The sequence below is a fragment of the Crocodylus siamensis genome, chromosome 4, assembly GCF_052110815.1.
Source record: "Crocodylus siamensis isolate JL-2025a chromosome 4, ASM5211081v1, whole genome shotgun sequence".
Lineage (NCBI taxonomy): Eukaryota > Metazoa > Chordata > Crocodylia > Crocodylidae > Crocodylus > Crocodylus siamensis.
Genome location: NC_143398.1, coordinates 127,533,562 through 127,605,650, shown reverse-complemented (window position 1 = coordinate 127,605,650; position 72,089 = coordinate 127,533,562).

Below are 72,089 nucleotides of genomic sequence, written 5' to 3'. Positions count from 1 at the left end.
TTACTTCACAGGCTATGTAAGCACGTAAATGTCCATGCAGTTACCCAGCATGCACCCTGCATTTAATATTCAGTGGATAAAATAGAGGGAGAGCAATGGGGTTGTTTCTGTCCTATTACCAGCAACGCTCCCTGCTAAAACCTAGGGTCCCTACCCTTTTCGGTTCCATCCATTTTACTGAGCCACACACCTTCCAGCTCTTTTTCTTCCACCTAGCCCCACAGATCTCCCTCCAACTTCAAAAGGCTGGTGGTTAAAATACTGTGATGGGAAATCAGAGATGTGGGTTCAGACCCCATCATGGTGAGGGGATCCTACAATCTGGGTCTTCTGCATGCTGGGCAATATCCCAACCACATAGCTATTGGGCTAAAATATGGGAGGACCGCCTTCTCCTCCTCTAGTGTCTAACATCCCCTAGTTATGGGTTTTCCTAGGTAGAATGTCATGATTTAAACTCATCCAGGGCAGGAACATATAGAGCTGTGTACCTGCCTAGCCATAAAATAGTTAACTGAACATTCCTGTGTGGACATTTATGCATTCACACTGCATTTAAAGTGGGATTACAAACAGCATGTAAGTGCCAAAAGTGGCAGTTACATGGCTGGGAAACTGCCTTTGGGTGCAGAAAGTGAAATAGGATTCTGACCATAGTGAGTCAGTGGCAGAGCGAAGTCCTGTGTCCTTTCCTAACTACTAGATACTAGGGCTGTGTGAGGCTTTGGACCATACTTTGGATCCAGAGAAGCTTCAGACACTTTGGTGTCTGAAGCAGCATGTCCAGATTGAAGCACTGGCTTCTTTAGGCTTTCTGAAGCCGTTTGAAGCTTTGGAAAAGCTTCGGAGCCGCCTCAGAGATCTAGCCATAGAGTATAATAGGGAATCAATGAAATATCTATAATGTTGTTGTTTTTTTGTCTAATTTGGATGAGGCTTGCAGGAGTGGTAGCCTCTGCTGAGAGCATGAAGTCTGCCGTGTTTCAAGGAGATTGGTGCAGGGGTTTCTGGGAAACTGCACCCCACATTCTTGAAAGCAAAACTCATGTCACGTCTGTGTTTAGCCACAGTGGGATGAAAACTGCAGGGGTCGGTGGCCCCTGGTGAGGCCACAAAGACTGCTAAGTTTCAAGGTGATAGGTTCAGGGATTTGAGGGGAACTGCACCTTAAACTGCTGACAGGCAAAACTCGTGACATAGATGACCCTATGTGTGTTAAGGCACAGTGGGCTGAAAACTGCAGGAGCGGTGGCCCCTGGTGAGGCCACAAAGCCTGCCAGCTGTTGAGGAGATAGGTGCAGGGGGGTTCTGGAGACCTGCACCTGTGGTTGCTGACAGGCAAAACTTGTGACCGGTGCTTGTGCAACTGTGTCTGTCTTGGAGCAGTTGATTGTCTGTATTGATTATTTCCTCTCAGTCTTGGTTTTGTAGGTGTTAATGAGTTAATGAGCAAGGATTAACACCTACAAAACCACAAACTAAGGAGAGGAATTAATCAATACAGACAATCAACTGCTCCAAGACAGACACAGTTGCACAAGCACCCGTCACAAGTTTTGCCTGTCAGCAACCAGAGGTGCAGGTCCCCAGAACCCCCCTGCACCTATCTCCTCAACAGCTGGCAGGCTTTTTGGCCTCACCAGGGGCCACCACTCCTGCAGTTTTCAGCCCACTGTGCCTTAACACATAGATGTGACATGACTTCTCCTTTCAAGAATTTTCCCCCGAACCCCTGCACTGATCTTCTTGAAACTTGGCAGGCGTCATGCTCTCAGCAGAGGCTACCACTCCTGCATGTTTCATCCAAATCAGACAACAAACAACAACGTTATAGATATTTCATTGATTCCCCATTAGACCCTATGGCCGGATCTCTAAGGCAGCTCTGAAGCTGCAGAGCCGCTTTAGCCAGATCAAAGCAGGAACCCAGTCCAGATCTCCATATTGGATCACTGGCATCCGAAGTGGCTGGATCTGAAGCTGGATTGAATAGCTGCCTACTCACACAGGCCTGCTAGATACATACTGTCTCTGTATGGGAACAGACTATCATTTTGCTAAGCCATGCCTTACTCTCATGCACATGTTATATATTATTCTCAACTTTGTAGGTTACTCAAACGATTTCCAATTATATATTTTTATCCAGGCTAACTTTCTCGATATTTCTTCCAATGGGATCCTTTATAAGATCCTTTTGGATAGCTTAGGAGTTGCTGTTTTACCTGGTGACTTAACTGCTATCAGCACACAGATATGAAAGGGAAGTCAACAAAGAGAAGAAAAAAAGACAAACAGATCTTTTGAAGAGGTACTGTTGATTCCCTTTTAAAATATCAGATAGATGATTCCCTTTAAAAATATAATAAGAAAACATCAAGAAAGGATGAAAATTCACTCTACCTGTCTAAGAGAATGTACTGAGCTGAGTTCTCAATCCAAAGATACAAAACCCCTAAAATGTTGTACAGCCTCCAGTGTATCACATCAGGAGACCAAGTGCATGGATCATTTTTCAAAGATTTTTGGACCCCAGTGAGAACTGTTGAGCTCTCCTCACATGTTTCACAAGGGGCATGTCTCAGCACATCATTCAAGTATCTGGATATTTTTTCCTCCAGACAGCATTTGAAGTGTAGACTTATGAATCTCCATGGAATCACTGAGGCTTATAACTCATCTTTTGGAACTGAGTGTTCTCAGTGCTCCATACATTAAGACTAAGTAAGCTATATTCAGTGGCTGTCAGTAGCTGCAGTCATCAGCCAGTTCTGCAACACTGCATGCTTTTGGGCACTCACTTTACTAGGGTATTTCAGTCACCAGTTCATCTTTTCTTCAGCTACTGGATGATTTTGTATAAGAACCAGAAAAATCTGTATAGGGGTGTTTTACTTCTCAGCCCCCTTCATCCCCCCAAATAGACATTTAGTTTTAAAAACTCGAATTGTCTGAGATTGGCATAGATTTCAGGAATTTCATCAGATCTCTCTGACTCCACCTTGAGTCATCCATGACTCTTATGCTGATGCCTGCTTGGCAGTACAGCTTCTGTGTGGCCCCTCTACCTATTTCTAATCTCAGGGATACTTCGCAATTTGGGAGGGATGGGGGGGATCTACTAGCAAGGGAGGAGCTTAGTTGTAAAAGAACTATAGGTGAAAACTATTTCACTGAACATAAGAGGACAAAATGTGTCTAAGTCCGGGCCCTGCCTGGACCTATAGTGAGCTCTTCCTGAGATCTGAGGAAGGCAGATGTATTATAGACTGGTGGTTCTCAAATTTTGAACTCAAGGCCCCTCTAACTCCTGACTTGCAGCCCCTTGGCCCTGTTGGTTCCCCTCACTCCTGACTCACAGCTCCCTGGCCTTCCTGGTGCCCCTCAGTCCCAACCCAGTCTCCCATTCCTCCAGCCCTGCTGGTGCCCCTCACTCCTGACCCACGGGGATGTGGGGAAGAGGTGGGGGGCATAGCTCAGCCACCCATGCTGCCCTCCATCCCACTTTCCCTCCAGCAGTGGAAAGAAGTGAAGGCAGCATGGACTCACCTCCCCAGTCCATTACTCCTCTCACCACTGGTGGTGTGGCTGGCACAGGGATCTTGGCAGCAGTGCCAGCAGCAATGAATCTTACTGCCCTGCTCCATGCCCCTGTGCCTGGTCCCTCTGGCCGGTCCAACCAGGCTACAGCCCTATGCCTATGATGGTCACAGAAATCAGGAAGGCACATGCCCCCCCCAACCCCTTTGACATGTCACCTGTGCCTCCCCTGCTCCAGTTTATGTGGAGTAAGCTGCGGGAACTGCTCTCCACTGCTGCCTGACTTCCACATGCACATGGTAACCTCTGCCATATCATTCTCTTTCCACTTCCCCCAGTTCCAAGCACCTCCTTGCTCCTTTAAAGGAGCAGCTCCTTTAAGGAAAAAATCTGCATTTTTCAGGGAACCTGGTGGCAGCAGCAGCAGTGGGTGTAGCCCAGGGTGTGCCCCAGCTGACCTTGGAGGTCACAATTGTGTCAGAGATGCAGCCCCTGGTGACCCCCTGAAACCTCTTCATTGCCCCACAGTGAGCCATGGATCCCCAGTTGAGAACCACTGCTATAGACAATGTGCAAAGGCAACTGGACTGGGATTCAGAAGGCCTGGGTATGGATGACAAGAACTAAGTATTACCACTGAGGTGTCAGACTGCCGGATGAACTGAAAATTTAAACAAAGATGACCCCTCCTCAGCTAGATGTTTAGAATACAATCCTGTTCTTTCATGTCTTGAAACTCTATATAAACAAGAACAGGGTGCATATTACATATCTTTGTACCCTTGAAAATGTTTGATCTGTGTTTCCCATTGGATTTGCTTAGTCCCAAAATGACCAGAACCTATGACTGGCCATTCTATGTAAAGTTTGTATATTCTACCAGCCTATCACTCTTAGTACTGGCAAAATAACTTATTTTCACTTTCATTATGCTTTTCAGTGTTTCAAAAATGTTTCACATAATTTTCTTTGTGAACCACTAGTGATGCCTCAGTTAAGAGCAGACACTGTTTCATTAAAATATTTTAGTGCTAGAGTTAAAATGTTAAGATCATCATCAAGTTTAGGGAGTCCTATAAAACTCACTTAATAAATCTATAAAAAATTAGACAGTTGAATAGTCTGCATTTTGCTCATGCATACATATATGCTGTCAGACTCTACAAAAATAGTTGTTTTAACTTACTTTTTCATGGAATATAGTAAATGTATAAAAATGTGAAATCTATGCAAGTGGGACATCTTAAATGTAATTTTATTTCATTTCTCATTCATCTCTTCCTTTAAAAGTTATTAAACATTTAATTCTGGTTTATTTTAATGGTTTGTGATGAAGACCACAGTATTTCAAAGAAAACATTATACATTCCAGGTTGGGGGATTTTCTTTTAAGGGCTGAGAAAGAAAATTCAAATCCAGTCTTCCCACATAAGGGAAAAATGAAGATGACATATATGTAGCTTCCAAGAAATGAGATATGTTATATGAAGATACACTATGATATTATGTACAAAACAGCACTGATGGCATTTCTCAAGCTCACTAAATAACACCTTTCCAGTAGCTGATTAGGCACCATTAACCTAACCCAGAGGTAAGCAACATTTTTTGGCCAGTGTCAAAAAAACCCACAATGCCTACCTTGGAAGGTGCCAGACTGCCGGCATGCCAGAAAAACAAAAAGTGGAGGTGGGGGGCAGTGCATGGCAGGACACACTGCATATTGGTATATTTAATAATCATAAATGTTGTCTTTGTTGTTGTGTACTTTTTTGTTAAGCATGTTACCGTGAGAGAGAGAGGGGAAAAAAGAGAAATAAGAGAAAGAGGAAAGAGAGAAAGAAAAAACAGGAGAGAGAGAGAACCAGGCACATACACACACACACACATGCGCACAAACACATGTGCATAAACACAAAGAACCAGAACAGACACATGCATGCACACATGCATCCAAAACCAGACACATGTGTGCACACACGTTAGAAATATTGTAAATGGAGTATTGTTAGAACTGCACAGTTTGCATCTCGTACCTGATAAGGAGAAACACTACCAAGGACCTTTTATGCTAAGAATCACTCCCTTTTTCTCTCCCCCTGACTTTCACATGCAGATTACAGAAGCTGGAATTCAACTGACTGTGTCCTTGAAAGGGGGGGGAGGGATTTCAACTCTTGGTGACCTAAAGAGCTTTCTGAGCATGCTTAATTAGCTGATGCATATATGCCTATCTGCCCCGCATACTTAAGTAGTTAATTATAATATACATGCGACGAATGAAGTGACGTAGTCACATATATGTTTGTATGAACCGGAAATGAGCTGTAAGAGTTCCTGTTTCTGCACACGTGCCCAGGAGGAAAGAGATAAAAACCCAGTTAAGAATTTCCTCAGTGGGCGGAGTAGTCTGAAGTCCTCTGACTCTGCTCCGACCCTATTTGCAAATACACCTTTTGTGCTGCTAATAGTGTATGCCTGAGAATTATTATTTGCGAGCCTCCAAAAGAAATGAACTGCAATATTTTGCAAGAATTCTGGCACCCAATGTGGGGCACTTTTTGGACTACCCCGAAATCCAGCGACAAATCGCCTCTGGCACCATGGGGAGTGCGCACCGAGCCGACTTTTTTGGCTCGCCATAGGGTCTGAGACGTGAGTCGGGATATTCGGGAAGTTAAAGGCTCCCATGCAAATTTTTAGTTTCTGGAGTCGCCAGACACACACTTCGGCATTCTGATTGAGATCTCTGGGGTATCTGAGTGAGTATACGAATTCCCTTGCCCACTTTGGTGTCTGGATCCAAAAACAAAGGATGTGAATGATTGCTGAGAGACTTTTGGCTTGGCTCTCATTGTAAATCATCTGTTGTTAAGGATCTTTTGGTATTTGGTGTGCCTTGGGCGCACTTTTGTGGGCAATGGGTGCGGGTCGCTCCCATGTAGAAAACTCGAATACGCCCTTTAAGATTTATATTATGAAACTTTAATAAATTTGCAAAGCCGGCAGATTATGGAGTGAAGATGAAAAAGGGTGATTTAATTAAGTTTTGTCAACTTGAGTGGCCAACATTTGGGGTCCACTGGACCCCGAAAGGATCCTTTGTAGTAAAAGAAGTGATAGCTATCCATGAAATAGTTATGCAGAACGGGTATTGGAATCAATTTCCTTATATTGATTGTTGGATGTGGGTGGTTCAAAATCAACCACCTTGGATTAAAAAATGCTTAGTAAAGTCTCATGTGATTGTTGTTAAAGGAAAGACTCGAGGAGGACCGCCTGTACTCCCTGAGTCTAATGAGGGGGGGAATTCTGAATTGACTGAGTATCGGACCCGCTCTCCGGTTGCCCTGTCAGGTAGTGAGGATGAATCAGACAACTCCTCAGGATCCAGTCCCTCTGCACCACCGCTCCCTCCCTCAGGGAGACTACCACCGGTGTATCAAAACATACCTAATGATTTATCATACTGCAGAAGGAAGAGAGCTGAGTGCACGGTATCTGGGGATTATAGTGGAAGCAATGGGGAAGGCAGTGCCTCGGGTTACTAATCTGTCTAAGTTGTATGAGGTGAGACAGGGAAGAGAGGAGGATCCCTCAGCTTTCCTCGGGAGGCTGTATGAGGCGTTTCACAGGTTTTCGGACCTAGATCCAGAAGCCCCAGATAATCAACGCATGGTAAATCTTATGTTTATTGGTCAATCCGCCGCTGATATCCATAAGAAGTTACAGAAAACTGAGGGAGGTGCTGGGAAACCGATCTCAGAGCTGGTGGAAATTGCATATAAGGTATATGGGAATCGCGAGCATATGCAGGAGCGCAAGGAGGATAAAAAGGCTCAGCGACAGATGGCAGCGCTGGCAGCTGCTATAACTGGAGGTAACCCTGGAAAGGCTGGGATGCAGAAGGGGAAAGGAGAAAGAGTGGGAGCAGACATTTGTGCTTATTGCAAAGAGAAAGGACACTGGAAGAGGGAATGCCCAAAGTTGAAGGAGAAGAGAGAGGGGGAACCAAGAGGTCACCTCATGCGGGCAGAAGAAAAGGGTGAGGACACAGAATGAAGGGGACGGGGATCTAAGACTACTACCCTTCAGGTTGGAGCCCGAGAAGATCCCATGGTAACCATTAGGGTTGGTGGCAAAAACTTTGAAGCTTTGGTGGATACTGGGGCTACATTTTCAATGATTCCAGAAACCCCCCCCTGTGCAGGAACTAGTGAACAGCATGTACTTGTGGAAGGGATTGAGGGAACGCAATCCCGACTCCCTGTTTGTAAACCACTCCTCACCAAAGTGGGGGACCATTTGCTTGAGCACTCTTTTGTGTATTCTCCAAGTTGCCCGGTTGCACTACTTGAGCGGGACTTACTCACAAAATTGCAAGCTGAGATCTTTTTCAGAGATGATCAGATGGTGGTCCAGCTACCTGTCAAGCAGAGCTCGAACTATCAGATGGCTCTCCTGGAGGACCATCGCCCTGCAGTAAGTTCGGAAGATCACACGACTGGAGTAGACCCCTCGGTATGGGCTGATGGAACCCCTGCACGAGCTAAGTCAGTCTCCCCGGTAAGGATCATACTCAAGGATGGGGAGGGGCCCGTTTGGGTAAAACAGTACCCACTCAGCCGAGTGGCCAGAGCTGGACTCAAGCCGTTAATAGAGAAATACAAGAGGTGCGGATGGCTAGTGGAAGGGTCCTCACCCTATAACACCTCCATTCTTGGAGTGCCGAAGGCAGATGGGGTCTCATACAGACTGGTCCAAGACCTACGAGCAGTAAATAAGAAGGTCCTTTCAGACCATCCTGTAGTCCCGAACCCTCACACGATTTTGACACAAGTACCGGGGGAAGCTGAAATATTTTCAGTGCTAGATTTGAAAGATGCTTTCTTCTCCATTCCCCTTCACTGAGAGAGTAAAAAATTGTTTGCTTTTGAATGGGAGGATCCATATACTTTCCATAAAGCCCAACTCATGTGGACAGTTCTTCCACAAGGATTCATAGCAGCCCCCCATATTTTCGGACTTGCCCTTCAGAAGGACTTGGAGGAGTGGAAGGGATCACACCCCGCAGTGACTCTCCTCCCGTATGTGGATGACCTGCTAGTTGCAAGCCCAAACTTGCAGCTCTGTGAGGAAGCCACCAGGTCACTCCTAAACACTCTGGGGAAAAAAGGATATAAAGTCTCTAGAGAGAAAGCCCAAATATGTCAGCCTCAAGTCACATTTTTGGGATATAAGCTCTCAAAAGGAGTCAGAGCCCTGAGTGCAGATAGCATACAGGCAATCCAAGGTCTAACCTCACCTAAGTCACCCAAGGAGCTGCGGGCATTCCTAGGGCTAACTGGGTTCTGTCGACTATGGATACCAGATTATGGTGGGAAGGCTAGACCACTGTATGACTCACTGACTAAGGAGAGTCTCACTAAATGGAAATGGAATAAAGAAATGCAGCATGCCTTTGATCTGCTTAAGGCAGCGTTAATTCAGCCCCCTGCCCTGGCCATCCCAAATAGTAAAAAGCCATATCAACTGTATGTTCATGAGAATCGAGGGGTCGCATCAGGGGTGCTGACACAGCCATCAGGCCCGACCTGGAGATCCGTGGGATATTACTCAAAGGTTTTAGATCCAGTTGCACTCAGGTGGCCAGCCTGTCTTTGGGCTGTGGCAGCCTCAGCAGTGGTTGTTGAAGAAGCCCAGAAGATAGTCATGGGTGCGGATATGGAAATACACACCCCTCATGGAGTTCCCCAGATTCTAGGGACTGAGGGAGGAAAGTTTCTTAACCCCTCCAGACAATCACGGTATGAAATATTTTTGCTCTCTAATCCAGGACTTACTTTCAAACATACTACAGCCTTAAACCCTGCAACCTTGCTGCCGGAGCCAGGGAAACCGACGCATGACTGTCTTGAGGTCCTGAATCAAACCACACAGGTGCGGCCTGATCTTGCTGAGGACCCAATTGAAGACCCAGATGCTGAATACTTCGTAGACGGCTCCAGCTCTGTCATCGATGGAAAAAGACGAACAGGATGTGCAGTGGTAACCTTGGATAAGGTAGTATGGAGGGAGTCATTGCCGAGCTCATGGTCGGCACAAGCCGCGGAACTCACTGCGCTCACCCGAGCGTTACAGCTGGGGACAGGCCAGCGGGTTAATATATACACTGACTCTCGCTATGCTTTTTCTACAGTCCATGCGCACGGACTATTGTGGAAAGAAAGGGGTTTCATTACGGCTTCTGGGAATAAAATTGCTAACGGCCCCCAGATTATCAAGCTACTAGAGGCACTCCACCAGCCTAAAGAGGTAGCAGTCATTCATGTGCGGGCCCATGGGAAGGCTGCTGAGGAAAAGCATAAGCTTGGAAATGCAAAGGCTGATGCGGCAGCAAAGGAAGCCGCGTTTATTGGGGGAGAAGCGGAGGAAGTATCCAGGCAGGCCATGTCCCATGCCATATGGCCATGCGTCCAGGATTTAGTCCCACAGTATTCCCCTGAAGAAGATAAATTTGCACAGAAAGCTTGTGCAGAAAGGAACTCCCGGGGTGGTGGATAGTACCGGGAGGAAAGGTCATGATACCCAGGCCATTGCTTCAGGAGGTGCTGCAACAGCTCCATGCAAGAACCCATATGGGAGGCTTGGCTATGGGTGATCTAGTGATCCACCAAGCAGTAGCCCCAGGGCTATATGTAGAAGCTCAGCGCATTGCTACCAAGTGCATCACATGCCAGAAAGTAAACCCTCGAAGGAAACCCCCTGTGCCAATGGGAGGTAGACCCTGGGCAGCCTACCCTGGACAGGCATGGCAGATTGATTTTCCCGAGCTCCCACGGTCCGGACATCACGGGTTTTTACTTGTCATGGTAGACCAGCTCTCTGGTTGGGTCGAGGCCTGGCCCACCAGGACTGTCACTGAGGCTACAGTAGTGAAGTATTTGTTGCAGGAGATCATTCCCCAGTATTCCCTGCCTGAATCCATCGAGTCGGATCAAGGACAACACTTCGTGGGAAAGGTGGTTCGAGAAGTCGCACAAGCTCTCAAGATCACTTGGAAACTACACACACCATGGAGACCACAGAGTTCAGGACAAGTGGAATGCATGAATAGGACCTTAAAGACTCTGCTCACCAAGATCTGTATTGAAACACGCCTTAAGTGGCCTCAAGCATTGCCGCTAGCTCTTACTTGCATTCGAAACACTCCCCGACGGGGCCTCAAATTGACCCCATATGAAATTATGTTTGGCAAACCGCCTCGAGTCTTACCCCCTGGGATGCGAAAATGTAACTTTTGAATTAGGTAATAGTGAGCTTCATATGTATGTTATTGCTTTGCAGTCTGTCTTGTCTTCTCTTCACAGGTATGCAGCCTCCTTTCAGCATCTGCCTTTAGACGTACCGGTACATGACTTCTCCCCGGGAGACTGGGTCTTGGTGCAGCAGTGGAAAAAGGAACCTTTGACTGACAGGTGGAGTGGCCCTTTCCAGGTACTTCTAACAACCCACACCACTGTAAAGATTGCTGGCCATGACCATTGGCTACACCATACCCGTGTGAAACGACATCCACGAGCATCAGAGGACATCAACTCCCAAGATGAGCTCACTCTGGAAGCTGAGTCGTCTTCAGAACAAGAAGCCAGCAAGTGGAGCTGTGAACCTACTGGTGATCTCCAAGTGTGCCTGAGACGGCTTAATCAAAGTTCAGAAAATTAGACAAGAAAGTAAAAAGGGAAAAATTTAGGCTGTATTTGATCTCATGAAAGGGAAAATATGGTGGGAATCTTAATATGCCTTGTTGTTATCTGTATAGTGAAAGAAGCAGGATTGAGCAGCCTTAGCCGCTGGCCTATACCCCCGCTTTCCCCAATTGCTCCCCCAGGGACAAATTTGTATGTTGACATGATGGAAAGAATTGCAGGTACTTTCAATCTTACCAACTGCTGGGCCTGTGAGGGGCTCCGAGAGGCCGGAGAACAATGGCCTTGGAGGGCTTTTCCTTTGGCCCCAAAATGGTTGGTAAGTGACAAGGCGGATGTTAAGAGTACTGGTCAAGAATGGGATGAGAACCGCAGCTGGGATCTTTCCCAAGTGGCATTAGGAGAGTACTGTATTAGCAATAATGGTACAGGGAGGAGTTTGGGACATAGCCAGTGTACATGGACATTGAAATGGACCCGAATATGCAGCAAGTATGCTGATCAATGGAACTCTGCTGTTGTTAAGCTCTCAATCTCCACGCGGATGCAAAAGGTCAGAAGGACAAGAATATTACCTTTTGATCCTGACCTTACAAGATGTCAGGCATATGATAAGGCCCGAAGTGAACAATTCACCTACATCTATAATTGGCAATGGGCACACCCGAATGGCATGGTGGCAAGGTTTAATAGATATTGGAGTGCCTCAAATGACACAAATGAAATAACCGAGTGCGAGTATAGGGATAAAGACGGCGTACGGAAATGTCAGTTTAAACTGAGTAACTATTACACTGGCCCTTTAGGGCATAAGGGCAACAAATACTATCCCCTTCTTTTCCAGATCCGTGACCCCCTGGCCTTGGGAGGGGAAAACAGGGCCCTAAAAGGACATTATTGGATTTGTGGAAGGCGAGCCTATACGGTACTGCCACAAGGGTGGACAGGAACTTGCTATATTGGTGTGATTGTACCAGCTTTCTTTTTGCTACCATCTGAGGTTGGAAATAAGCTGGAAGTCTCTTTGTATGATGATTGGAAAAGGGCCAAGAGAAGTATTGATGTAAGTTTGACACGGGGTGGCTCCCAAAAGTGGAGGGAGGATGAATGGCCTCCTCAAAGGATTATTGAGTATTATGGACTGGCTACATGGGCTAATGATGGGAGTTGGGGATACCGGACACCAATATATATGCTAAATAGAATCATCAGATTGCAGGCAGTCTTGGAAATAATTACTAACCAGACTGCCACTGCTCTCGAGTTGCTGGCCCGACAGAGTTCTCAGATGAGAGAAGCCATATACCAAAATCGAATGGCTTTAGACTATTTACTCGCAGAGGATGGCGGAGTCTGTGGAAAGTTCAACCTTTCTAATTGTTGTCTCCAAATAGACGATAACGGAAAAGCAGTCTTAGAGATTGCCGAAGGGATCAGGAAAATAGCCCATGTACCAATACAAACGTGGGAAAACACATGGGGTAAAGACTGGTGGTTTAATTTATTTGGAGGACCCTGGTGGAGAAAAGTAGGGTTTATGCTTTTGTGTGCTCTGACTGGTTTGATTTTTATCCCTTGCCTTATTCCTTGTTTCACTAGATTGATAACCACCACAGTAGAAGGGATGCAAGTCGCAGCAGTCCCCCTTAAAGCACAGACTGCAGCAAAAGTCATGGTCCTCAGAAAAATTCCTCATAATTATCTTGATTTGCCTAAATGAAAGTGGGGAGCAGAAAGCATCTTGAGGGGGGATATTGTTAGAAATATTGTAAATGGAGTATTGTTAGAACTGCACAGTTTGCATCTCGTACCTGATAAGGAGAAACACTACCAAGGACCTTTTATGCTAAGAATCACTCCCTTTTTCTCTCCCCCTGACTTTCACATGCAGATTACAGAAGCTGGAATTCAACTGACTGTGTCCTTGAAAGGGGGGGGAGGGATTTCAACTCTTGGTGACCTAAAGAGCTTTCTGAGCATGCTTAATTAGCTGATGCATATATGCCTATCTGCCCGCATACTTAAGTAGTTAATTATAATATACATGCGACGAATGAAGTGACGTAGTCACATATATGTTTGTATGAACCGGAAATGAGCTGTAAGAGTTCCTGTTTCTGCACACGTGCCCAGGAGGAAAGAGATAAAAACCCAGTTAAGAATTTCCTCAGTGGGCGGAGTAATCTGAAGTCCTCTGACTCTGCTCCAACCCTATTTGCAAATACACCTTTTGTGCTGCTAATAGTGTATGCCTGGGAATTATTATTTGCGAGCCTCCACAAGAAACGAACCGCAATATTTTGCAAGACACAGATACACAGGGCAGGCAGACAAACACACAAAACCAGGTGCATGGGTGCACAGAGCCAGGCTGCTGGGCCATCGGACAAAATCCAACCCAACAATGCCCTGGGCCTGCCAGAGCCCCTATGCTTCCCTGGGGAGCCAGTCCCTAGGCTGCAGCACGGCCAGCTGAGGCCCCGGCCCAGAGCCTGCCCATCAGCCCAACCACCCACTCACCCCACACAGCTAAGCCCATAAAGGTGTGGCGCTCCTGGCCAGGTGCAGCACCAGTCTCATCCCAGTAGTGGGGCTAGGCCAGTGCTCAGCTTGGACCGGGTGGGAATCAGGCAGGCTCAGCTGCAAGTCCTGCTGCAAGCAGCCCGGGCTCCATAATTGGCAGCACCTACCCAGAGCTGGGGCTGGCTGCAGTCAGGAGGCTGCAAACAGCTGCATGCGTGCCTCAGAGCAGATGGTGGGAGCGGGCCTGAGGCAGCACATCCCTGGCCTCTTCCCTGTTGCCAGCACAGAACTGATGACTGGGCTCCAGAGTGATGCAAAAAGCGGTTCGTTTCTTTGGAGGCTCACAAAAAAATCTCAGGCACACACTTATTAGCAGCACAAAAGGTGTATTTGCAAATAGGGTCAGAGCAGAGTCAAAGGACTCAGATTACTCTGAACCCCTGAGGAACTTTTCAGCTGGTATTTTATCCTTTCCCTCCTGGGCATGTGTGCAGAAACAGGAACTCTTACAGCTCATTTCCGGTTCATACAAACATGTATGTGGCTACGTCACTTCATCCATCGCATGTATATTATAATTAACTACTTAAGTATGCAGGGTGGATAAGTAAATATGCATCAGCTAATTGCGCATGCTCAGAAAGTTCTTTAGGTCACCAAGAGTTTAAATCCCCCCCCGCTTTCAAGGACACAGTCAGTTGAATTCCAGCTTCTGTAATCTGCATGAGAAGGACCAGGGGGAGGCTGAGGGAGAGAGTGATTTAAGAAAAACTGTAGCAAAGCTGGCCAAGGAAAAAAACAGTCCTTGGCAGTGTTTTTTCTTATCAGGTACGAGATGCAAACTGTGCATTTCTAACAACACTCCATTTCTAACAATATTATAACAATACTCCATTTCTAACAAGAGCCTGGAGCAGCTGCTTGTAACCAGCCTGGGCTCTGGGCAGCTGGAGCAAGCAGGCTGCAAACAGCTACACTGGGCTTCACAGCTCCAGCCTCAGCTCTGTGCTAGTGGTGACTGCGCACGCACCTTGGAGCAGACAGTGGGAGGGGTGCACTGCCTCAGGGGACTGAATAGCAGCCTTCAACTCCTGCAGGGAGGTTGCAAAGAGGATGGAGCTGGACTGTTCTCACTGGTGGCTGGTGACAGGACAAGGAGCAACGGGCTCAAGCTGTAGTAAAGGCAGTACAGCTCTAACTGCGCAGGTTGCATTAGAAGCCCTGCCAGTGTCCCCCACATCCACTGCCAAGTGCAGCCCTTCTGCCTGAGGGGCCCGGGCTCTCAGCGGAGAGGAGTGACATAGAGAGGGAGTACCTTGCACACCAGGGCTGTGTGCCATTCCGGACTGGGGTTATTTGCATGGTGCTGTGCCAGAGTGACTGGGTGCTGCAACACGTGAGTGGAGGGGTGGCAAGCAGGCCACCTGCCCAAGCTGTGCAGGATGTCCTGCTGCTGCTGCCAAGCCACGCACTGCCGGCTCCCAAACAGAAGCTCAACAGTGATTCATTTCAGAGCCTGGCAACTCCAATGTAAATGGGCAAAGGGCAATCAGGATATGTGGGGCTGGTGCAACCCTCCCCCACAACTTTTTCAGGTACTGCTGGGATGCGCATACCCTGGGGGACAACCCCCATGTAGCACTGGGGTGCACGCGCCCCGGGGGACAACACCAACATACAGCGTGGTTGCATTGCATGGTGTCGTGAATGTGGACGGGGTGCATATGCCGAGCCCATGGCTGCCCAGCCATGAAAACCTGTTTGTGGCATGCTTGAACAGCGCCATGAATGTAGACATGGTGCACATCAGTGTTGGGGCGCCCCACTGCCTGCAGCAACACAGGTCCACCCAGCACCCCCGCCCTGGCCCTACCTGCTGGGATGAATGGGTACAGGCCGCCCTGCCATCTGCACTCCCATGTACGTGGCCACTCCAGGGGGTGTCTGCATGCCGGGGTCCCTGGGGCAGGGGCCGTAGGCACTCACCGTGGGACACTGGGCATCCTCCTGCCTTGGACTTGCATGGGTCCCTTTTATATATCACCCCAGAAAAAAACCTGCCCCCACCTTGCCTCCCCATTGGGATGCCCTGCCCTGCCCTGCCCCGCAACACACTTCATGCTGAAGACAGAGCTAGAGCAGGCAGCGGGTTGGGCCCGGGGCAGTGCCAGCGGAGTAACCTCTGACCAGTGACTGCACATACACCTTGGAGCAGGCAGCAGGGATAGGGCCCTGGCCCTGAGGCAGTGCAGCCCTCCCACTTTCCGCTCCGAGGTTCATGCACAGCCCCTGCCAGGACGGAGCTTATGCCAGAGCTGTGGAGCCCCACACAGCTGACTGCAGTCTGCCCTCTGCTTGCTGCAGCTGCCCAGAGTCCAGGTTGGGTACAAGCAGCTGCGCCGAGCTCCGGAGCCCCACCATCAGCTCTGTGCCGGAAGTGGGGCAGAGACCGGGGTTACGATGCCTCAGGCCCCTCCCACTGCCTGCTCCTAGGCGTGGGTGCATGCGCTGGTACAGAGCTGATGCCAGAGACTGGCACAGCTGTTTGCAGCCTGTCTGCTGTACCCAGTCCCGGCTCTGGGTAGCCGCTGCCAACCACAGAGCCCGGGCTGCTTGCAGCAGGGCTTGCAGCTTCCCATCCACCTGCTGGGAGCAGACCAGGATCCATCTCTGGCAGCAGTTACGCAGAGCTGGAGCTGGTGGTGGTGTGCTGATCAAAATAGCAGCACATGCCATGCTTGGCACGTGTGCTGGAGGTTGCCAACCCCTGACTTAACCTATATCTCCTTTAAGTCTATGGAAACACTTGCTAAGCACATGGATGTTAGTTTGGCCACATGATATTAATTTCAATATTAATTAATAAGATTCCCAGATGATGGCATCTAATGACCCAACTTGAACTGGGAATCAGCTTCCATATGTGGATATCTGGGGTTAAGTATCTTGCATCAGTCTCATACAATCAGTTTTTACAAATCGCAACTTAAACAGAAAGTTCTACCTAAAAACTGATTGCACAGTATGGCAGTGGGATCCACATGTACCATTATTTCAACCAACTATAATTGTAATTAGACTGCATAAACAACATTTCAGGTGTCAATATTCCATTTGTGGTTAAAACAATTCAGTTTACTACTGCTGAATCAAATGTTTGATGTATCAAAAACAAGTGACTTGTCTTTGTGTGCAATCTTTCAATTTTAGAATGAAACAGATTGAAGATCAAGCTAACAAACATACCAAGAATAGAACTGTTGATGAAATAACTGAAAGGCTGAAGGACAGCGTGATACAACAGGAAGCGAGTATTAAAGACAGCATTCTTGCATTCAACAAGCAATCAAGTGACAAAATTAGTAAAGTTGATTTCAGAAAGGTAGGAGAGGCTACTTGTTTTTCTCCCTTTAGTTGTTTTTGCTGAAAAGAGGTTTATTGTTTTGTAGTTGTGCCTACTCACATACCTAAAGTTGATTTTCAAGAGCTGTTTCAGTCATTGATGAGTTGAAGGAAGCTCACATGAACTCCTTAGTAGCATGAGGGGAGTCTTAGATTTCATCTTCCATTTATAAAGAAAAAAGAAGTCATTTTCTAACCTTTGAAAATTGAAATTGATGTAAACTGATTTCCAACAGCAAAAGGAACATGTTACTAGACTCCATGGGTGCATCTAGATGAGGGTGAGTGTGTAATTTGTGGCACTGCAGACCCATCTACAGCACTGCAAATCACATGCGTTGCACACGCAGGCATTCTCCACACTCCTAATTTGCAGCACAGTGAGTTTTTTTTGACACTGGGAGACACAAGCACAAGACCCTTTCCTAGCATGCCCCTCTCTAGAAGGGCTATATGAAGTGCCTGTGTTAGGGGGATTCTCCCCCATGCGCAGGATCCAAAAACCATAGCTGGAGGACTGAATTCCTTCTACAATGTACTTTTATCACTGGGTTTTGTTAAACCAATTTTTACCACATATGGGGATTGCAGCCCTAGAATTATTAGGCCTTTTGGAAGCTATTCATACTGTGGATGGGTACAGAGATTATTTGTGATGTCCCCCAGAGCCTGTTGTAGCTCTAATTGTTTATCTGTCTCTTCATGGTTCCTCTTGAAGAGATTTGTTAACTCCATGGCTTTGGTATTAGTGCTGTGATGCAGGTGATACCTGGCAAATGTTTCTTTCTCTCTCTCTCTCTGTCTCCAGACTTCAAGGGGAAATACATTGCTATGGTTTGCTATTGGTTGCAGGAAACTGGCAGAGATTAAGTGTTAGCAAAACTGCAGTTATTCTGAATAAATCAGGTGGGAGAGACAATGGCAAGGACATTTTCTTGGGTGGGGAGATACTGCAGAGGGCAAGTGTGGCCACAGCCCATGCCTTGTGTTTTTTCTTGTGCTGATGTTTGAAGATCAGGAGAAAGCCATAGCTTAAACAGGACTGTATCATGTTAGTAGATTCCCTAAAAATGACAGCACAGGTTGTTTGCCTCCTTTTTGATATAGGTTCTTCAGTGGTGAAAATTTCACCTCACTGTAACTATAGAATATACTGTGTTGACTTGTCTGCTCTCCCCCTCCCAGGTGTATTTCTGTGATTCTGTACATACGAAAGCAAAGTGTTTTGAAATACAGAGTGCTAAATACATGTAAAATAGTATTTCTTTTTCTTAATAATAATACTATGTATTAAGAATACAGTTAAATTGTAAGCTTTCCTCCCACATGCTGTTCTTACAGCTGTGGTAGTACCTTTGGGATATTGACTTTGGATAACTGCAGTGTGCTCTACAGTAGCTTATTTGTTGCCTGCAGCTAATGCAGCAGTACAATTGTTGTCATTGGTAGACAAAGTGAATGCTATCTACTTGCTGCTTTTTTCCCCCCTGCATCGGCTGTCTGTGACCAAGCTGAATTTAAGGTTTTGATCTAACACCAAAAGCCTTTGAAAGACTGTCTTAGGGATCTCACTGTTTCTCTGACACTCTACAGAAAATATATGCCTTTTTGAATATTGCTGGTATACAACGAATAAGTATAATCTTATATCTGCAGCCAGCTGTGCTGCAGTCTGATCAGATCTCACAAGCCAAGAAGGTTCAGGCCAGAGAAATTTGGATGGAACACTGGAAAGATTTACCTTCTGAAACATGTCATTGTGATTATTCAGTAGAAGTCATACTTTCCTCTAAGTATCCAGTTATGTTCTCCAACAGCCATTTCCCACACCTCCACCAGGAATGTAATAGGACTACTCATGAAGAAAAGTGATGCCCTGTATGCATGAGAGTAGGAAGACAGGACCCCAAAATAATACTGATCTGAGAGGAGCTATCTTTAAGATGAACTGTGGCTGCCCAGAGTTGCCTGTATCCCAGAGGACCAGTCAGTTATTTTGCTCCCACCATCACATGGTAGAGTAGGAAAACATTGTGGTAGAGGCACTTTATGCATGCCCTTTTGTTCCTCAACAGGATTGCAGACCTTTGTCTTGGCTAAATTAACTGCTGACATCAGTAATGCCACTGATAAGCTTTGTAGTGGTAGCAAGAACTGAGGTCCCTGGGTCTACTCTACCTCTTTTTGTAGGCCATACGTCCCATCTCCTGGCATGTATGAGGCAGAGTAGATATTGTTGATACAAAGGCAGTAGAGGGGATGAAGAGCAAGATAATTCTTCATGCTTTTCTGGAGCTCTGCTGGATCTCACTAGCCATCAGGTACATCTACATGAGATGCTTTAGTGCACATTAGCTTAGATTACTGCACAATATAGATGTGTATCCACATGTGCATGTCTTTACTGCATAGTAAAAATAGTTAATTGCAACTAAATTTGATACCTGCAAATGTAGGTATTAAATTTAGTCGTGATTAGTTAATGCACAATAACACCCATGTAGACATGACACAACACTAACTTTAGGGCCAGGTGTGCCCTGCCATGCTAAGCCCAGTGCTAGGGCTCCTGGCTGGGACCCTCTCCTGGGCCAGGGCTGGGCTGTTCTCTGGCAGCTCCTAGCTGCAGGCAATAAAAGCTTGCAGCCATTCTATGCACTGGGACACACACACCAGGACCTTGGAGGAGCCTGTGCTCTGCACAAGACCACTGCAGGCCTTGTGGGCCCCCCTGGGCAGAACACAGGTTGCTTCTGCCTGGCCTGTCCCCTCTCCAGAGCTGCTGCTTCGTCGCAGGTGAGTCATGCAAAGGGCTGCAGCTTGCTGTACCCTTTGTCAAGCTCTGATATTCCCCCAGTGCTGCTGCCTGGCTGTCTCTGACAGCAGGGCCAGCTCCTGTTCCCTGCTGCTGCTTATCCCAAGAGTGTCTCCGTCTTTGCAGGTGCTGTACTGAAGTGCCTGTGTTATGTGGCTCCCAGTCTCTGGCCATGCCCCTGTGCTGAGTGCTGTTATGAGCTCTCCAGGGTTGGCATCATAGGGACAGCCACAAAGGAGCCCAGAGAGCTGGCACAGGATGAGCATGTCATCCTCCTCATCATCATCAAGCCCTGGCCCTGCCCGCATGTGCATGCCTGTGCTGACCTCCTGGGCCCTCAGCTGGACCTGGGACGAGGTTGTCAAGTTAGAATGAGAACAATCCAAGTCATTGCGGGAGTGCTGCATTAAGGTCAAGGACTTGTGGGCACAGTGGATGACCATGACTGACTGCAGTCATCAGTACGGTCATGCCTGCAAGACCAAGGCCTTTATTTGGGAGCTGACTCATATTCTGGCACCCTGGGACCCAGGCTGGACCCCTGTGAGTATCACCAGCACAGGCAGCCTGCCTGAGCCGCTGCCCTGCCCCTCTGGTGACATGTCATTGGTGGTGGGGACCTCGGGCCTTCAGCACCCTGCCCTGCCCTCCTCCCTGGCTGCTGCATCTACTGGCAGCTCGGGGAGCCCTGGCTAGTGGCTACCTTATCCTCAGCACAGTCCCAGGCCCCTCCATGAGGAGTAGCTGGCAAGGTCACTGCCAGCCAACAGCAGTGCCAGCTCCTCTGGTGGGGGTGGGGCGGCATCCCCTAACTGGTTAGCAGCCTGCCATGCACAAGCCATGTACACCAGGTGCAGCCAGTTGCCCTTGCACTAGCCTTGGTCAGTCCTGCACTTGGGGGAGGGCCCTTCCCCCTTCCCTCTCCCACTCCCCCTTCCTGTACTCTCCCTAGACCCTCTCTAATATAGTAAATAGTAAATAAATGTAAGGAGGGTTTTTATTGTTCATGAGTGGGGGAGGGAGTGGGATGTGGGCTCTGTTTGTTGTGGGGGGAGGTGGGGAAGGGAATGGGGGAAGGGGATGAGGGTGGGTGTTGATAGGGAAATAAAGTTTTTTGTTTCAACCATGTGCATGTCCTGAGAGTGGTGCTGGGGGTGGGCAGGGGGTAGGGGGTGTGTGGGAAGTGGGGCAGGCAGGCTGGAGCAGGGAGTACGGGAGAAAGGGGTCAGCCAAGGTCTCCTGCAGCTGGTGCCCTGGCTCCCGCTTATCTTAGAATATATATATATTTTATTTTATCACTTCCTTGCTCTAGCTGAAAGCCTCATTGGCTAGGGCTAAAGGAATTAACTATTATTATCTGTATCTTTGCTTTGCTTTGCTTTGCTTTGCTTTGCTTTGCATGTCCAGATTTTTGCATTCCTTCTACAGTTAATCACTTGATCCAGTGGCAAATACCTGTCTTATAGAACAGGAAATATACTTGCTTATCCCGAAGCTTTCAATGCACTGAAAGGAATGATAAATTTGCTAATTAGAGTATTCTCACTTCTTTACACTCTGTACACTATTCAGCCATTTGATGCTTTTTTTTTCTTTTAATCTCCACAACTAACAAAAGTAATAGCCATAGAAACACTTGAGAAAACACATGTCAGAGTTCTGTGGTACAGATGATAAAAGAGCACACCCACATCAGGTGTTAAGAAGCCACCTCTAGGGCTTCCTTCTAAAATCCTGGAGTAGCTGAGGACAATGGAATGTATGCAGAAAGTGCTGAGTAGCAGTACAAGCTAATGCTGTCACTACTAAGTAAAACCCAATGAGAGACAGGAAGAAAGGCAGAGTAGCAGAGAACTATTATGGCAAACTGGTTGGGAGAGGGAGAACCGTGTACCCCAGACACCTGTCCTCTGACACAGTGTTTCTCAACTTTGGATCACAAGAATATATGAAAAGGTCATGAACAAACTTTAAACATGGATCAACAAACTTTTAAAATGGATTTTCTTTTAAAGGAGAAAAACTTGGGAAACCAAGGGTCTTCCCTTGCAGGCTAGCAGAGTTCCAGCCTACAAGGGGCTGCTTGGGACTTCCCATGCCCTTCCGCTCCCATCCTAAACACTGGGGGACTGTGGTCAGGAGTGAAGGGTGCTAGGTCAGGACTGGCCAATCTTTACAAATGGGTCCTGGTACAAAAAAGTTTGACAACCACTGCTCTAGCACTAAGAAAGTGTTGATAACTTCCTCCTCCTTGCCTCCAGTCAGAAAAGAAGGATGGGGAAGCATGTTGGGCATACAAATGTACCAGAAAGCTCCTAGCCAAAACTGTTATGTGAGGTGAATCCTCAAATCCTGGTTCAGAGGTATGTGTCTCGTGGGAATCCTAAACCACTGAATGTCAGCAAGGGCACTGGGAGAAGAGCAAGGAGTGGAAAAATCTGGTCATGATCTACTGAACCTTCCACTGAGCATCTGTCCTCTGCAACTGTGTGAGAGTTGGGATACTGGGCTGGATGGACGTATGGTCTGACTCAGTAAAGGGCAGTTCTTATGTTTATGTTATGTTCACCCTCTCTACTCCCTGCAGCAATAAGTGCCTGTGATAAAATGTTAATATTATTAGAATCCATTTTGTGGCTGGGTGGTGCAGGAGGGGCAGGAATAAATCTTGTTCAGGAGCTAATTGTGTCTTCATGTCAAGAAAAATGTTAGCAGCACATTCTATAAGACTGTTAGACAAATTACAGATTCGCTCTGTTAATTGATTTGTCATCTGACACTTTTCAGATGACATGAGTGTCATCTGACACTTTTCAGATGAAATGAGTGTCATCTGACACTTTTCATTTTCCGGTTGCAGTTAAATCTCAGTCAGGCATTTCATGCGTCTACATAGCACCACTACTGAAAAAATAATTTCTCTGTTCCTCCTTGCATACTGTTTTGAAACTATTGGAAGTAGAACAACAGCTAAATTAGTTCCTATAAATACAATGAGAAAAGGTAAATTTTCAAATATATGTAGGTTTTAACCTTGTAATCAAAACCCATGCAATCCCTTGAAAATGTACCTTTAGAAATCCAGGCATTTATTAAAAGGAATGGCTTACTAAGCAAACAGCATTTCCTTATTTAACTTGTTTTAACTCTGACAGGTGTTAGAGGTTCATGGGATGCCAATGGATGACAACCAGTTTGATCTACTAACTGAAAAATTAGGATTCCCAGGTGAAGGGTTGAGTTACTTGGATTTTGTAGCTTCGTTTGAAGGTAGGTAAACATGGGAACATAGCATAAAATGAAACTTTCATGAAACAGCTAGAAGTTTTCTCTCACGATAGAATATATGTCTCTTAAGGGAGACTCTCAAGAGACATTGTATGATTTTCTTATTGAGAAAATCATACAGGCCTCTATCATTTCAACACTGAATTACTTCAGTATGTTCTATATGTTAACCCAGATGCCACTGGTGCTGCCTCATCTCCCCCCATCCCGTGTCAATCCTTTCACAACAACCGGGTTCTTTGCACTACTCTTCCCTCATCTATTTATTGCTTCCTTCCCCAGGCTCTGTTAGGGTTTTGTACTGTGCATGCAGTGGGGGAAGGGAGCCAGACTGCTCAGGCTGTGTGAGATAAAGGCAGAAACTGGGCTGCTCCCACTTCCAGTGGGTGCTGTTTGTAAGTGGAGGGAGAGGATTGCTGCACATGTGGCAGGAGGGAGCTTGGGGGAAGGAGGGGCTACCCACATGGGAGAATGTACATGGTGTGTGCAGCTGAGGAGGAGGATGGAGGGGTGGGGGGGAGTGCTGCCCAAGTGGTGTAAGAGCCTAGGGAGGTGGCTTCCTGTGCAGCAAGTGGCCCTCAGTCTGAGGACTGCACCCAGTGCAGCCCCTAGGACTGTGGCCTGTGTGACATGTCCCCCCCCACCAACTGCTAGGCAGCCCTGCTGTGGGTCATCTTGATATTTTAAGATTGTGCCGAATTCAGAGGTTCCTTAAGTGAAGGTCTTTCAGTGGAAATGCATTGCCAGAGTTCCATGACATGCACTGGCTACCCTTTGTTTTGTAGATTGAATCTAAAGAGTTGGTTTTAAACTCCAAAGTTCTTGATGGTTTGAGACCTTGGCATTTGAGAAGGACTGCTCCCTTCCTCCTTCCATAGTGCCTCAACTGAGATGAACAGAGGTGCTTAGGAAGGATATCCCTTGGTTTAAAAGAGAGGGGTGGGGGACAGCAGGAAATCGTTTTCAGCAGCTCTGACTCACAGCAATCTACTACGGCCTCCCCCTCAACTTCCCTTCTGCAGTTCCCCCACCTCACCTTTTTCCCTCCCTTCCCCCTTACTGTCAAGCACAGCTTGGCTCTGACCAGGGCTGGGGTCTCTTATGGGCATGGAGCAAATGGAAACTCCTTCCATCTGGCCAATCAGCAGCACAACACTGCTCCATTGCCTGCCCAGCCAATCAGTGGTGCCAGCACCATGGCCAAGCAAGGGCTGAACTTCCATGTGCTGTGCTCCAGGATGAAGGAGCCCAAGCAGTGTCTGACAGTAAGGGGGGGTAGGAGAGGGGGGAGAAGGGAAGATGATGAGACTGGGGAGTGGGGTTTGTGGGGAAAGGGCAGAGACAAGGAATTTGGTTGGGGGAAGAGGTAGAGACTGGGGAACGGGGTAAGAGGCAATGACAGGGGGAGTTTGGGAGGAAAGATCCAGAGACTGGGGGAGAGCAACAGAGGCTGTGGGGAGCTGCGGGTGGGAGATGCAGGTGGCGGGGGACAGGGGAGCAGGAAGGCTGCAGGGGGAAGAAATTTCAATACTGAGATTCTAGATCTGGGATATTATACCAGGTTTATACATTTTCCATGTATAGAATCTGATTAATTGTGGGGTGATCATCTTATATTCAGGGTAATCCTATATTCAGGTAGATACAGTAGTGTATTTGTTTCATTGTGAATGTGAAGGTGCTTTGGGGATGGCTAGGTAACTCCTTTTTTCTTTGTGCTTCTAAATAAATGAATAAATTAAATGACAAGCTTGCATTAATCATTGATTTAAAAATTATTTAGTGAGGTTATTATGGGTCTCAGCTAAAATAATTTCTTGGCTTAGGAAACAAATTTTAATAACATTTCATTAAAATCTACTCAGGCAATTTGAGGGTAATTGAAGCTATATTTGTCTGGTTTGTATAGTTTTTGTAGTGTTGGAGTGATGTTATATCTGTGATGGTCCCACAAACATGAGAGAGATGAAGATTTTTGTGAGTAATCTCTTTTATTGGACCAAGTTCAGGGTTGGGATAGATGTAAGATAAGCTTTCAAAGGCAGTGCATTTCTTTAATGTTTTCTTCCTCAGACATGAAGAATGCACTGCATTTGAAAGCTTAAGTCTATCCCAACCCTATACTTGGTCCAATAAAAGAGATCACCCACAAAAATCCCCACTTCATGTATAGTTTTTGTTATTTGCAATTGGAAAGGTTTCTTTTTGAAAAAAAATGTAAAAAGGAAAAAGTTTCCTTCTCCTTGACATTATTGGTATTAATTAATTATATCTTTTATCATAGTTGTGAGAGCCCAATGAAGTAGTATCACAGTTCCTGTGCCTGCATTTGTGCAAACCTATAAATTTTGTGGACAGACAAATGATAACCTCTGCACCAGATAATTCACAATCCAGATATTAATACAATATGTTTCACCAGGGTTATTAGCTTCTCAGTTTTTAGCTGATTTTTCTATGTAGTTATTTTCAATTGACGCTTCTCAGGGAGGCAGACCAGGCAAATTATGGCAGAAGTAGATACTGCCAGCCTTCTTCAGGTAGTATCTTCAGTCAATAGTCCTGATATCAAGGATATTTGAATAGGGTAACAGAATGTGGTCTTCGAAAATTAGCCAAACAGGCACCACTCATTTCCCTGTGCAATAATTATTGAATTCATGGGTCACTGGTGTTAAATGTTCTAGGTTTTCATTCCTCATTTTGCTATGGGGTATTTTCTGTATGTCTTTTCTGCTTTAAGTATAGGTTGTCTGGGAAAATCTTAATTCTGTTGAAATCAGCAAGACCAGTTTGACCTTCTATATTATGCCTTTTGCAATCATTTTAATCAAAGGTGCACAATAATGTTTGCTGCAGTACTTGTTCATGTTATTAATGTTATATTTGCTGACTTTAGATCTAGTGCAGCTGTTCCTAAACTCTAGGTCATGGCATTTACCTGTGGAGTCACACACCCCACAGACATTCAGTGGCAACAGTTACATCTCCACTTTCAGTAAGAGCCCAAGCCAGCTTGAAGTGGTGTCATCTGTGTCAAAAGACTGGGAACTGCTGATCTAGGGAAAGGAGATGAATTGACTATGTAGAGTTATTCCTAGTGTTTGTAGTTTTGCCCTTCCCCAAGCCATTATCTGATCAAAGTATGATCTCTTTCATATAATCAGCTAACATATCTTTGAAAGCCTGATAATATCAGGGTAATGAAAACAAAAGTAGTGCAGTGTTGCTAACTCTTGTGAATTAATGAGGAGCCTTTCTTGCTATTTTCTTGCTTCTTGAGGTGCCAGGCAGGCTTGAGATTCCAAACAATATGTTTGCAAAAGAGTAAGGGCTTTGGCATAGGTTAAAATCAGTGTGCAAGCTCCTAAAATGGGAGCAGTCATTAAGTAATGAATATTAAACTGCCCTAAATACTCTCTAAGGGCACTGTAACAGGGGGCCTGCTCGGTGCCCCTCTATTGGTGGCCCTGCCCACCTGTTATGGGCCAATCTCCCACCTTCTCTCCTGCCATGCTTTGTTGTTAATCAATTGTTGTTAATTAAGCAGGAGGCTGACCATTTTAGCCCCAATGCCAGAGGGTGCTATCTGAGGCTCCGTTCCTCCCCTACACTGCAACCCAAGCCTCGCAGATGGTATTTGTAAATTTCTCTTTATGTTGGGGTCTCATCTTGGAGGGCCTCGATGGCACTTTTCCTCCTTTTGGTACTGGCTCCTCTTGTTCCTGTAAGTTTTCTCCTTTACCAATTCTACTTCTGAAGCTGCATAGGCCTCTGCTGTTCTCTGGGCCTCTTTGGCCAATTTCTGGAGTTGCTGCCTCACCTACAGCTGCGTGCTCTCTTCTAGGTCTCAGACAAATGGTTCAAGGAGGATCTGGTCTGCGAGCACCTCTCAGCCCACTGTGGCTGGGGGTACCCACCTATCTAGTAGGTCCCTTAGCATCCGCATTAAGACATTGGGATTCTTAGCCTTCTTTCCTTTCTTGGCCCTGAAAAGCCTACGGTAGTGCTTGGGAGTAAATTTAAGCCTTATCATAGTTATATGCTTTGTCTCTGGGGGGGGCTCTGTAGGCTGCCTGGGCCTTCCAGATCACTAGGGACCCTAACTGCATGGACCACAGGGACCTGTCTAATCCCATCTGTATGGCATTCCTTTCAAAGTCCTCTATAAATGTTTCAGTGTCATCATCTTTGGTCATTTTATGCTTTTTAAAAGCTGAGCAGTTATGCCTGAGTCACTTGTTCTGCTGGAGGGCTTGCTGCTGTTGGACCTCGAGCACTTTTGTCATGGCCTACTGTGTTTGCCCTAGCAGCTCCACCTGAGGCATCATGTTGACCTTCATCTTGGTGTCGGCCTCCAGGGTTCTGCTGCCTCTTGGATACCTGGCCATTGCACCAAGTTGTAACCAGTTGTGCCTGTCTGGCGCTCCCCGCCTAGACTTTTCTGGTTGCCCTGGGCCAACCGCAGGTTTGCGGGCCAATAGTTTGTCCCAGCATCAGTTACCTCACCCACTGAAGTATCTCACCTGCCATGTCTTTGATGTTAAACTTTTTCCTCAGGGCTGGTGTTATGTCCGGCTTAGTGGTGTTAGGCTATCATCTTACGGTAGCATGAGGATTTTGGGTCTCCTCCTCCCCTACACCCCACTTAGCACCAACCTGTTGTCACACTGATGTTCTTCAGATCTGGCATCAGTGTTGGCCACCATCTTTGATATGCCTTCTTGTTCTAATCATCACTCCTCCACACCCTCCTTCCAGGAGGTCTCCCATGTTTCCCTGTCTGAGGTCTGGGGAAACTCTTTTGTCTTGGTGGGTGGAGACAGTTCCCCACAAGGGGTTTGCCACCACTGGTCATTGTTGTCTTTGGCTCCTTCCCTGCCTGTCCTGCAGCCTGCCCTAGGCTGCCAGGGACTTCCTTCTGGTCCCCCTACCAGACTGGAACCTGGGGCTTTTATCTGTGTCTCGCTGCCTTTGGCAGTGAATTGGCACTGGTATGTACTTACAAAGTGCTTCCATGCTGGTGACAGCTTTTCTTCTTCAGTCCACCCCTGGGCCCTAGCTGTTTGCAGTAGGGGGATGCTGTCGGAGACCTAGTGAGTACTGTGTGGCGGCTTCACTGCTGCTGCACATTTCTCTTGCTTCTGGGGGCTGGGAGATCATTGGCATGGCTCTCCCGCCCCTATTATTCTCTTCCAGTGGCCTCATGGAGGTGAGGGACTCTCGCCACTGCTGCCAGATCCTGGTGGCTCAGTGTTTCCCATGCCCCTGCCACATTTACCCACAAAAATCCTTGCCTCTCATATATTTCCTGGACCATCATAGCTACAGCATCACTCCAACACTACCACATGACTCGTAAGCATATTTTATTATATTTGAAGGAAGAACTCTCAATCTTTGAACACTTGGGATTAGAAATACTGCTCATATGAGACCTGATCTTGCTTTCCTTGATTAATTAAATTTCATACTCACTTGAATGGGGCAATAATGTCAGTAGGAATATTGCTTAAATGAAGAGTTCAGGATCAAGTTCCAGTAGACTGGAAGTATTAGAAAGTGAGAGAACTAGCTATTAAATTGTGAAGAAACAAAAAAAACGACAGTGGAAGGCTTTTTTTGTTTGTTTATTTGGGGGTGGTATCTGTAGTTTTGTGATTATCACTCTCTTCAGCTATGTGACTGACAGCATAAAATACAATTTGTTTTTAAAATTAAGAGAAACTATTGATGCTCTGATAACTTTTTAATATCATAGAATCATAGAGAAGTAGGGCTGGAAGGGACCTCCAGAGGTCATCTAGTTCAACCCCATGTCAACCCTGACACAACACAGACATAATAGAGGTAAAGCACGTAAACCCCTGCCACAGGTAAAGTAGGGGAACCAAAGTAACAATGTCTTGCTTCTATAAATGGTTGTCAATATATGCTCAAGATACCACCTGTTATGGAGGAAAGCAAAACCCTCACAGTTTGTAGCAGTCTGACCATAAGATAAAATTTCATCCTGACCCCAAATATGGCGATCAGTCTCACTCTGAGTGACAAAACACTCTAGCCAAGGGACCTCTTGCTTTGGTCCCACCAGAAACATTGGCACACCCCATTCAAAGTTCCCAGACTAGACTGTAGCCAACACCCAGTGCCTCTTGGAAGGCTTAAAAACACCTTGGCAAGTTAATAATAGGAAATATCAGTATGCACATTTTTATTAGGGCTGTGCAAGTCTTCAGATCACACTTCCGATCCGGTGCCACTTTGGACACTTAGGCATTCAAAGTGGCATATCCGGATTGAAGTGCAGGCTCAGTCAAGCTATCTAAAGTGGTTTGGATCATCCGAAGTGCTTTGGATATGCTTTGGATACTTTGGACAGCTTGACTTAAACTTAGAAGAGGGAGGGCGAACAGGGGAGAAGGGACAGGGGGAGCAGGGGGGAAGACAGATATCTGTAGGTGGCCAGTGAGAAGGATTCTCCCTGACTGCCTTTCCAATGCCAGCGTCTGTGGGGTGGGACTATGAACATCATAAAAGCCTCTGTTTGGAGGCGTGCTGTGCCTTTTCCAGCTTGTTCCCTGTCAGGAATTTTGTGAGAGGGGAACGCTCAGACTGAGGCATTGCAGCTTGCTGGCTCAGTACTCATTGAACTGGCCTACTCCTTTAACTTGTTACAAAGGAATGAATAGGTTTTAGCTTATCACAGCTTAGCCATTCTATTCAGTTACTATTAGTATTACTATTAAATTCATTTCTTTGAATTTATATTTGCTCTTTTATTTGTGGAAACTTTGAAAAAAGAAAGCTGTGTTCCATCACTGTGCAGGGAGGCACAGATTGCTTGCACACAAACAGACGCACAGATACACAGACACAGAAGGAGACAATATATTGAAAAATCAGATATTCATAGCAGAAGAAGACAGACAGCACACAATTTTTACATAACTCTTAACACTGAAGCAAACAATCAAAGAAGAGTCCAGTGCATGCATGCAACAGAGGGAATAAAATGCACAATACGAAAGGATTCACACACACACACAGACCTTTTGCAGCACAGGAAAGATGAAGCGTGCTGGAAAGGCAAGTGCCAGGTCTTCTGGCAGGGGAAGGAGAGGGGGTGAGGGGAGACCTAGAGCTGCAAGCCTCCCCCTCCCAAACACAGATGCATTCTATTCCCAAGCAGCCATGACATCAGTGCTGTCAGTGGAAGCCAGGAGGTGGGAGCAGTGTCTACACCTGACATCCCTGCACCTGCACCACCTCCATTCAGTCCAGAAGTGGGCCCCAGCAGTGGAATCACTGCCTCTTCCACCCCAATTTCAGCTCTCAGCATGAGCCTCCCACTGCCAGAGGAGGAGCTGGAGCTGCAGCTGGAACCAGGGATGTTGAGCATGCTGGCTCAAGCAATTCTGGGGACTGAGGGGGAATCAGAGTTTGTGCTCCACACCCCTCAAGTTTCCCCTAGACCCAGGTCTCCTCCGGAAAGCATCACCTCAGAGGAGGCTGAGGTTGTGAAGGCAAATGGCTCAGTTGAGGCAGCTCCTCCTGCTGTTCAGCCTCAGCCTGATGAATAGGGAGAAAAGGCAGGATCCTCACCCTCAACCCAAAAGCGGCAGAATAGTGTAGTATGGGAGCATTTTGAGGTGGGAGATGATCCCAGGTTTGCCATCTGCCAGCACTGCCGAAGGCACATGAGCCGTGGCAAGGATGTGAGACACTTCTCCAGCATGGCGATGCTGCTGCATCTGAGGAGACCCAACCCCCTTGCCCTTCTTCCTGCTCAGCCTGGCACCAGTGTGAGTGTGCTGAAAGGGAAGTCCCCTGCTCACTCCGAAGCCCCCTTCCTCCCAAAGCCGAGGCAAGCCACCCTGGACCAGTGGGGGAAAGGTGGACAGAAAGGGGGGCACATTCCCAAGGTGAGCGAGATCACCCAGAGCATTGCAGAGATGCTAGCTGTGGATAGCCAGCCTTTCTCCCTAGTTGAGTGACCAGGGTTCAGGCAGTTCGTAGCACTTCTGGCCCCATTTTACAAAGTGCCTGCACGCAGCACCTTTAGCAGGGCAATGGTGTCCTCCCTGTATCAGGCATACAGGGAGTACTTGAGGGAGGAGCTGCACAAGGCAGGGCCACAAGTAGCCTTGCACTTCACCTCCAACATCTGGAGCAGCCAGGGTGGCGATCACGACTACGTCTTCCTCACGGGGCACTGGTGCTATCAGTCCGGCCATCAGTGGGCTCTATGAGTCCCACATGGCAAGGGAGATCACGGGGGCCATGAATGCCATGAATCGCATGGTGCAGGGGTGGCTCGTTGGGCAGGCCGAGCTCACCTGCGGGTTCAGGGTCACCGACTTTGCCGACTTTGTTGGCATCTGCTGTGTGGCGAACAGGCTGCACCTAATAGTGAGGGATGCCTTGGAGGGGGACAGGGCTGTTGGTGATGGTGCCACCACCACTTCTGCTATAAGCCAGCTGATTTTGAAATGTAGGAAGGTGGCGGGCTTCTTCCACCACAGCATAAAGGCAGGCAAGATGCTGTGGGAGAAACAGGCAGAGCTGAGCATCCGGCAGCACAGAATCATACAGGATGTGGAGATTGGGTGGAACTTCACATACCTGATGCTCCAAAGGTTGGTGGAGCAACAGAAGGGGGAGATTGTTTGGAGAGATTGGGATCAGCGGCCCCCTGAACAGAGCTGAGTGGGGTATCATCTCCCAGATCTTGGTGGTCCTCAAGCCCTTCCTTGAGGCCACCAAGACCCTTAGCACTTGTGATGCCCTCATCAGCCAAGTGATCCCCCTAGTGAGGGAACTGGAGAACAAAATCGAGAAGTTCCAAGGGATCAGTGTTCCTGGCTGGGGCAGGCTGCTGTCACCAGACGTGCAGGCACTGGTGAGGGGCTGAAGGAAGGCATCAGGAGACAGCTGGATCCCTGTACAGAGGCAAGGGGATGTGGAAGAGGGGGATCCATTTTCCCACGCCAGCACTCCCAGTACTGGCGCCAGCACCAGCCAGTCTCCTCCATGCCAGCCAATGCTGACTTGGGCGATGGGCATGGCTTCAATGCTGGGGTTCAAATGCACCAGAGCCCAGCCTCAGGCAGGTAGCCCTGAGGCTTTGGTGGCTACCTCACCACTGGACTGCGACCCCTTGGCCTATTGGGCAAGCTGCAGCCAGATGTGGCTGGATCTGGCCACAGTTGCCCATCAACACCTGTCCTGTCCACTGACCAGTGTTCCAAGTGAGAGGGTATTCAGCATCACTGGGGATGTTGTGACACCCCACCGCACTTGTTTGGATCCCATGTTTGTTGAGCAGCTGGTGTTCCTAAAGGTGAACCTCCCACTGCTGAGGTTCCCCAAGCTCCACCTGCAGATGGACTGAGTGCCACCCTCCTCACTCTGTCTGCACCAATTTCCTTTTTTTGAGTTTTTTAAAAGCTGAGTAATGCCCCGCTCTCAGCTGGAGGGGGCACTAACTGCATTACCAGCCAGCAGGGGAAGAACATGTCCCTGCTGAGCTCATTCCCCTGCCAGGATGAACTTGGAGGTATGGGATCGGGGCTATAGGGAAGGAGGAGGCCCCAGGTCTTGGCCATGACCACTAAAACTGCATACTGCCAGGGTAGGGAGGCCTGGTGGGACTGCTGGTGGCGTAGCATCCCCGTAAATGCCAGGACCAACGATCCCCTGGTGAAAGGTGGATGGGAGGCACCATAACCTCCAGCTAACACACGCAAAAAGTCCTGGCTGGGGAATGCCCAGACCTGTCAAGTCTTTGACAGACCTGACGCTTGCTGGATGCAATGCAGCTGTGAGGCTCCCAGTGAACTTAGCTTAGCTGCCCAGGATGCCAGCTGTAGGGTTGAAAACCCCTTTGTCAAGGCTGAAGAAGTACCTGCCGGTGGTCCTGAATGGAAGGAATAGTAAAGGAACTAGAGGCTGGCCTGGCAGGCAATGCAGGCAAGAAAGCCAGTCAGTGAAAATGGAAATGGCGGTGTCGTGGGGGGAGGGACAGGCTGGGGTGGGAGGTAGGGGGGAAAGGGGGATGTAGCAATGCCGGTAAAAGTGCATAGGTGCCTGGGGTGTCAGATGTCTGGCAGGTAACAGTGTGCCATAATTCCACTGTGTATATTGAGTCCATGAGTTTCTATACCTACTACCTAGGAGGCTGATGAAGTGTGGTTCATAGGTTTGAAAATTGGTTTTCATTGTAATTTGTTCCCTCTCAGGATCAGGCCTGAGAGACTGGAGGCAGAGTGTTCTTTTCGTAAGAAATGTGTCCCCACAGGTAGTTGGGTTTTGTTTTCTTTGATAGATTCTGGTGTGCAGTTGGTGGGGGTACTGGAGATAGTGGGTAGGTTTTGTGTTTTGGACTGTAGGAAGTTGGCTTCAGTTCTAGTGATGAGGTTAGGTGCTTGTTTGAATGTACAAACCACTTTCCAGAGCTGGGCCTATGAACTGCACTTCATTAGCCTCCTAGGTATTAGGTAGTAGACTTTTTGCTGTCAATTCCTTTATAAAAAGAAAGGCTCTGTGACAGTTCCATTTGGGTACCTTTGTGACTGCTGCTGATGCTACTGGTATTGAGCCAGCTAAGTTATTTTACCTGTTGTCACGTAAAGTGGAGGACTGGCCATGAGGCTGTAGGGGAGGAGGAGACCTCACTGGGGCACACTGCTGTGTTGTGCAGAGGCCCCAGCTCCAGGAAGGGCATACCTTAACACACACAGTGTCACCCACCCACATCACGAATCTTGCCTGTCAGTAGCTTGAGGTGCAGGGCCCCGGACAACAGACTCCTCCAGTGAGACACACACAGCTGGCAGGCTTTATGGCCTGCTAGGGCCCAGCACCCAGGCTTGCACTAGATTTCAATTCTCTGTGTCCCAAGACAGATGCAGTCACCCGAGCACCCACCCACATCACGAGTTTTGCCTGTCAGCAGCTTGAGGTGCAGTTCCCCCCAAACTCCTGCACCCATGATCTTGGCTTTGTGGCCTGAGCAGGGGCCACCACCCCTGCAGTTTTCAGCATTTTGTGCCACACAGGGTCATTTGTGTCATGAGTTTTGCCTATCAGTAGCTTGAGGTACAGTTCCCCCCAAACCCCTGCACCTATCTTCCTGAAACTTGGCAGACATCATGCTCTCAGCAGAAGCTACCACCTCTGTAAGTTGCACCCAAATCAGAGATTCAACAACAAAGTTATAGATATTTCATTGATCCCCCATTATAGCCTATAGCCGGATCTCCGAAGCGGCTCCAAAGCTTCAAAGCCATGTCGGCTGGATCAAAGTGGGAAACCGATCCAGAGCTCCAGATCGTATCATGGCTGGATCCGAAGCACCCGGATCCAAAGCCGGATTGAATACCCACCGGCTCACACAGGCCTAATTTTTATGTGTAAATCTCTTTCATCTTACTATTCCTCATCAATGTGTATGATCCTGTTTACTCTAATGTGACACTAGGGTGAAATGATTGTGGAGCAAATGAAGTAGAAGGAAATAAAAATGCAAAATCAATGTAATATGCTTTTCGGTATACAATATGTATTTATAATGAATGTGTGAGCATGAATATTTTGGGGGAGAATACCTGAGAGGGTGCTGGAAATGAAAATTTCATGGGCAAGTGTTGAGGTGTACCCACTCCAAGCCACTGGAAATAAAACCTTTACATTTCACCACACTGTGATATATTCTATACATAGTACTTAAGATGTGGGGAAAGTCAATGTTTTTTAAACAATGGTGTTGGGGCACTTTTCATTTCTCTATCCTGAAAAGGAAGGCACCTTAATTACCATTAGTTTGTCTGCGCAAAGAACAGAAGTAACCATAAAAAGCATCTAACAATAATCAAAATAACTCTTCTGTTTCCAAAAATACTTTGGCTCTTCCAGGACTAGAATCAAATTTTGTGTGGGCTTCTAAGAAGATGGCAATTCCTCCTTCCTGATCTCCCTTGGCTGCAAGGGAGATGTTGAAAAGTGGTTGTTTGTTTAGGACAGAATTTTGCCTGACCTGAGCCTCAGGCAGGTTAGTTTTGGGAGTGAAACTCCATAGTCCATCTGTGAAAGAAGACATATTTTGTCAGCTGAGGCTTGTTTGAAGCTGGCAATTTGGCTACATTAGAATTACTGCAGGATGGTTGATTACTTTGCAGTGAATGGGCAATTGCAGCCAAAGGTATGTGACCAACGAATTTCCACATCACTGTTTGTAGCAACCACATAACATGTTTTTGTTCACTTAGCCAAAGGGGCAAAATGATGACCAGACTCATTTCATATGGTCTCCACTCCTCTTCTCCAGTTTAATGCCCTCCCTCAGAGCAACCAGAAAGCAAAATCAAAGGTAAAATGCCTTGCCTCAGCAGTGCTTTCTGCAGTAAGGTTTACTCACAGGGAATTGGAGCTTTCTTCCTTGCCTCTACAGAAAAAATACACCATGTAGCAGATCAGGAGCTGATGTAACTTCCCTGGAAATCAGATGGACATTTGCTAATTCTGTAAACAGCTGTTGCAGTATTTAATGTCTGGGGCCTGAAGAATATGAGAAGGTATTTTTTAAATGTCTTGTACATGGTAAATAAGCCAGCTTCATTGACAAAAATATTTAAACCGAAAGGGACTGGAGGGAAAGAGTCAGATCTTCAGACCACAGATTTCTTTACTGTGATTTAATTATTTCAGATCCCAGATTGAATGGACCCGGAACTACATTATATCACAACCCAAACCACCGAGTAAAGAGCACTAAGTGTTACTACATGACTGCTGAAGAATGTCTCAGTCAATTTAACAATAAACTGATGGAAGAACATGGGGTGAATAAATGCAACTGTAGATTACTTTTGACACTATAGCTCACTGTTAAGTCACTAAAAATATTTGTTTAGCATTTTTTTAAGTGTTGTCAAAATGGCCTTATTGGTGTTTCATGTTTATTCTAAGTAACTTCCAAAGTGAATATGTTTTCAAGTCAGTGGCTGATCGATCCTCTAAACTCTCATCCCTGTAAATTCTGCCCAGGTCTAAAGATCAAACCTCCTTTATTATCATCAGTCCTAAAGATTCTGCAATCAGAATCAAACCAATGGTGTTGGTGGTGTAGAAAAACAGACCAAATGACACTTTCACATCTATATTGACTAAGCAATGCAACATATAGAAAAAAGAATAGTTTCCTGGGAAAATCAAAGCAAATTTATTTTCAAGTAGTACAGTTATGGCTTAAAAGTACAATTTCTGAACGTGCTAATTTACATTTCAGTAGAAGTAGGCAGTAGCCCTGTATTACTGATGCATGCGAGTGGTCCCTTTTGTGAAGTTAATTGCAGGAGTAAGGATGTGCAGAAGCAGATTCATGGTTCCTAAAAGCTACAATGTGTCATGAAGTGACCTGAGTCAAGAAAATTGTCTTCTCCAGAGACAGCATACCTACAGCTCAGGATTCTTGGATCATAGGAAAGTATGGCTGGAAGGGACCTCATGAAGTCATCTAGTCTAGTCCCCACTGCTCAAGGCAGGATCATCCTTGGCTAAATCATCCCAGCCAAGTCTTAGTCTCAGTCTCAGTCCTACAAAAAATTAAAGTTTTGCAATAGTATTATTAAAATAATACAAAGGTGAATTCATGCAAACTGTCCCATCATTACTGGTGCTATAACCAATGGCAGCGTAGTACTGATTGAAATTGACCTTATTTTTTGGGTTTTGAATCAGTCAGGAGTTGGCTGACAGCACACAAGGCATCCTGACAGCAGAGCATGGAACTCAGAGCCTAAGTCAATTTTTTTACTTGTGTGTGTGAGCAAAAGCTAATGGTCCTGTAATCATGAATACTGCTCTAGCATGTGGCATCCTGTTATGGCACTACCACAAGACAGAGCTAACACCCTAACCTGCCAGAGGTAAAGCTGAGGAACCATGGAAGGCAACATTTTGCTTCTATGAAATGTCAATATATGCTCAAGAGATCCTACAGAGGAAGGCAAACCCCTCACAGTCTGTACCAGTCTAACCATAGGGTAAAATTCCTTTCTGACCCCAAAAATGGCCATCAGTCTGACCCTGAGTAGAGGGGCAAGACCTTGTAGCCAGGAACCTCCAGCTTTGTTCCCAGCAGGAGCATTGGCACATCCCAGTCAAAGTCCCCAGGCTTGGCTGTAGCCAACACCCAATGCCTGTGAGGGAGATTTAAAAACACCCTGATGCACGCAGCAGAAAGTAGGGGTGAAGGCAACCAGCAAAGCCCAGAAGCATAGGAAATATTCATAGTAGAACATAAGCATAACTACACTTATATCATCCCTGACCAGTGGCTGTCCAACTGCTTGAACACCTCCAGTGATGGAAAGTCCACAATTCTCCTGGGCAGTGTATTCCACTGCCTCACTATTCTGACAGAGAGTAAGTTTTTCCACATATCCAATCTAAACTTACTTTGCTGCACCTTCAAGCCATTGGTCTGTATCCTCCTCTCTGCAGCATGAGAAAAAAAGGTGTTTTCCCTTGTCTTTATGACAACCATTCAAGTATTTGAAGACTGCTCTCATGTCCTACTCTTAAGTGCCTTTTCTGCAAGATGAACATGCCTAACTCCTTCAACCTCTCTTCATATGACTTGCTTTCCAAGCCCTTTATCATCTTTGTTGCCCACCTCTGCACCATTTCTAACTTCTCCACGTACTTTTTAAAACTTGGAACCCAGAACTACACACAGTACTCCAGATGAGGCCCAAATAGTGGTCAGTAAAAAGGCACTATCATCACTTCCCATGTCTTGCGTTCAATGCTTCTTGTAACACGGAGACTGACACCAATCCCTGTTATGAAGAGAATATGAAATACTTACCTGTTAGAAGCTCCTGGAACACTGTGTGGAGAGACGACATCATCAGACAATGTCTCCTTTGACGGTAATTCCCGACACCTGGAAAGGGAAAATGGGGGTTAACCAGAGGCTGGTGGGAGCCAGAAAAGTCTAAAAAATGACTGGTGGTAAGGTTAGTTTCCCGGAAAAGGGGACAGAGGAGCAACTTGCAAAGGTCGCTGCAGTCTGTGCAGAGGCATGGAGTGTCTGGTATGAACTTATGACACTGGGCTCAGAGCAGACCCAGGGAGTGCAGTCACCAGAAGATTACTGGTGAGCCATAGAGTCAGGAAAAGATAACAGGGACAGAGAGACTGTGAGCCCTTCCCTAAAAAGCATCCTCCATGACAGAACTTAAAGAGAGAGAGAGAAAGAGGAATGTACATGGAGCATTTTCCCATTAGTTTTTGAAACACCCTTGCAGTTTGAAATGTGATACTGAAGTGTTTTACCTAAAAAGTTCAAGCACTCACATTCAATTAAAGGCTTCCATTTAGGACCTCTACTCTGCCTTCCGTGAAGCAGACAGTAACCATGATGGTGTCATCAACATGCTTGATTTTCAATGCCTCCTGGAGAGCCTCTTATTCAGTCTCTCAGAGCAGGAGTATTCACACCTGCTTAGTATGTCGGGCATGAACCCAAGGTCTACATTAAATTACCAGGAATTCCTTCAACTGGTTCAAACCCAAGAGACTAAAGAGACCCACCCTTGGCTGAATTCATCTTACAGGTAAGGAAGGGAGCAATGTTATACTGCCTATTTTAGTCTTACACATGTAGATTTGTAAAAATGTAATATGCTTTAATGTGTTCCTGCAAAACTGTAGTTGTTTAAGTTCCAAAAAATCCTTTGTGATTCAGTCCCAATTCAGCCATGTACAAAAGCACATCCTTTAAGTATGCAAGTTCTCCTTGAGAATATCACATCTTTAACTAGTTTAAGGTTAAGCTTATATGTAAGCACCTTGCTGAATCAGGGCCTTAGAAGCCAGTTGCCTTGAAGGACAAGGGCAACATGCTTAGCTGTGTCTTCTGAACAGCACAGAAGAGAAAATTTAGCCCTCAAATTCTGTGCTGGACCAGTGTGGTCCCAGTTATTTATTTGAGCTATTCTTACTTTATATGGCGTATAGTGGTGCCTTTATGGGACTTATTGGAAGCTTGTAATGATCTGAGTAAAGAACACTGATCATGCCCCAGACATTACCTCTGCCAGGTCCTCCACCACTTGCAGAACATCCTCATGTGCCATTCCTTTGTGCTGCCAAAGCATTAAGAAAGGGCTAGATCAGTAGGGGCATCTCAAATGAGAATGAAGGTGCTTGTGCTGCAGATTGATACGAGAATGGAGGAGCCACTGTCACTGCAGGAAGACGGCTTTTCATCTCCTGCTTTGAAAAGCAATACCAGGCGACTCAGTGACTTGGAATTTTAAGACTGCGATTTTCTTTTTAATAATAAATAGCATTTAGGCACTTAAGATTCCACCTAAGAACTCAATGAGAAAAGGATCTGCCCTTTGTTTAACTGCAAACAGAAATAAATTAACAATAGAAATAATGACAAGATAGAACAGAACAAAAAAAGCTCCTGATCAGTATCTCAATTCTGCTGTGTATTTAAAAGATGTGATATACACATAGGCTTATTTCCCAGTTTTTATTTGTCTACTACGGTGTTACTGTTGGCGCTGGTCTTAGTAAGATTTATCTTCCTAGGTTTATTTTTTATTGTTTGTACAACAGTGTAAATCAAGGACACTATTCTGAAACAAGGGAGAGGGATTCTAGTGATATATTTTGGGAAGCGGTGACAGTAGGGGTCATGACCAGTTAGTGTTTCATTCTCATTTCATCTCAGCAGTGGAATGGTTTGAGTCTTTAGTTCAAAGAATCTCCCATTTTAAATATGGGTATCATATATGATATTACTATTTCAGAATGTCACAAATGAAGAATGGAGCAGTTTGAAAAACCTTATTGAAGAAGAGTTGAAAACACTCTGGAAACATTTTAGCTAACTTACCTTTACCATTGAATTTGGCCAGTAATTTAACTGTATAGAGGGACCCTTCATAGACTAAGGAGTTGTAGAGATCAATAGGTTTTCAGGCATCTCAGGTGGGATTTATATGAGATTTATGCAACCATGGCCAAAAATGTACTCCTGAAAACCCTACTGATGTGGTTCTTAATCCTAAAGGAGCCTGAAGTTCAAAGGTGCCCTAGTCTTTCACATTAGTATTTCCCAGATGCCAATGGTTCTGCCTCTAAACATGCCCAGAAGCTCTTCAGTCTTAACAAGGCAGCACATCTCAGCCAGGATCCACAGACTAGGTGCTTCCCTAGCTTTGTCAGTTTAGAGATTCACTTTGGTATTCCTGCCCTTGTAAAATTCTGCACAAAATGTTGCTGCAGCCACCAATTTCTTTTAAAGCACAATGAAAGAAGGAACTGCCATAGGAAGGCTATATTGAAAGAAATGACTAAGACTTCCTTGGTCTTTGAATGGTAGGGTTGAGGCACCTGAAGGCAGCTGTTGAGGCCACAGAGGAGGGTACCTGAGCCCCAGAGAGTGGTGGGATCTCAGACATGTCCCTGTTCTGAGCATCTTTTTGTTGGCTAATTGAGGTCACTCCATGTTCAATGTGCTCACTTTAGTCAGCTTTCCACTCAGTCTGCTGCTTCTTTTCTCATTCATTATGGAGCACATAACTCATGGCTATGGATTCTGCTGCAGGGACCAGGCATCTAACACTTAGGTGTTGCAGTGCTCAGCATCATAATGCCCAAGTCCATTTTGGGCTTTTGGCTTTAATCTCTAAAGCAATGGACTTTATTTATTAATTTATTAGGCCAGTTTCCAATCCAAATTGCTAATGTAAATCAAGAGTTAATTTAATTGAAACCAGTCCACAACTTGTAATACGTTACTAAATTGTTTATGCTTTGGAGATAGTTAACACTTCCTTCTATCTGGATAAATGATCTGTGTTTGTTCATATGTCTGCAGGCAAAATGAACAACAGTGATATGAAAATAAATAGGGAATTACAAAATTTAAGAAGTCTTCTGTAATTTGCAGCTGGGGAAATAAGGCAGTATTTAAAGAATTAACTTTACATGGATGTGAAGTAAGTCTTTAAGGAGATCTTAGAAACAAAACCAACAACAACAACAAAAGGAAAGAAAACTTCTGGGAGATTAAAGAACCCATTACATGTAAAAACACAGTTAGCTATTATTATTTTTTTCCTTTCTGAGACCAAAACAGACGAGAATGGATGTAGAACTAGCTTGTGATCAGGCTCATTACTACCTTGTTATCAAAGCGCAAACCAGATGGCATGACCTAGCAAAGGTAAGAAGAATGTTTTCTTTAACTAAATTAGCTGCATTAATGGATTTTGAGACATTATTCACAGTTGATCTTCAGACTCTACATTTATTCAAAAATTTGCAAAATAGCTGACTTATAATAGAAACTTGCTTCTATACAGAGAAGTGGTTAGGGGAGCATTTGATGTTTAAATGGTTAATTATTTAGTAACTTCTACTGGAAATGTTTCTAAAATTTCTCTACATTATCAGAATGGTTGTTTGCTATTTGTATTGCACTGCAACAAAACCTCAAGGCTCCAATCAGGGATGCATTTTGTTAGGATTTGCATATACACATGCCAAGTACTGCCCTTGTGCATGGCACTTTGTTTGGCTGTCTAGGCCACACCAGTATGCAAATAATTAATATGAAAATAATTTGATAAATAATCCTAATATGAATGAAGTATTTTTAAATTGTATCTCCCTTAACTAGTAAAATACTGCAAATTATGAGGGCACTGGAGGACAAGATAGGAAGAAAACTGGTGAAGAAAAGGTTTGATGGGGATAGTGAACAGTTTATCCTGTAAGTGAGATCATACATTGGATAGCTTTCTTCAGATTAGGACGGGGTCAACATCTGCTGAATGGAGTATCTAAAAGTAGTTTTTCAGTTCGTAGCTTCCATTTACAAGTACCATAATTTGTGCATGTCCCCTCTTGACTGCACACTTTTTATCACTCAGATCCCCTATGCACAAATGCCATATACCTGTGTGTTCTTGCATATAACCCACACTTGTTTCCCCCAAAGCAAGCAGCTCAAAATCTGCATATACACTATATGCAAGGAAATACAATTGTGCCATTTAGGTTCCAGCGAAGGCAGGGAGAGGAGAGCAGGGCATCAATCCTGGGCATCCCCTGGGGAGCCTGCACCATAGGGCTGCTACAGGGAATCTGTCCCCAGGCAGAGTTGCCCATAACTCAAAGCAGCCCCAAGTCAGAGAGTAGCCTGTCTGTCCCCGGCTGGCTGCCACTTGTTCTCAGCAGTCCAGGTCAGAGAACAGGGAGCCCTGACTGAAGCAGGTAAGACTGTGCACCCCATCCCCTCCAGTGGTCACATGACACTTACGTTCCCCTCGCCTTCCTTGTTTCTGCTCTGCTCAGGGCACCAAAAGAGGTTGTTTCACCTCTCATTTGCCCCAAATCCCAACCCTGCACTTCTATTTAAAAGAACTGCTCCTGCTGCTGTCAGGCAGAGCATGTTGCTGGCTGTGGCTGAGTAGCAGCAGCTAGGAGGTTATTGAAGCAGTGACAGGATTCCTCATCCCCCTGCAGCCTATGTTTCACTGCTGGCTACAGTAGGCTAACCTCTGTTGTAGAGACATGCCACAATATTGCACTGAAGGATGTGAGGTACATGCAAAGTCCATGTGTAGTTTTTTCCATTTTATACCTTGTTCTGTATAAAGGTTTTTACATTTTATAATTTGCTATATTAAATTACTTACTGGTATTTTCAAGGAAAAAATATTTTTTTCTTCTTTTTTCCAGCTTTCCAGAACAGGGAGTGTGTTATATTTTGGAGTGTGTTATATGCGAGAACATATGGTACATGTTGCTTGCCAGCACTCACACACACACAAACTTTTTTTACCAGCACTCACACACGCATACACACCCCTGTGTAAGTCCACCAACAGACATATATAGTTACACATACACAGTGATGGCTGAAAAATAGACCCAAAACCTCAAACAAAAACATTAAAAATGTAGTTCAGCCATGTATGGCTTCTCATTTTTTCCTAATGCTTCTAATTACTTATGCTTAGACAGAGATTAAAGATTTTGTAAAACTTGCTGGCTCTTGTTATTGAAGTTTTCTTATTTTCTAGAACTTCCGTGAATTTGACAGAGAAGGAAGTAACATTGTGCAGCCAAAGGATTTAAGAAATGTCTTGTACAGATTTGCCATTCCAATCACCTCAACAGAATTTGAGAAGTTTTGGGCAAGGTAAGATGGCTGTCAGCATTCACTCTTCAGCAGTAGCATCACCGATATATTAATCCTAATTCTAGAGTCTCCGGTAGTTCAGTGAATTACAAGCACTTACTTTATAAAGAGAGGCTATTCTGTTATGTCAGTAGCAACTCCCCTTGATATTGTGCTCTGAATTACTGCATTTTTTCACAATAAGTTCATCATTACAACAAGTTCATCATTAAATCCTTAATAAGTTTTCTCTGAAGCCAGTAACAAACTTCTATTTATTTTAATTGTACTGCTTTCTTTAATTTAATGTAGTTTCCAATTCTGATAATATCTTAGGTCACCAGTGAAATTAATCTGATTGTCATGTAGGGCCTTATTTGTACACACATGTACAAAGAGTTGCAAAGAGACTCAGAACAAGAATAGTGTGTTATTTCTAATGATGGACATATGTGGGCAGAGGTCTTTGAAAGAAGCTAGCCCAGAGCTGTCTGCTGTACAAGTCTGACAGGAATCAGTGCTATGAGCCACTCCTTTTCATGAACACTAAATTTACTCACACCATTTTCAGCCTCACGAAAAATGATTAGGTGGAAAGAAATATGATACATACCAAAAACATACTGAAGGAAAGTAATGTAGTTCCATGCTGAGTAAAAATTGCATGTAATAGTGGGAAATGTTTTTACAGACAAGTAATTTGCTGTGAAAGGAAAAAAAATACTAGCTCTACATCAAAGCTGAGAGTAGTTTTGCTATTAATCGAGTCTGAAATGGGTAAAGAATGTCAGCTACATGTACCATTAAATAAAGTCAACCTTTATTTTTTAGTCTTTTAAAAAAATACTAGGTTCTGTGCAGTGTAAGGTTCATGTGTATAGTGTCTTGGTTTCAAGCTGCATTATCTATAACATTTATTTCCTAGCACTGTTTAATCTCTAACATTTTATTTTCCATTCTTATTCCTCATAGATTCCATGTCGCACTCAGGAGCAAGTCCCTTCCAGTCAGTAATCTGCAGTGCAACTTCATTCCCAGCAGCCATCTTTTATAGGGCACATGAAATCTCTTATTCAGTAGTGTAACAAGGGTGGGCAAATGGGGAACCCACTTAGAGGGGGTGCCAGAATAGCAGGCCCTCTGCTGAGTCTGCCCATGGCAGCAGCAGCAGTTACCAAGTGTGGGGGACACTGTGCTACTGCTGTATCAAGTAACAAAGGGGCAAGCAGACTATGTTGCTGCAGCAGCATCTGGGAACTTTTAGTTCCTGGGCAGGTAAGATTGACCTCTGGTCTCTTCAGTGCTCAGCACTCTCACTCCCATTCTCTAGTAGGGTTCTGCCCAGAGCACAAAACTTGCTTTTATTCATATTGGGTGTATGTAAGCAGAATAAAGGAACTGAGGTGACAGATAAGGGCAAATTAAACCTTTCCCTACAAGGTTACATTAGGGTGAGGAGGGCTTGCAGGGGACATCTTATTCGCAAGGTCTGTATCCAAGAAAGCACTGGCACAAAGCAGTTATCCCCAGATTTTCAGGAGTGGCTCTAATTTTGAGCTTTCTAACTTGATATCCTACCTTAAAATGTTTAAGGTCTGATTTTTGGATGTGCTGCCATTCTTATTGAAATCAAAACCCAAATTCCTGGTCTCATGCCTAGAGAAAAAGTTAGGAGAAAACTTCTGACAGATTGATCCAGGCATAATTGGGGTGGGGGCAGGCAGGAGTAGTGGGGGCATGGGGTGGACCAGAGTGTGCAACAACAGTCAGTCTCCATTTGCTGTGTGATACATGCACAGTGAGCTCTCTGAGCTCCCTGGCATGTCAGCAGCACTTTGCATGTGCTTCAAGGTCTCTGAGCTCTCCAGGTGATGGGCACAGACTCTGAGCACAGCTCCTGCTTTCATGTAGCTCTGGAGTCCACAGAATTAGTGCTCCTGCTCATCTCTTCTTTTTTCCTGTTGCTGAATTCAGAGAGAGTGAGGGGGGAAGGAAGGGAGGTCAAATGGTGGCAGTGCTCATCATCACCTGGGCACCAGAACCATGTGAAATCAGGGCTCCAACTAGAGCTGTCAGGAATCAGCTGTTGCACTCAGAATGCTCATCCCACATGTGGAGCTTGAGCAGAAGCTGTCAGGGTCCTCCTTGCCCCAATCCTGGGTCTGCCCATAATGGGCCCTCAAGGCAAAGCTTTCAAAAACACCTGTGTGGATATGTTGCTTGTTTTAGCCAGGATGGTTCCTGGATATGAAAGGAATATAAGTCTTGTGTTTGGTAAGCACCAAAGTCCCACTCTCACTCTTGGCATCTATAAGGAAGGAAAGTCAATGAAACTGAAGCTGCTAAGTCACTTCGCTACAGTTCAAACATTAACTGTAATGTCTTTCTGTGATGTATATCTGAATATTTCATTTGAAAAGAATATTTCTCTTAAAGGTATGACACATTCAAAAGGCTACCTTACTTGCCAAGAATTTTTACAGAAGATGGGGGCAGAGACCACACCTGCTGACACTAGGCTAAGTAGCCAGATAGCAGAAGACAACTGTGAAACCTTGAAGGCACATTTCAGTAATCAACAGAAGAAGCATTCAAAGATGGAAGAACAGCAGAAACAGCAAACTCAAGCCCTTCCCATCAGTGAGATTAAAAAGCAGATCAAGTGAGTTATCTAGAGACTAAGGCTATGCTGAGGACGTCTATGGAACGATGGCAGTGTCAGAAATACATATGTATTTTTGTTGCATTCCTGAAGATGAATCCTGCAAGATACTGGGACAAACTTCTGTGTCATGTGACTCCACTGATGTCACTGGGGATTTTAAAATATTCTGCATGACTGCGTATTATTTGTTCTGTAGACTGTATGATCCCAATCATTTATGATCCCAGTCAGAGTTGTTCAGCACATACTGCAGCTTTTCCACCACTTGGGTTCTCTGATACTTTGCCTGCTCATTTCCAGGCCTTTCCTAGCAGAAATTAGGGTAGCCCATGGGTTGCTTTAACTTACACTCAGCTGTTTCTGACTAGCGGGATTTAGCAGGCAGCTGGAATTCCTGTGTTATGAAGACATTAATCACACACCATTTCCTCCTACTATGGCCATTGTATGAAAGTTATTGTGGTTCTGGAAATTCTTCAGCAGTTAATTAAAATGAAATTATGCCTACATTTTCACTGCTGCAACATAAAACCTCTATACAAGGGATAGGTAAAAGAAAAACATCTTGCCTTTAAGCTAGCAGAGGGTCCACTTAGCTGCAAATGACATCTATACCCTCTGAGGTCACCCCTCCTGGGAGGTCTACTTGACAAACCAAAAGACAATACCAAGATAATGCTTCATGCATATCTCACTTGCCTCTCCCCTGTTCTCTGGCTTGACTTCTTCTTTGGTCTCTCTTCTTCACTGTGACTGTTCACTCCCACCTTCCTTTTATTCAAAGAGGAGCCTAATGATCTGTGCTTTCCCTCATGAGTCAACAATAATTAGCCATAGCCCCTGATAGGATTCTATCACCTTTAATAGAATGGGCAGCAGGAGAGCCTTGTGCCATGCTACTGTGTCACTAAAATTTCATATCTTCAGGTTCTGACCTGTTGTTATGCTCTGCCTGTCTGGTCTATTTGTTGTTCCCCTTACCCTCCACCTATTGTGCAGTGGGTTGTGGTTTTCTAGTATACATCCATATGAGAAAAGAGACAATCCTTTTCTTATGTTGGAAAATACCTAGCTTGTTGTGGAGTCTAGAAAAGCATTAATAATAATAATTCTTGTTCACATCATCAGTAAAAAGTGATGCACCAGCAATAACATAAATCAAGAATGGCCAAAATGTCTTCCAGCCAAAGGGGAAAGTGAAAGGCTCAGAAAGTAACAAAGAAACATGCAAGCTGAGTTATTTTTACCTGCTGTTTTTATTATTATATTAGTTTAATCTGTCCTACTCAAGTGTTTAAAAATTAAAGGCAAAACTGGCTTCTGTTCTGCACTGCAGAGTGCTGCCTGCCTGCCTTTCTGCCTTATAGCTCTCTTCTTCTAGATTTTGCATTCATTTCATGCATGAAAATCCCACTGGTGTCAGTGGAAGTTTTTCATGAGAAAAGACTACATCCTATGTCATGGGGTGGTTTAGCAGCTGGAGTACCGCAAATGCTGCTTATCACACTATTGATTTTTACTAGGCAAGGATTCAGCCAGCTATATCTGTCTTGTACTCAGTTTCTTGCAGGCTCAGACTGGAGGCATAGGTACAACTTGGTTGCTAGGGAGTTATCTACCATGGATTTTTTTTTCTCCTTCGTAAATCTACTCAATAGAAAGGAGTGGATATAGCCAACTACCCCAAGCTATATCTTCAAGTGGGGCTGGCTGTTATATTAGCTTGCAAGGTGGTGGGAGAGCCTGTTTGCATTGGGTAAACAGATACCCCAGGGTAAACTTGAGTAAGTGAGCAGATCTATAACATTAACTTCATCTTTAGCCTTGGGCTAAAGTTACACCAGTATTTTTCAAGAGGTAATTGAATCCTACAAAAAAGAGACTCGTGATGTAAGGCATCGTGGATCTGTTCCATTTCTACTGCAGGGTAAAGACAATTTACTCTGTAGTAAATGTGTCATGTTTTTACACCCTGATAAGTCTTTTGGTAGAACCTTTCCTTTGTTGCATGTTTGTACAATGCCAAGTGCGAAATAGCCCTGGCCTCCGTGTGCTACTGCAGTACAAATAATAGATATTACTACTACTCATGAAATGGCTTACTCTGCAAATTGGAAAGTCTGAGTCAAAAGTGTGAATAGTCAAATATGGAACAGCTGGAGAGCCACCTCATAACTGTATGAACTCACAGTAAGGCACAAATAATTGTGCTGCAATAGTCTGAAGTGTTTGCTGATGTTTGGATCATTCTGAATGGTTTAACATAGTATTGTAGCAGAAACATCCACTGCACTGTGATGGCTTTGTCACCTTCTGACGGGAATGCAGATATTACCATCCTGGATCAGACTCAAAGTCCATCAAGTCCAGAATCCTGTTTCTAGCAGAGCTCAGTAGCAAAGGAAACTAGAGGGTAGTGGAAGAACCCCATAGGACTCAGATATGGGATAATCTACCCCCTTGTCCCCACCTCAAGAGGTTTCATCTTGATCTCCAGTACTTAACCCTGAAGGGTGACATTTAATATGCCTCCCAGAAGGTTTGTTGTAATCAATTATAACTCTTTTTATTCCTGATAACCACATAAATAGCCATTGCTTTTGGATCTGTCAAACTCTTGGCCTCAGCAACCTGTGGAAATGGATTCCAGAGCTTAATAACTCATGGAGCAAAAAATCATTTTATTTTCTCTCTTTCACCCACTATGCCCACTTCCTGGCTACTGGGAGGGACCTTCTGCTCCCAGCTGTTGACTGTTTGCTTTGCACACCCCTTAGTTGTTCATATCCAGTTTTCACTTCTCAAAGAAAATGGTGCAAGAGAAGTTGAATTCAGACCTCTGGACTGCATATTTCAGGCAGAGCTTTGGAAAACTGCAAGTGGCTCTTGAGCCGGAGGTTGGAGTCATTACTCTAAGAATGAAATCCAGCTGTACTATGAACTGAAAGACAATGATCCAGAAGGAACACCAATGTTCCATTTCATGAGGATAGGAGGCAGCTGTGAAGTAAAGGCCCAGAACAGCAGAACAGGGCACCCTGCACATTTACTATGTAGCCTGAGGAGACAGAGAAATGGGGGAATCAGAGCCAGAGGCTACAGGATTGAATGCATCGAGGGCTATGAAATCCCAGTAATGGTATTCATAGATCATGGTCCCTCTTTCACCTGTGGATTTGGAAATGTATTCCTCCCATCTGTCCAAGTTTAGCACAGGGTAGCTCAGCCCATTTACTCTGTTGTGTGCAAGTACTATGAATTTTACCCTATATGCTTTATAGCTGTTTCAGTGCCCTGTGAGTATACACAGGAAAACTGTCAAGGACACTGAACTTCTTAAAATTCAAAAGATAAGGCTGGATATATAATTTTTTTGGTTTTAACTCACAGGAACAAATAACCCAAATTAGAAACAGACATCGAACAGTGGCTCTCTGGCTCTTCAAGAGAAATACAAAACATTTGCAGGAAAAGATTAATTTTTGGCAGCATATCTTGATCCATAGTTTAAATCCTCATTTACTCAGTACACATATTTACTGCTGCAAGTAGAATAATTACCACTTGGAAACCACTACTCAGTCCAAGAAATGCTGAATGCCTCAATTTTCTAAAAATATGAATCTCAAAAACTGTTTTGATTTTACATCTTCCTTTACTTTCAATTTGAAGGTTTAAGTGGAAGATAATAAATGATGATGAAGAGCTATCATATAGCAGCATAAGATTAAAGTTAACATACACCTGTAAAGGATTCCAAAATCTAGCTGCTGTCAGGGCTATATAGTAGCTTTAAAGCACTTCTATTTTAGGCAATATGGTGCTGTGTTGCCTGATTGGGGAGTACTTTTCATTAAGCTCTTTGTTGATGTCAGTAGTGTAACTAAGAGAAGGTAACTGGGGCACCATTCATGAGTCACCAGTCACATTCATGAGTTTAGAGGGGGTACAAACATAGCAGCCCCTGTTACTGCTCCCCCACCTACTGTGCTACTGCTCCACGTGTTGTTGCCCTCATGGGTACAGAACTCTTGGGATAAACAGGCTGTCTCCCTGTACCAGTCTTGCTTTGTGAGCCAGAAAGGAGGAGTACACTATGGCCTCACCTCTTCCATTTTGAGTACTCTGTGGCTGTGGAAATGCAGATAGAGAGTAATCCCTGTGTTCAGCTCAGCAGATAAACTATACTGTGGTTGGCCCTTTACATGGGCAGAAATGAAGGACAAGGCTCTTTGTGCCATCCATCAGTGCCCTCATGTGAGAGCAAATTGGTCTGGCAATATGTGTCTTATCCATGTTCCATACTCTACTACATCCTGTCACAGTTCTCAGTTCCTTTAAAAACCTTGCATTAATCTTTAATGACTCTTTGAGCCAGCTGAAGAGCTACAGTGATTGGTTGTAGAGCAGCATCTTCCAGTTTCTGGTCCAACATATGAACCAGATGATGATAAATTAGGAATAGAGGGGGAGAGAGGAGTAATACTTGGAGTCCTCAAGCTTAGTTCTAATGGGCTCACCAAAGCTCAATGAAATCAGTGGGAGGCTTTCCTGGACTTCAGCTGGGTTTGGGTCACTTCTTTAGAGTACCATAATTTTTTGCTCTGTTATAAGAATTCTGCTTAAAGCAGTAAAACTGTCAAAACTGTAGAAAGTGAGTTACCAATGTCTATCATCAGAGCAGCTGTATTCTGCATCTTTTACAGAGCTTTAGATATTGTCTCTGTAATTTTGAATGGCAAAGCAAGTAGACAATAGTGCTGTGCAAAACTTGGGTCACTGATTCAATTCAGCAGAGATCTGGCCTGATTTGGTGGCCAAATCTCTGAATTCGAATTGAATCAAGAGACCCATTAATCTCTCTGAATCAAATCGGAAGCCTCCGATTTGATTCAGAGAGATTCGGAGACAGTCAAAGATTCAGACGTAGACACAGCTTTATGTTTTTTCTACATACTTCAAGGAACAAGGTGGCTCGTGAATAGTGGGGCAGATGGAGCGTCCCACAAGAGCAATGGGAGGTTTCCAGTGCACTCAGTAGTGAACCCAGAAGTGGACCAGAAGCACTTCCGGTCCACTTCCAGGTCTGCCACCAAGCATGCAGGGGGCCCCACCTCGCTCCTGTAGGATGCTCCATCTGCCCCATCATCTCAGCATTCATAAGCTGCACCTGGTATCTTGAGATATGTTTAAAAATCATATAAAGCTGTGTCTATGGCCAAATCACTGATTCTCCAAATCAGAATCAAATCTTCAGATTCATCCAAATCAGTGAATCAAATCATTGTCCCCCAAATTGGGCTGAATCCAAACATGAATCGAATACAGCTCACTTCGCACACCCCTAGTAGACAACCACACATTAAGTAATAGGTTTTCATTTGTTCCCATATAGGTGGGAGGTTCATTTATGCAATGGCTTGTGCAAATTTGAAAACTGCCTGGGAAAATTCAGCCTCCCAATAATTAATACATCATTCTTTGCACAAACAAGATGGACTTAAACACAAGCAAACAGGAATTCTTGTTATGTCTCTTTCTGTATATTTGTTTGTATCCTGTTTTTAATATTTAGCCCAAGAGCTAAAATAAACATCTGCTTCCTTTCAGGGACAAATTTAGGGATTACTTCCAAAACTTCAACAAGGTGTTTTACAAGATGGATAAAAATAGAGATGATACATAACAATAGATAACCTGTGCAGGATACTGCAGGAATTAAACTATTCTCTCAATGAAGATTAGTTCCTCTGCCTTCTATTCATCCTCTTTGGCCCCAGTTCAGCAGCATGTCTTTCATTTAACATGTCCTGACAGAGTTAAGATTACCCATCTTTACGTATTTTGCTAGACCTAGTGTCACAGGCCAGCTAGGCACTGTGAGTGCATCAATTTAGTTGCAGGCTGACTGAGTGCTGCAACTGTATTAGCCACTGAGCTGTTTGGTTTGGGATCAAGGAGGTGGAGTTGGGAGTGAAGCAATGACAAGTTTCACTTATAACAGTAAAAATGAATTTTACTTATAACAGCAAAAAATATAGCTTACATGTATAACTGTTAGTAAAAAGGTTAAGCTAATAAACAGACAACATAACAATAAAAGTTAAAAATTGGCAGTGATAATAAAAACAGACAGACAAATCAACAAAGAGTTCCCACTTGGTTAGCAACTAATTGATAGTCCCTCAGTGTCAGGTACACGTCAAGTTGATTCAGTGAAGTCAGGCGTCCCCGACTTCAAGTTGATTCAGCGAAATCAGGCATCCCATGCTGTCAGAGGAAATACCCGGGAAGGTCCCTCAGTCAGGATTTGGTCCTCGCTCACACTGGGAGTAAGGGATCCAGGGGCATGGGAAAGCAATGACTGTTCTGTTCCATCCTACCTGCTGGTCACTTAACGTGCATGTTCTTTCATATCCTGTTCTATGCTAATTTGTTGGCTTTAGAGCCACTCACAATCTTACCCTATAGCTGTTACCCTATAGGGTTAAAAGGTGTTAGAAATCATTATAATAGGTTACTGCCCAAGCTTGGGTTTACCCAATAAGTAAATCACACCACACCACTTTGGGGCTTGAAATCAGCATTTTCCTGCCCAAGTCCATCCTACTTAATTTTTTTTTTTAAGATGTGTTAATTATACCTTGTGGTTAGGTTTGTTAATCTTACTGACCTTTAAGCAAAAATTTTTTAAATCAGCTAAGTCTTCAGTTTCATTTTTTTAGTTCTGCTTTTTAAAACTTATCCAGTCTCATGATTGATACAAACAGTTATATATACATTACCGGTTATGCTCCAGACAGGTCAGAAGTGTCTGCAGGAAGCAGTTTCATAAGCTCTATTTTAGCCAATATTTATCATGTGCCTTTATCAGATACTCTCAAAAGCAGATTTCTTTTTTGCTATAAGTTGCTCATTAACCCTTTTGGTTCTGGCCATCACAACCTTGGTTCTGAGACTAAGTGGGGTGAGAATAGCTTCTTTGTTAACATGGTGAGTTTTTCAATGCTTTTTTTAATATTGTATTTTTTCACTTAATAAAGCAAGACTGAATAAAGGGCTTGCAAAAATATAATAACAGGATTATGTCACATTAAAATTGCTAGAATTCTTTTCATTCTACCAATATGTCAAGATATACATTCTGTTTTGCATATGGATGTCATCAACATACATCAAGAAATAGAATCTCTTCTTTTAAGGTGTAGGAGGCATGAAGAACTTACTAGTGAATATATCCAGTTTTTTTGTCTTATGGAAACCCAACAAGACACATTCCTCAATGTTATTGGGTTTTGTTCTCAATATACCATCAGGCCAGACTTTAAAAAAAATAACAAACTCTTTTCACAGTTCATCTGCAATTGAGTGATCAACTTTTTATGAATTGACACCCTAATAAGAATCTGCTGCTTGTTTCTTTCTCAAAGACCTCTTGATGATAAACACCTCCATTCGTTGTAATTTTGTGCAGATTATTCCTTTCTAGATCCAAAACAGACTTCTCTAAATAATACAGAGTAGATTAGCATATGTATTTGGTTTTATTACTAAAATTTTAATGCCAACTTGGCAATTTATTTCTTTGCTGAAATGGTGTTGATTATTTCCTTTTCCACAGTGCCTCCAATAGCCAGCTTGACACTAGCAATATGTGGGAGTGATGTGCAGCTGCAAGATGCAAAATCAGGGCTCTTGAATGTATTTTCTTAGTAGCAGATATTGGGTCTGTGGGTAATTTTTTTCCAGCTTGTTTTCATAATGCTTCTTTTTTGTTTAACAGGCTCTCTGTATTAATTAGACATTCTTATAACTGGATACTCTGGTGATTGGTGACTTAGGCAGTGGTTCTCAGTGATTTGCGATGAAAACAGATGACAAGGCTACATTACAGTAATTTACTCTTTTACATAGGGAATATCAGACTATGGAGCCATCTACTAGTAAGTCCTTGATGCTTCATGGCCTGCTTTCCCCACAATACCTGTAGCAGTGCTCAGTGATTTATCACAGCAAGATTTATCACAACACAACAGATGTACTCACTGCGCATAGAATTATCTTTAGACAGTCTTTGGGTGAGATCCCACTCTCATTTATCCCAGGGTAAATCTGACTCCAGTGGGAGCCAATGGATTTCCACTTTGACTAATTTCCTAGAGTAGCAAATTCTATGAACAGACTGTACTCGACGTGTACTGGGGTAAGTGACAGAAAAATTTACTCTATTATATTGTGCACTGGAAAAAGGCTCTTTAAATAATTAAGTAATCCCCTTCTAAATCTTCTCTTTTTCATTCTAAATAACACAGTCTATCTACAAATGTAAGTCTTGTCTTCATTCTAGTCTTTTTATGGTGAAACATCCTTGAAGTAATAGGAAGAATGCAGTTTTGTAATGAAGTCCTCTGCAAAACATCTCAAAACCCCAAGGCAAGAATGCTTTCCCCCTGCTGCTTTTTGATGCAAAAATGTATTTGCTGTTTATACCTGGAGCTATCTATAAGCATGTGTGTAACCCACTGAATTTCCTCTGTGACAATGTGCAGTTCTCTTCAGTGCCTGTGATGTGCCAGATACTACTAAAAAATGTGAGAGCAGACTTCAGGGAGTTCAGGCCAGGTTCTCCAGTACAATCTGGCCCTAGCCAGCCAAACACAGAATTCTCTGTTGTGGAAGGATTGACTAGTAGGAAGTTCCCGTGCAAGGCACTCCAACTTTCAGACAAATGGGCAAGCTGAGGGAGAAAGGGTATATGTCAGAGGCAGTAAGGCTGACCTCTACTACACTGTACCTTCACTTGCCTCTGACACCTTACAGAAGTGGCTTAGGTTAAAATATCCCATCAGCTGCTTGATTATTGCCAGTGGTGCAGTCAGGAAGCTGTAAAAGGCGCCATGGTGACCCTATGTCAGATGGACCTCAAATGCCCTACTATTACATGAAGACTTCATTTGCTTTCCTACCTGTTTTGGAAATACACTTACCTTCTTTGTGCCTTGGTTTCCCCATTTGGAAAATGGGGAGAATAATAATTGCCTGTCTTTAAATAGCATTTGGAGCTGTCTTTGGAAGAAAAGTGCCATGCATTATTTTGTAGTCACTACTATAATTCTCAAATCTCCTGAAACCCTGAATCTTTTTGTTCTTGTTTGCACAGTGTTTAATACAATGGAGTCCTGGACCCTGACTGGGACTCCTGGACACTGTCAGAAAGCAAATAATATATCCATATAATTAATTAGTAGCATTAATAATGGCAAACATCTTTTAAAAATATGGTATCTGATTCCATTTTTCTCCTTAGCTTAGGAATCAGCATTCATGACAGCAAGCTCTCTTATGTTGATTTCCTGAGAGCCATTGATGATAGCAGAGCATCTAAATACCAGCAGAGACAAAAGCAGGCTGCACCACCTGCAAGCTACACAAAGCTCAGCTTAGAAAAGACCCTAACTAAGATCAAAGAAATAGTTACATCTTCTACACCTTTGTTATACAAGGTAAATTGTATGTGGCCAGAACATGACATTTTTTATGTCTAGTTGGGTCCAGCCCAGTTGTCTTGATGTATTTTTGCTGCTCGGAAGGCGTGCCCCAAATCCCAACACAGTAGAAGCAGGGTTCACTATAAAGGTAGCATGTTCAGTCTTATGGGAGAAAGCATCTCCCTTAGTTCTGTAGCATTAGCCCCTGGTAGTTACAGGAAGCAGTAATGATAAGTCTAGAGCTCTGGGAGAGGGAAGACTGGGGAGTAAAAAAGGAAAAATGGGATCTCAAGGCCCTCCTATAAAATTAATTAGTCCTGTATGAATTGGGCTCTTCCGAATTGCTACTCACATCTTACAGCTTTCCTGAGCTGGAATTTATTACACATAGAGACAACATCATGAGGTGGTGGGTCATTATGATTTACCAGCATGAGCTAAGGCGGCTCATCTTACCATGGAGTTACATGGGCCATCCCAAAGACAGGGTCTAATCTACTGAACAGACTTTTAGACTGGACATCGAGAAGTGTTCCATTATCAGCTCTGCTCTTGAATCTCTTGGACGTTTTGGAAATACACTTACCTTCTTTGTGCCTTGGTTTCCCCATTTGGAAAATGGGGAGAATAATAATTGCCTATCTTTAAATAGCATTTGGAGCTGTCTTTGGAAGAAAAGTGCCATGCATTATTTTGTAGTCACTACTATAATTCTCAAATCTCCTGAAACCCTGAAACCAAAAGGAGACATAGAAGTGCCCAATAGAAACATGTTAAGTTTAGTCTTAGTCTTAAAGATAGGGAAAAACAATCAATGAGACCTTGATGGAAGCATTCCTCTTCCATAAACAGAATCACAGGGCCAAGTGAGCTGAATGGACCCTTTGGCTGTGAGAAGTGACATTCATATGTTTAACAGTGATGTCAGAGGGTTAAAAAAGATTCTGTTTTCTTGAAGGTTGTCTCCATTTTAATCTGCCCAAACCTCTATTTAGTTTATGAATGACTTGTTTTAGACCTTGGATGCAGCTAATTATACCATGCCACTGGAGCACTCATGCAGTAATCACTGTTAAGTATTTTCAACAGTGCTATGCATTATAGAATTATAGAAAGTTAGGGCTGGAAGGGACTTCAGGAGGTCATCTAGTCCAACCCCATGTATAGATACAGGGCACTCAATAGCACAGCATAGCATTTATATTAAATATTACTTGTGCCTACTTGTGTTGAATTCTCTCGCACTTAGTGGACAGCCAAAGTACATCTTGCAACAAACTCAGAGTTACCTGACTAAAAAGTAGGAATGATTCTATTACTGTCTCTCAGTGTGTAAGCACCCCCATTATAGGAATCAAATTGTCCTACAGAAACATGCAGATACCTCTTTATTCGTATAATGGGAGCACTTACATTACACATCCAGGCACATCTATATGTGTACTTTAATGAGAATTAACCTATTTTAATGCACATTAAAGCATCACAAAAAACTGTGCTTTTTAGCTAACACACATTAAAATAGGCTAATATGCATTTTTCTAGTACCTGACAATAGAGGTACTAGATTTAATGCACATTATGTAAAGCATACTCATGAATATGTAGATACCCCCACACACCCCCAGCATGGGTAATAGACTTCTCCTACATTTTTGTGGTGTAACTCAGAACTGGTTGCAAACTGTACTTTGATTACAGGAAATAGAATCCCACTCTGTCTATCTTGTCAGGAAAAAACATCTTTTGATCCTAGCAAAATTTTGGGGGAGCAGACTCTGCTTTGTCAACGGAGATAGTAATTTGGAGGTTATGTGATACAAGAGTCCATCCTTTGATATGAAACAGCATTTGTCTTATCATTTAGCTGGGACAGGCTAGAAATAGATGTCACCTAATGATGTGGATCACCTGTGCTGCAATTTGTCATGGCACAACCAATCCACTTCATTGGGCAAAAAACATCACCACTCGTTCTGTCCCAGGTGGTGTGGTATAGAGGGTGATGTGATATCCCTTCTTTTCCCACTCAGTCAAACCCACTCCCCCGTGATTGGAGGTGGGGGGGGAATGGGGAGCAAGCGGGGGAGGAGGGAGAGGCAGGTCTGCCTGAGAGGGAAAGAGCTTTTCCTCACTGAGCCAGTATCACTTCTCCAATCACAGGAGATAGGTCAGGGTTAGCAGGGAACCCCAGCTTCCACACTTATGAAGAGGCATGGGTGCCCAGGTTGCTGGAAAGTATGAGCCGCTCATGCTGCAGCTCACTAACTTTTGTTGCGCCTCTGATTTTCCTTTGATGTGGTGCAACGCAGTATAATAATGTCTGTTAACTTGCTATTTGTACCACTCTAAACTTTTTTATGGCAGCACAAATGAGCTGTCCAGCAATGTCTGTTTCCACCCTCAAAAACCAAGACTTTGTCCAAGAAGAATCATGTCAAATGCCCTTGTGTAGGAGAGTATGATAGCCTCCCTCTCCTTTCTGAGGCCTTTCACACTTACTTAAAGAGATGTACTAAACAACCTGGTGTCAAAAACAGGAAAAGGTGAAGTTAAAAGTGGAGTTCAGTACAATTCAATTTACAAACCAAAAGCCATCACCACATTTTCTTTAAAAAAAGTCTATGCTTTAGACAAAACACAAAAAGTCTTCAAGTGAATAGTTAAGTTATATAGCTGGAACCTCTCTGCCCTGTATTCATTTCCCAGTCATCTTTACTATGCCTGGGTTACACTGCCTACCCCAACCTTGACTATCCCATCATTGTGAAAAAAATATAGGCCAAGATTAAAAGAATACTGTTACATATTCAAGGGATCTTTTTATAATATGAAGTGTATTGCAGAATTACTTTAGCAAATAATGTCAAGTTTTCTGTATATACAATAGTTAATGTTATTTAAAAATGAAGCTATTATTTATAATTAATGTTCATAAAAATGTTCTTCAATCTATGAAGCCATGAGGAAACATATAGGACTTTGCCATAATTGTGACTGGAACTATCTTAATTTCAAAACTTGTATGACATTTAAATCAATTGCTTTTATATCTTGCATCTTATGTCTATTACAGACTAAAATAAGGTGACAGAATTAAATTGGGTTGGCAGTACTGAGTGGGTGACATAGGGAATGCCCACCAGTTGATTGCCTCCTGATATCTTCTTCTGATACACTCAAGTTGCCTGAAATTGGCCATACCTCTAGTTCTTTGCATTCTCTTAAATATCCTGTGTTGGAACGGAATCCAGGATGCACTGAAATTAATCCATTTCCTCTGGAGTAAAGAGTCTTTGGAAAACTCCCCCTAAATACAGGGGACAGGTACTATACCAGGTAAAGCAAGAATGTAGGTACTAAAATCAGAGGTCATGTGCTCATCTCTGATCTATGCCTTTAAACAGAAGAAGAAAACCTGGGAATGGAGGTACTTCTCAAAAAGCATGTCTACATGTGCATTTATGCCAGCTTAAATTTATTGGGAGGCTTCCGATTCAATTCAAAGAGATTAATGTGTCTTCTGATTTGATTCAGATTCAGCAATACAGCCACTGAATTGGGCCAAATCGCCTCCAAATCAAACAAGTTACCGAAGCTTTGCATGGTCTAGTGTGGACTGACTTAGAACTAAAGTTAGTCCCAAGTCAGTCCACACACAAAGTGTTACTGGGCAGTAAGGTAGTACATGTGTGGCCGCTGGGCTTTGAATATCTGTTCTCGAGTGACTTTCGCCCTGGTGGTAAATGTAGGGCATCCTACGGGCTCATGTCATTGACCTAACAGGTTCCTCCTCAAATCACCTCCCCTGTTCTTTCCTGCCATGACTTGTTCTTCAGTGGACGGGATTGGTCGTCGGGTTTGCTCGGTGGCCCGTGGTTCGCCCAGCAGTCATTCATGGGGCTCCGCCACCCCTATACCCCGGCCTCACGCCCCATTGTGTATGTTGTCCTTCTGTCTACCTCATCCCCTCTTGTGTAATCATGTCCCACAGCTGGACGTCTGCACGCTTGTCACCGGCAGTCAGGTTCACCCGTGTGGGCCCGTTCCTTCTGCCTTCCCAGACTCCACCCCTTCTCTCAGGGAAGCACAAAGAAAGTCTCCGAGGCTCTCTCTTGGCCCCATTCCTCAGGGATACTCACTATACCCACTACTCCTCCCCTTCACATGGAGCAACAAAACAGAAAATCATCAACAAAGCACTAAAGTGATAGGCCACTTACTGACGTGGCTACACCCTGTCCCCTTACTACTGCTCCCCTTACTGTGGTTTAGGGCATTCTTCTTATGGCCCATCGCCTCCAGGATTCCCTCCCATTCTCTTGTCGACCCAGCCAGGACTGGCGGCAATACCCACCCCGATTGTAACCCCCCCTTGTGGCTTTCCTCGGGATGTTTCCCTTTGGTGTGACTCCCCTCTTGCCCTGGTCATCTCAATACTCCCACCTGGAATCCATTTGAGTGTTGGCTGCTCCTCTGGCTCTGTCTTCGGGTCCAGAGTGCCTGCTGTCCACCTGCCTTTCCGTTAGCGCTCCCAACTGGGCGCTCTGCCCCTTGCTGTTTGGGTCCGCCCCTGGCTTGTCAGGCTCAGCGGGTCCCATAGTGAAAGTCCTCTTCCCTCCCAAAGGTGGCTGCAGCCCCTTTCCTTTCCTGCTCTCTCCTCCTCTCCCCTCCACAGCATCAGCTGCCATTTTTATCCCTGCTGGCTGGCGCTCAGGACTTACATCACCAGCCAGCCTTAATTGAATAAAGAGGTGGCTGATGAGCCATGCGGGCTCTTCTTTCCTCTCCTACTGTGCTGTGTCTCCTGTTGTCGGTAAGTACCTATGGTTATTTCTTCCCTCTCTGTTCCCGGGGCAACATGCATTACTGTGCAGTAACTAATTGGGTGTAAATTTGATACCTGCATGATCCAGGTATCAAATTTACACTCAAGTCAGTTTACTGTGCACTATGGGTGTGCACGTGTAGATGTATGCCCGTACTGCTCAGTAATTTCAGTTACTGCACGGTAAAGGCACACACGTAGACATGCCCAAAATATTTTGGGGGGTAGAGAAAATTAGCATAACATCAGTAGAACAGACAGTCAGAAGTCTTCAGATGCTGCAAAATAGGTACAAACTAGTACCCTCAACCAGTTCAATTTCTCTTTACTTAAAACAGACATCTCAAACATTTTTGTTCATTTCTTTTTTTGTCTGATAAGAGATCATAGTTGGCATAGTTGGGTATTTTGAAATTATTTAAAATATAATAACAAAAAATGTCTACCTGCTCTTACCACATATTTAGCCTTTAGAAGGTGTTGTCTTTTAGTGAAAGATGTGTTTGTTTAATGCACGTGAATATGGTATGATTTTTGTTTGATTTTATAGAAATGCTGTTTGATTTCAGAACAATTGGTAACTCTCCCATCCTAGTAGGACTTCATCAAAATGGTTCAAACTCCTTTTGTTTCTTCATATGCAAAATGCCTGTAGATCTCATTCAATTATAAACATTGGCCACTAATAAATGGCAATGCTAAAAGGAAATCGGTCTTGATATACTAAATGTTTTTACAGTCACTTCCTTCTTTATTTTCTTAGGCATTTTCCCTGTTTGATATGGAGGGCACTGGGGTAGTTAAAGTGCTGGAGTTCTGTCAGGTACTTGAGTATTTCTGTTTTAAATTATCGAACAAACAATTCAGGCACCTTCTCAAGAAGTTGAAGCTTTGTGAACTGCGCACAGTAGATTGGAAAATTTTCTTGTATAATATTCACCTCCTCTCAGAGGTAAGAAAATTTAGCAAGCTATAGGATATTTCACTGAAAGATGAACCCAGACCCCTTCAAAATGAATGAATGAAAAGACTATGTATGTTCAATACTCAGATTCAGGCATCTTTTTTCTGTTGGCGGCCATCCTTATGAGCACCCCCGTGTAGGCAATCGACAGGAATTTGTTTGCAGCACTGTTGCCATAAGATGCTAATTTGGGATGGAATTAGATGCAACTTCTTCTGTGGAAGATCTTTTGAAGTCAGTGGATGTTGAAGGTTCTGTTGAGTAAGCAGTGAGTTAAGAAATGAATAGAAGTCTACTAAAAATGGTTTTCAATGATTAGTCAAATGTCTTGCTGTGAACAAAAGTATTATAATGTGAGTGGTAAGTTTACATCTCAGAAGTTCAAATTCTGAGGGCTTATCTACCTAAGGAAGTTGACACAGATTAAAATAGTGTATTAAGTTAAAGCAGAATTGGTCTTATTGATTATCATCTTGTGTGAAATCTCTCTTTCCAGTATATGGGCCCCTTTTTCCAAATTAGGTTAATCCACTTGCAAAGCAAATTGAGATAAAGGACAATTTCATTCTGATTTTGTGTGTCCAGAAAAGTATTTAATGTAGTTTATACAATCCATCTTAAAAACTTATTCACATTAAACTTCCTGAATATTCTCAGCCCCAGTAAATATAAAGGAAATCTAAATTGGTAGAAATTACAACTGTTTCTGATGTCCTCAGCGAGCATGTTGCACCGATTTAAACTTCCTCTACACTTGCTTAAGATTCACTTCCATTTAATTGTGCCCGAGTCTGGTTCCTATGGGCAGGCACTTGTGACCACATGGATTCCTATTCAAGTTGCTGTCCTATTCACAGTCATGCACATGTAACGCTTCCCTGCATGTAATAATTAACAGAAGTATGTAAGAAACTATGGGCTAAAGAAGTCATTATCTTGTTTTAATATGCATATTCCTTCACCTTCTTCTAGTTCCTTTGTATATCTTACTACAGATTCCTTACGCAATGGTGAGTGAGTGTGAGTCCAAGCAGAGGCATAAGTCAGCAGGGACGTGGTAGTCAGGCATAGGGCATCAACTGCCGGTGGTAGTGGTAGCTACTGTTTTTATGTCTTTCCTAAGTTAGTTCCCAGGGTTAATGTGTCTGTCCCCACTCCTCCCCCCCGTGCTAAATTTTTGCCAAAGTGTAACTGCGTCTAAGCTACACTACTTTGCAGTTCATTCATGGATTTGGCCAAAAGCAAGAAAAACATTTTGTGTGTGTTAACAAAGTAGTTCTGAAAAAGTAATATAACTTGCATGATATTCTTTAAAGAAGCAACTACTGGTTCATTTGCACAGTAACGCTTGAAGCATAAATAAAATGAAAAAAATTCCACATGATCACCCAATGGAAAAAAAAAACATATAAAAAGCCTTTCACTTTATTACTATGGCAATAATAGAATGTTGTGCAAAACAAATCCATATAGAACTATATGATAATTAAATATTATGTCATAAAGTAGCAACTGAAAAGCCAATGAGATCTTTATTACATGTCTGTTTATATTCCAAATCAAAAAGTCTGTTAGAAATTAAATAACTGCAAGGTTTGTTTTGTTCTGAAGAGGAAAAGAGCGCTTGCAATTTTAACATCAAGAAGGACCCATAAAAAGCTTTAAAAAGTTTGTAATGTACTGCAGACTTTACAGATTTTATAGGCATGTCAGCTGCTAATAGAAGTTGTTAGATTTATGATAGTGTTTATTATAAGCGTAACTGTGACCCCAGTGTTAAAAGTTGGCTTGAAATATATATTTTGATTTTTGTGAATTTTGTATTTACATTTACAGCATTATATCTTTTACCACATCCCTAATAACAGGCAATGCCCAGTTAAAGACAGATGGAGGAAAAGTAATTTTATTTATAGTTCTTTTTAAAAAGCCTGTTAGAATATTTTTAAATATTTTTAAATATTTACATTTTCCAATATATTACCAAAATGAAATTTTATCTAACATTATGACATATATTTACAAGTGTGATCTATTGTAATCTATGCAGACATTGGTTTAATAATAGTTGATTTCTGTTTACTTCATGTTATGTGTGTGTAACACTGGATTTCAATGGAGCGATGTCAGTGTAAACCCTCTTGTAGAAAAGAGGTTTATCAGTCCCAACAGATGTGTTGTTTTTAAAGCAGTATATGTCTATGCTATTGCAACGGTCCTTCGGCACGTTTTAAACTTAGTTAAGTTTGATAGCCAAGATTTTATTCTATTGTATCTTGATCCTCAAGGGGCTCTCTCACCAACTTCTTTTGTACTCATTGTTTCAAGGTGCTTAGCATTTTCCTTCCAGGGGAAAGGAGGATACTCAGTGTCTTATAGGAACTGCCTCCAAATACCTGCAAAACCAATGGTTTCTATTTGAGTTCAAACTAAAATTTCCTTCCTTGGTAATGTCATCCCATCCTGGGGTAACATTCATCTCTAGATGAACATGCAGTCAACAGAGAAGGCTAGATATTAAAATATTCACTTCATCCAAGTAAGCAGCAATTTTGGCTTGTAAAGTATGTAGCTAAATTAATGAAGTATGCAGCTCTTTTAGGCACATTATGGAACATGATCATTATGTTATACAACTTGATCATTGAAGTATATTAAAAAGTAAGGCGTAAAACATTCAGCTTGATCATTAAAATATGGAAAATGTACTGAACTAATAAAGTATGTCAGGGATGACTTTTGTCTTGAATGGCACCTCATAAATAAAACCCTAAACCACAAAGGCAAAAATTCACAAAACCCAAAGCCATGCAGTTTTAAGATGTATTTCATGCTTTGAAAACAGCTAAATAAGGGGAAGAAAGAAAATCTTGAGGAAATTCTAAATGTTTTAGTTTTCATGAGTATTGTGATGGCTTTGGCACAGGCTAATCAGCTTTATGTTCTTATTAATTCTATGTAGTACACACTGCAGCTTCTGTAGGACTCGTTTGATAGAGACAATTGAGAAGTCAGCTAAATCACAGTTTTCTGGAGAGGTGCACTTTCAAAAAACAGATCATGTAGCTCCAGCTTAGAATATGCTTCATCACCCTTTTGGATTTGCCAAAATCAGCACCCTTTTGGATGCTCATCAATAAGACCTGGATAGAGCTATTCCACATAAAATAAAGCATCTAATGCACTACTCAGAATTTTCCTACTGGGAACTGCATCTAGGGATTAGATCTAGAAATAGTAAAGTATTCAAAGATCTACTGAACTAGGAAAGGAGGCTCTTTGATTTGGGATGGGTGGGAAAGGTTAAAATAACCATTAAAACAGCTACCAGATCCAGAAAATATGCTTTTCACTTGGGCATCAACACCAGATTAATAGAAAAAGGTGAGGAAAAAAATCTAAGGAACAGGAGTGGATCCAACTCTGCACTTGTCATCTTGGCTTCATTGAGAGTTGAGGATACTCAGTGACTTGGTAGAAAACTCTCTATATCTTTAACACCTAGGCCAAGCAATGAACAGAAGATGCTAAAATGAATGTGAGGGAGGAAAAGAAAGGGAACAATGCTCAAGCTTATTGATGGACATAAATTTAACTGGCAGGGGATTTGTTGACATGTGAAGAAGGGGTGAAGCCAACAATTGACTAAGTAGAGCATGTGAAAAAACAGATAACTTCCACTCCAAAGAACTCACTGGTGCACAAGATTTGATTCCCTCTTGCTTGCTCTGTTTCAGAGTCACCTCAGGGAGCTGCTTGTTTGGGATCCCTGCAGCCTTGTCCCATCTCTGAGTGTGCCACCTGGAACCAGGCCGTGCATGGCTTTGACAGCAGAAGGGAAGTCCTGACTATCCATTCTCATTCCCAGCTCTCCTGGTTGTTCCACAACTCTGACTTAAGGAACTAGCTAGACAGATATAGTTAGCCATGTTAGCCTGAAGTCAAGGTGAAGGCAGGAGAGATGTGCACCTTATAAATTAACAACATCCTTTTCCAGGAAGAGTTGTAGATCGTTAATGATATGTCTGAGGTATTCAAGCCAGTGACTGTAGGGGACAACCAGAGGGACTCTGTTGTCCTTGTCCCAGAGTTGGTATTGTAGCAGGTTGGAGCTGGGTCTGAGTCTGGATTTGTTGATTTAAGTGGCTTTAGTTTTGGGATTTTATTGTAATTTTAGGAATCCCTGCTCCAGATACTTAATGTGGGTAGTGAAGTTAGCTGTGGTGCTCAGTTGGTTTCCAATAAAATGTGGTGGTGCCATTGCAAACCTGTACTGTAGTGTCTAAGAAATTAAGTTGCTGAGTGCAGTATTCCAGTGTTAGTTTGAAGGAATGACCTGGAAGATGGGATGGAGTGCCCCCTCAGTAAGTTTGCAGACGACACCAAGCTGGAAGAAGTATTAGATACACTGGAGGGTAGGGCTAGATTCAGAGAGACCTCAACAGTTTGAAGGATTAAACCAAAAGAAATCTCATGAGGTTCAATAAGGACAAATGCAAAATCCTGCACTTAGGGCAGAGTAGTCCTACAAACTGGTACAGGCTGGAGACCAATTGACTACTGAGCAGCTCTGCAGAAAAAGACCTGGGGATTACAATGTAACATAAGCTGAATAACGAAGCTACAGTTTGCCTTTGTTGTGAAAAAAAGTAACAGCATACCGGGTTGCATTAATAGAAGCATTGCCAGCAGATTGAGGGAAATGATTATTCGCCTCTTTTTGGCACTGGTGAAGCCACATGTGGAGTACAGAGTCCAGTTATGGGCCCTCTGCTAATGAAAGGGTGTGGACAAATTGAAAAGAGTCCAGCAGAGGACAGCAAAAACGGTTAGAGGGCTAGGGCACATGACTTATGAAGAGAGGCTGAGGGACCTGGGCTTATTTAGTCTGGAGAAGAGAAGACTATGAGGGGATTTAATAACAGCCTTTAACTACCTGAAGGATGGTTACAAAGAGCTAGACTGTTGTCAGTAGTGTCAGATGACACAACAAGGAGCAATGGTCTCAAGTTGCAGCAAGGGAAGTTTAGGTTAGATATTAGGAAAAACTTTCCACTAGCAGGGTAGTAAAGCACTGGAACAGGTCACCCAGAGAGGTTGTGGAATCTCCATCTTCGGAGGTTTTTAAGACCTGGCTTGGCAAAGCCCTGGTTGGGATGATCTAGTTGGAGATGGTCATGCTTTCAGCAGGAGTTTGGATTAGATGACATCCTCAGGCCCTTTCCAACCCTCATTTTCTATGATTCTATGATGTGTGGAAGTCATTAAAGTTCTGATGAAATATCTCTCATGATTCCTTCCCATGTGTCCATACAATGAAGGTGTTGTCAGTGTACCTTAGGTAGATCCTGGGGATAAGAGGACAGTTGCAGAAGAAACAAATTTCAATGTCTGTCATAAATACATTGATATACTGGGGAGCCATGTGTGTCAATGACAGTGACACTTGTTTATTTGTATAGTGTCACAGAGCACTTAGGTGCCCTGCTCCTTTAAAGAGTAGACACTGCTAGGGAAAGAACCCTAGCAGTGAGTGGGGAGCCCCAGCTACTGGTTACCAGAGTGAGATAGTGGCCCACACCTGCCAGCAGTCAGCTGACCGGAAGGGACAGGGCCTGGCTCACATATAAACCCCAGGGCCGAAGCCAGGAGGGCAGTTCCCTGCCAGCAGCCAAGGGGGAAGTAGCTCTTCCAGAGCAACCAAAGGGGAGAGGCCTGACTGCAGAAGCAGCTTCTGACACTGTTGAGGGACAGAGTATTCCCTGGTATGATTTGAATGGTTTTGTAGCTGGGTGGCTTGAATTTACATTATAGCCCAGGGGCTTGTGTTTTGTCTACTGTTTACAATTGGTGGTTTGGGTGAGGCTATTAGGGGATAGAGGAGGCCTCATAGGGGACCCACGGCAGTGTGGGGACTCCAGCACCAGCAAAGGCACCAGTGCAAGACAGGGTCATGGAGAACCCAAACGCCAGTGAAGGGGCAGTGCGAGACAGGGCCAAGGAGAGCCCGGGCACCAGGGAGGCACAGGGCAAGACAGGGCTGCAGAGAGTGCAAGGAGGACCAGGGGGCCAAATTATAACAAGGCCCAGGCTGAACAACGTCAGTTCTATCTGCAAGGCTTGAAGCGTGGTAAAGGGATGGTTGGAGCCACGTATAGCCCATAAGGCTAGGGTGCCCCAAAACACCCATTGTCAGGTGATTAGGGCACACTCCTGGAAAGTGGGAAAAGTCATTTTGACCACTGTCAAGCTGAGAAAGGACTTTAAAAAAAAGGCTCTCCCACTTCAAAGAACATTGTTCTAACCACAAGGGCCATTGGGCAAAAGATCAGGACTGCCTCTGCCACCACCAGCAGCTATGTTTGAGAGTGACTGTGGCATACTGGGCTTATGCCATTATGTCAGTCAGGCACTAGGTATTCTCAGTGAACACTTATTAGATCATGGACTTCAGTGTAGTTTAGGCATCTGCCAGCTCTGATCTGAATCACAACAGAGCTTAGGAAGGAGCTGCCTATGTGCTTGATACAAGTCACTTCTGAACATGTATACCAACTTAAGTTGAGATGCCTAGAGAATTTTTCAAGCCAAAATGGAAGCACTGAATATGCACATAGGTGATTGTGCAGCTGTTGGAGTGGGGCCAATCTAGATCACTCTTTGTGACTTAGATGCCTAGTATTCTGGCTAGGTCCCACTTCAGCACGTATAAGAATGATTTGAACTGGGCCCCAGAGAGGCAGTTATGACCTAATGGGTGAGTGGCACTGAAAAAGATTAGCAGCAGCTCTATCAACACATATATACATTCAGACAACAGCCTGCCATGCTTGGCATGACTAGGTTTGAAAAACAGCTCATATCCCAGAACATCTTGGACCAAAAGTATACTGATATGGAGGAGTGGACAGAGTCCCTGGAGCTCTCTGCTGGGTTTTTGGAAATGTACAATAGAGTATACATCACAAAGTCAGTGCACAGGGGTGGCTGCATGCCTGTCTCTGGCACCAGTTACTGCCTCAGTCAGTTGTGAGCAAATTTTTACACAGATGCAGGCTCTCCTGACAAAGGCCACATGGTCTGAGCCGGTACAAATTTAGCGAGTGGAAGGATTTAAACTGCTGTAACACCACGTAGGTATCCACTTCTAACTGTCAGGAACAGAGAGAGAGAATTACCTGTTTGACCCAACAATAGCTGCCAGTGAATAACTGAAACTTAAACAATTGAAGATGAATGAGAACCAAACCCATTTGATACCTTCTTCTCCACAGTATGTAAGATGGGGAAGATTGGTCCTGTACCTTGAGTCCGTAACCTTGCCTAGAATCAGAGCTATGGCTCATTCGTTCCTCGGCTGGAGGAACTCTACCCTCCATCCTTTCATGGGGGTGCTCTGGAGACTCTCCTACCAGCTTCTGTGCCACAGTATACTGGACTGAGACTGCATCTATCTCCTCGTACAAGCTGCTGCAAAAAGTAGCTCAATTACCTACTCCCTTGCTGTTCCCAGGCATAGCCAACTTTTCCAGAAAAGGAGCCAGATGATGCAAAGTGGGCAGTCATGGTGCACTTAAAAGATCAAGTGCTGGGGAGCTGGCCCAGTGTTGTGTGGTGATTAGCAACCACATAGCTTGCAGGGTCCATGAGAACTATTAAGTCAGCAAGGACCAGAGGATAGTGGTCCCTGGCTCCCTTCATTGTTCAGTGAGAATAAAAAATGGCCCATCTTTCATCCAGCAGTCTCAGGGACATGTGGGGAGTGAATTGCAGCCCTGCACTGTCACTGCCCCGCGATCCCAGCACCAGTCCAGGCCTTGAGCCTGGCCCTTCCTGCTCCTGAGTGCCACTCCCTACCTGCCTGCTCTGTCCAGCACCCCCAAATGGGCCCAGGGCCAGAGAGGATCAATTGGCACCTCCCTGGCCCCCTCCAAACAGTGTAAAGTGCCATGAGGGGGGGCCAAAGCTGGGTCAGCAATCCCCTAGTGCTGGCCTTCAACAGCTCACCAGAACTCCAAGTCAGCACCCCGACCCCACCACCCTTCAACAGCTTACCAAAACTCCTTAAGTGGCCCTCCAGCCCAAATAATTGCCCACTCCTCTTGCAGCCAATGGATTAAAGTTGTAACATTTTGAATTTCCCAGCTGTTGGTCTGTTTTTTGAAAACAGATGATCAAATAATCATGTTAATTTTTTTCATTGGCTACATTCTAACATTTTTTAAAATCAAGCTGGAGCAAGTCTTATGAAAAACAAGCTAAGATGAAAGTTTTTGAAATATGTTAGGAAAATTATTCCTCCCCAACAGTGTGCATCATTCCGTGAAACATTCTAAAGCACTGATACTTTTACTACTATTACTAAGTCTTTTGCATTATTAGAATAATTAAAAACATAAGCACACTGCTTTGCAGATTTCAGAAGGTTAGAAACCCAAAAAGCATCTTTTGTACAGTGCCTGGCTATATTCATTCCTCCCAGCAGCACGGGTTTGATACAGTGTCTGCAAGTATAATTCCACTTATATTTCTTCTCTTAAGAATAGAACAATAATACTTATCCTGCAGGTCCAATTTCTATAGTGTGGTTAATACTGGAAAGTGTTATTTTTCAATTAAGAGACGGGTTCCTTGTAGTTATAGAAGAAATATATTTTATTTTCCATTCAGTTATAACAATCATGTGAGAAGTGACAAGGAAACAGGAGCACAAGACCAAATACCATCTGTTTCTTTTCAAGTATTTTGAATCATGTGAAGCACAACGGTGGCAAAGCTTGTACTTTTAAACTTACAAAAGTAGAAAATAAAAAAGAAATGTTTTGTATATATTAAACAACAATTTTTAACTAAAAATTGAATAGTTTACAAGAGCTTTTCATTTTCACTGGTACCTACCAGCACTGCTATAATAAAATCACTTGCTATTTGGCATAATGGAAATCCTGTGTTCAGTCTTTCTTGGTTGAATGCTGGCATATGACCCTGAAGAAAAAGTAGTTTCTTTTTAAAATGCTTACATTATTTTATTTCTTAATGTCATTTCATACTATACAGTTCCTAGGACTTACTTTTATACATAAAACTTGCCTTCATTTTAAAAACTGTAAATGTTGCTGCTGCTTTGTTCAGAACTAATAGCTGAGGTTTGAATATAGCTTTAGTGACAAAGTTTACGCTAATGCTACCTTTCTGGAATCCTAGACTTTGGGCCGTACAATGGACTTCTGTGTTTTGCTGTTCTTGAATAAATAAGCAGAAAAACCTAGCTGTTATTTACATTAAAAACAGGTACACAATGTTTTAATGGGTTGATTATTTCTTATCACTCTTCCATCTTACCTTCCATACAAAGCAGATTTTAAACATGCAGAATTCCACTGATTTGAATGGGATTTGTAATAGTATTTATGCACCAAGGGTTGACAGTATGTCAGCTTTGAAATGACATGCTGAAAATGGAAATATTATATCTCATGCACTTTTACTGAATACACTTGTTTTCTCCCACACACACACTCACATTTCACCTCACCAATATTTAGCTGCTGCATCCCTACAATGGGCGATTCAGTTTAAAAAAACTACAGCAGTTATCTTAGAGATTGAAATCAGGAGAATAATGTATTGTAGGCCAAATTCTGTATTCCATTATAGTTCATGGTTATATCCCCTTTTTAGTCATCCTAAAGAATATCATATATTGAGACATTTCCCCTAATCAGTCCTTACTTCATCCCTTTGTGGTTAGTATTATAGCCCACATTTAATATCACCCACTTTTTAGACCTCTGTTTAACCACAGATGAGCTTTGAACTTCTTTGCTTATGTTGGCTTAAGTTTCACCATTTACGGTGTGAATGATGGTTGTTGCCTTTTTTCTTCGTGCTACTTACATGGCTCTTTTTCCTTTGTGGCATTCCTTGAAATAGATTTCACTGCTGCAGGAATTGTGAGGCTGCCTTCTCCATGGACTTCCCCTCTGTGGCTGGCTGAATGCTACATCATGATTTATAAATGTATTCAATGGATCCACCACTGATTCTATGTGTATGTTTTGTCTAGAGTGAGGAATGGCAGAAAATCATTCAGTCTAAATCTTCTCGGGAGGTGTCGAAGAAAGATATCCTTATCCGGGTCCATGAAGTAGTGACTGCTTGCTTTAACACCATTTCACAAGAGTTTAAAGATATTGATTGTACAAAAGAAAATACAGTATCAAAGGAGGACTTCAGGGGGGTTTGTAACCAGCATTTTCTGCTTCTAAGTGACGAACAAGTAAGAAATGCATATTTTTTAAAGTACATAACTCACTAAAAAGGACGTAGGAATGTGTTTGCATATTATTGTGTATAGACAAATAATTTACAAAACAAGAATTATTGGAGACCATTATTCCATAAATATTTATTACCACATTAGTGAGCAATTATTTTTTTAAGCTACATGAATTTGTTTGGGAACTCAGCAAGATCCCCCAAAGCTTTTCTGCTTAGCAAATCACAGGCAGGCATTGCGAAATGATGAGGGTATGAATTTAGAGTGCAGTAGTTATTCTGCACTAAACCCCTTGTATGGAGTGAACCAGTAGTTTAATGAAAAGAGGACTTCTAAAAGATCCCTAAAAATGGGAGTCTTAGTGTGGATTAAA